We start from the raw sequence: 72089 nt of genomic DNA, 5'->3' as shown, positions 1-72089 counted from the left end.
GCCAAGATAGCCGATTCCCTCCAACCGACTGATTCAGAGGCTGGTAGAGGGATCGAGCAGATTCGTGCCCTGTTGCATACGGCGCAGCAGCAAAATTCGGCGGTCTCCCAGTCTCACAACAGGATCCACAACATTTTTGTTCACGCGAACACGCATCGGTCGATTTTCATCCCCGACTCTCATCAGCGACGCAGAGGGGGCAGCCGTTCCAGGAATCCCGAAGATCGTCGCCGTTCGCGCACCCCTCCGCGGGGTGGGCCTTATGGGCCCCGGCATCATGATGATCGGCGTTCAGTCGGTGACGCGTATGTTCCAAGGCCCGACGCAAGAGAGTACATCGCCCAGAAGAAGGTCGACAGAAGTGGAGCCCACCGTGATGGTCACGATAGAGACCGTCCGAGTGGAGGCAGGACCGTCTCTGGTCCCGAGTGCTTCAGTCGGGCCATCGCTCAGCTGACATCCCTCCCAACTTCCGATTGGCGACGGGAATCAGCAAGTTCACAGGAGAGTCCAAGCCAGAAACTTGGTTGGATAAATACAGAGTGGCAGTCCAGATCGGTGGCGGAGATGACCAGGTCGCCATGAAACATCTCCCCCTGATGCTCGATGGCTCGGCGCAAGCTTGGCTGAACCAGTTAGCTCCTCAAGCATCTACAGCTGGGCAGATCTGTCCCGAGTCTTCATCAAGACCTTCGAGGGTACGTGCAAGCGCCCTGCTGGTCTCGTGGAGCTCCAACACTGTGTCCAGAAGCAGAACGAGCCCCTGCACGATTTCATCCAGCGCTGGACGACCCTCTACCACACGGTGGAGAACGTCACAGAGCACCAAGCAGTCTGCGCCTTCAAGGCAGGCGTGCGGTACAGAGATCTGTACCTGAAGTTTGGTCGGACATGCGACATCTCCATGAGCAAGATGATGGAGATAGCCGCACGCTATGCAAATGGCAAAGAAGAGGACCGCATACGTAGCGGCAAGCATAAGGCAGTCGCCGACGGAGATGGGAATAGCAATCGGAAGCAGAACCAGAAAGCTCCATCCACTCCGCAGGAAGAGGCAGCAGCCGTTACGAATGCCAAGTTCAAGGGCAAGGGGAAAGCTCAGTATACCCCCAAGAAGAAACAATTCGGAAACTCCGTCCTGGATCAGCCATGTCCAATACACACGAAGATGGACGAAGAAGGCAATCCCATATTCCCGAAGCATACCACTCGGCAGTGTCGCCTCCTGATCCAAGGATTCGGCGAAGGGCAGCCGAGTGAAAAGGACAACGAGCAGGATGATGAGGACAAGGAGGATCCGTTCCCCCAAGTCCATGCAACATTGATGATTTTTGCTGACGTGGAAAGCAAGAGTCGACTGAAGCTGGTGAACAGGGAGGTGAACATGGCAACCCCAACCAACCCCACGTTCCTCAAATGGTCTCAGACTGCGATCACCTTTGATCAGTCGGACCATCCAGCACACGTGCCCACCCCAGGGAGGCAAGCTCTGGTCGTCGACCCGGTGGTGGACGGAGTCCGACTGCGCAAAGTCCTCATGGACGGCGGCAGCGGCTTGAACATCATGTACGCCGACACTCTCAAGGGGATGGGCATTCCGATGTCCAAACTTAGTGAGAGCAGCATGCAGTTCCACGGAGTCGTCCCAGGACGAAAGGCCAAGTCACTCGACCAGATCGCGTTGGACGTCGTTTTCGGCTCCGACAAGAACTTCCGCAAGGAAAAGCTTACATTCGAGGTGGTGGACTTCCAGAGTGCATACCATGCGATTCTGGGCCGTCCGGCGTATGCGCGTTTCATGGCCCGTCCATGTTACGTGTATTTGAAGCTGAAGATGCCGGGTCCCAAAGGTGTGATCACGGTCACAGGCAATCGGCAGTGGGCCGAGGAGTGTCTGCAGCAGGGGTCGAGGATTGCCGATCAGCAGATGGCTATCCTCGAGCTGGATGAGTACAAGAAGACCGCCGACCCTGCTGACTTGATGCGTTCGAAGTAGCCAGCTTCGGAGTCCGCATTCCAGTCGGCGGGAGACACGAAGAAAGTCAGCATCCACCCGACGGACGACGCCGCTGCCCCGACGAACATCTTCACCACCCTTGATCCAAAATAGGAAGCCGAGCTCATCCAATTCCTCCGTGAGAACTAGGACATTTTCACATGGAAGCCCGCTGACATGCCAGGTGTACCCACGGAGTTGGCTGAGCACCGACTGCATGTGGATCCTGCTTCTCGGCCCGTCCAAGAACGCCTGCGTCGGTCCGCCGCGCACAAAAGGAAGGCAATCGGAGAGGAGGTGGCTAAATTTTTGGCAGCCAACTTCATTCACGAGGTACACCACTCCGAGTGGCTCGCCAATGTTGTCATGGTGCCCAAGAAGGACAAGTCTCTCCGTATGTGCATCGATTTTAAGCATCTCAATAAGGTCTGCCCGAAAGATCATTTCCCGCTCCCCCGCATTGATCAAATTGTTGATTCGACTGCGAGCTGCGAGCGTTTATCATTCCTTGATGCCTATTCGGGCTATCATCAGATCCGTCTGTATGGTCCGGATGAATTAAAAACAGCCTTCATCACCCCATTCGGGTGTTTCTGCTACATCACTATGCCATTCGGTTTGAAGAATGCAGGAGCAACTTTTATGCGCATGATCCAAAAATGCCTCCTTGACCAGATCGGTCGAAATGTGCAGGCATATATGGACGATATCGTACTCAAGTCACGCAAAGGTTCCGACCTGCTGACTGACTTGGCAGAAACATTCGCCAACCTACGTAGGTACGATATCAAGCTCAACCCAGCCAAGTGTTCATTCGGCGTTCCCAGCGGGAAGTTACTCGGTTTCTTCGTTTCCGAACGAGGGATCGATGTCAACCCCGAAAAGATCGGGACCATCGTCCGAATGGAGCGGCCGGTCAGAATACATGATGTTCAAAGGCTCACAGGTTGCCTAGCGGCTTTGAGCAGGTTTATGGCTCGACTCGGCGAGAAGGCGTTACCGTTGTACCGACTCATGAAGAGATCAGATACTTTCGAGTGGACAGACGAAGCCCAAATTGCATTCGACAACCTCAAAGCCCTGCTTTCCACCCAGCTGGTTCTTACTGCCCCGCTCAGTAAAGAACCCCTTCTTCTGTACATCGCGGCTACAAATCAAGTCGTCAGCACTGTTCTCACAGTCGAACGCGAAGAAGAAGGCAAAGCGTACAAGGTTCAGCGGCCAGTATATTATGTCTCCGAAGTCCTCACTCCTTCCAAGCAGATGTATCCCCATTATCAAAAGCTTATTTATGGGATCTACATGACTGCAAAGAAGGTGGCTCATTATTTCCAAGACCACTCGGTGTCTGTCATATCTGATGCTCCGTTGTCGGAAATCCTCCACAATCGGGACGCATCAGGCCGAGTGGCGAAGTGGGCAATGGAGATGTTATACTCTGACATCAAGTTCGAAGCCAAGAAGGCTATAAAGTCTCAAGCTCTGGCTAACTTCATAGCAGAATGGGTAGAACAACAGCAACCGACTCACATCTACTCGGCTCATTGGACCATGTTCTTCGATGGGTCCAAGATGTTGAATGGCTCCGGCGCTGGCGTAGTGATCATATCGCCAAAAGGTGATAATCTCAAGTATGTGTTGCAGATACATTTTGATTCTTCCAACAACGAGGCAGAGTACGAAGCTCTCCTTTACGGATTGCACATGGCCATCACACTCGGCGTCCGTCGCCTGATGGTCTATGGCGACTCGGATTTGGTGGTTAATCAAGTGATGAAGGAGTGGGATGTAAGGAACCCCACCATGAATGCATACTGCAACGTAGTAAGGAAGCTCAAGAAGAAGTTTGAAGGTCTGGAATTTCACCATGTTCCCCGACTGAAAAACCAAGCGGCAGATGAATTGGCGAAACTTGGATCCACTTGGAGACCGGTCTCGAGTGATGTCTGCCTCGAGCACCTACACCTCCCCTCAGTAAAAGAAGATCCTTTTACAGAGGAACCAGTACAACCAAAGAGCTCAACAGATCCAACTAAAGTCGAGGTCCCTGCTATGGTTGATTTGATCATGGAGATTCTTGCTCTCATCCCCGAATGGACTGTGCCGTTCATTGCGTACATCCTGAGGTAAGAGTTACCAGAAGACGAAGTCCAAGCTAGGCAGATCGTCCGCAGATCGAAGTCCTTCACCGTCATTGATGGCCAGTTGTACAGGGAAAGTGTTTCAGGCGTCCTTCAGCGGTGCATCTCCCCTGAGGAGGGACAGTTAATCTTGGAAGAAATTCACTCGGGAACCTGCGGCCATCATGCCTCCTCAAGGGCAATCGTCGCCAAAGCATTCAGAGCTGGTTTCTTTTGGTTGCAGGCGAATGAAATGGCAAAGGATATGGTCGACCATTGTGAAGGTTGTCGGTTCTATTCAAACAAGTCCCACAAGCCAACGTCTCCGCTGAAGACAATTCCTCTCGTCTGGCCATTCACCGTGTGGGGATTAGATACAGTCGGACCATTCAGAACAGGCCAAGGAGGATTCACTCATCTGCTGGTAGCAGTCAACAAGTTCACCAAGTGGATTGAAGCCAAGCCCATCAAGAAGCTTGACGCCCTTACGGTCATCAAATTTATCAGAGACATCATCTCCAGATACGGGGTTCCACACAGCATAATCACCGACAACGGCACAAACTTCGACTCGGACAGGTTCAAAGGCTTTTGCACAGGCCAAGGAATCCGAGTGGATTTTGCATCCGCAGCACACCCCCAAACAAACGGGCAAGCAGAGCGGGCGAATGGACTTATTCTTCAAGGGTTGAAGCCTCGACTCCTGCGAGAAGTTGGACATGCCGCCGGCGCATGGGTCACCGAACTGCCTTCGGTGCTGTAGGGCCTCCGCACAACTCCGAATAGATCTACAGGGTGATCCCCTTTCTTCCTCGTTTATGGAGCAGAGGCGGTCCTTCCGAGTGACTTGCTTCACAACTCTCCACGAGTCGAACTCTTCTCCGAAGCCGAAGCAGAGCAAGCTAGGCAAGACAGAGTGGATCTTCTGGAAGAAGAGCGCGAGATGGCACTGACTCGCTCAACAATTTATCAACAAGATCTACGGCGATTTCACGCGCGGCACGTTAGGAGTCGCACATTCCAAGCAGGCGACCTGGTGCTCCGAGTGGATCAGCAGAGACCACACAAGTTGGCTCCTGCCTGGGAAGGACCCTTCATCATCTCTAAGGTGCTGAACAATGGAGCGTATCGACTTTACAACCTCGACAGGGAAACGGACGAGCCGCGAGCATGGAATGGAGATCTCCTGAAGCGCTTCTACACATGACCGTCGACGGAGACAATGTAAAGAACAAGTATCATTGAATTAATATAAAGCAGATTGATTTCTTGCCAATTCAAAATTCTTCCGCGTTTGCAGACTCCGGTCTAAAAAACTCACTCCGAGTGTGCACTAAAAGTCCCACTCGGGGACTTAGCTGCGACCCAGAGTCGCCTAAGTACAAACTCTCTCCGAGTGTGCACTAAAAGTCGCACTCGGGGACTTAGCTGTGACCCAGAGTCGCCTAAGTACAAACTCGCTCCGAGTGTGCACTAAAAGTCGCACTCGGAGACTTAGCCGCGACCCAGAGTCGCCTAAGTACAAACTCTCTCCGAGTGTGCACTAAAAGTCACACTCGGGGACTTAGCTGCGACCCAGAGTCGCCTAAGTACAAACCCTCTCCGAGTGTGCACTAAAAGTCGCACTCGGAGACTTAGCTGCAACCCAGAGTCGCCTAAGTACAAACTCTCTCTCCGAGTGTGCACTAAAAGTCGCACTCGGGGATTTAGCTGCGACTCAGAGTCGCCTAAGTAAAAAGCTTCCTCCGAGTGTATACTCGAGATCCACTCGAAGACTTAGTTGCGACCCAGAGTCGCCTAAGTACAAACTCGCTCCGAGTGTGCACTAAAAGTTGCACTCGGAGACTTAGCTACGACCCAGAGTCGCCTCAGTACAAACTCGCTCCGAGTGTGCTCTAAAAAGTCACACTCGGAGACTTAGCTGCGACCCAGAGTCGCCTAAGTACAAACTCACTCCGAGTGTGCACGAAAAGTCGCACTCGGGGACTTAGCTGCGACCCAGAGTCGCCTAAGTACAAAGCTTCCTCCGAATGTATACTCCAGATGCACTGAGAGGCTTAGCAGACCCTCATTGAGGCTCATGTGGATGTGAAGACAACTGACAACTACATGAGTAACAACTCATTCCGAGTGTGCACGAAAAGTCGCACTCGGGGACTTAGCTGCGACTCAGAGTCGCCTAAGTAAAAAAGCTTCCTCCGAGTGTATACTCGAGATCCACTCGGAGGCTTAGCAGACCCTCATTGAGGCTCATGTGGATGTGAAGACAACTGACAACTACATGAGTAACAACTCATTCCGAGTGTGCACTAAAGGTCGCACTCAGGGACTTAGCCGCGACCCAGAGTCGCCTAAGTAAAAGCTCGCTCCGAGTGCGCACTCGGAGACTTGGCAGACCCTCATTGAGGCTCATGTGGATGTGAAGACAACTCACAACTACATGCTCTGCATGTTTGCCATTGGCTTCACCAAGAAACGCCAAACAAAAACCACGAGCCAAAATCGTGTCAAAAAATAACTTAGCGAAAGAAGAGCAAAATTTTCGATTTGAATTCAAAGCTCGAACCACGAATGTGACGGCCAACAGCAGTGGCCAAAGTTTGATACAGATACCACTCGGCATACCAAGGTAAATGTGCGTTCACCATAAAGTTTTTCAAGCGTCAACGGGACTGGCAGGCTCCACAAAGGTGTCAAGGTCGATTCCGTCTGCAATGCGAGTGGCTGTGTCCAGGAAGGTCTCCATGAAATCTTCGAATCAAAGCTTCTTGGTGTTGGTGACCTGCAACGTCTTCAGCTTTTTTTCGCGAGCTTCCTTGCAGTGTACTCGGACCATAGATAGCGCCACGTCCGCACCACAATGAGCGGCAAACTTCTTCCATGCCTGCACTCTGCTCGGAACGTCCTCCAGCCGAGTCATCAACCCATCTATTTCTTGCCGGGAATCATCTTCAGGCCACAGCGCCTTGTCGATACGGCTGATGACTTCTCTCTGGCGGCCAACGAAAGGTTCCACCATGCTAAGGCGAATATGCGCTCAGAGAAAGTCCCGGTTGGCTTCGTCGCCGAGTGGAACGTTCGGAACAACCGACCGTTCAATGTCGGCTGCTTCAGCCTCAACGTCCCGACAGAAGTCTGCAAAGAAAAGACAAGCAGAAAGTAAGCGCAAAGTGAACTCCAAAGTCAAGAAGCGCTCGGCAAAAACTTACCACCAAGCAGCGCAACCATCTTCCTTGCCCAGTCGCTGACGTACTTCTCCTACGCCATGCACCTGTTGGGGAACGTCGCATGGGAAACAAAAAAAATTCCTAAGCGCACGAAGACCTATCATGGTGATGTCCATCTACGAGAGGGGATATTCGATCTAAGTACCCTTGTAGATCGAACAACAGAAGCGTTAGTGAACGTGGTTGATGTAGTGGAACGTCCTCACGTCCCTCGATCCGCCCCGCGAACCGTCCCGCGATCAGTCCCACGATCTAGTGCCGAACGGACGGCACCTCCGCGTTCTGCACACGTACAGCTCAATGATGATCTCGGCCTTCTTGAGCCAGCAAGAGAGACGGAGAGGTAGATGAGTTCTCCGGCAGCGTGACGGAGCTCCGGAGGTTGGTGGTGATCTAATCTCAGCAGGGCTCCGCCCGAGCTCCGCAGAAACGCAATCTAGAGGAAAAACCGTGGAGGTATGTGGTCGGGCTGCCGTGGAAAAGTCGTCGAAAATCAGCCCTAAAACCTCCGTATATATAGGTGGGAGAGGGGGGCCTTGCCTTGGGGCTCAAGGAGCCCCAAGGGGGTCGTCCGAGCCAAAGGGGGGAAGGTCTCCCCTTCCAAACCGAATCCAACTTGGTTTGGAAGGTGGAGTCCTTCTTCCCTTTCCCACCTCCTCCTTTTTTTTCTTTTCTCTTTGATTTTCTTCCTATGGCACATAGGGCCTTCTTGGGCTGTCCCACCAGCCCACTAAGGGCTGGTGTGCCACCCCCAAGGCCTATGGGCTTCCCCGAGGTGGGTTGCCCCCCCCCCCCCCCCCGGTGAACACCCGGAACCCATTCGTCATTCCCGGTACATTCCCGGTAACTCCGAAAACCTTCCGGTAATCAAATGAGGTCATCCTATATATCAATCTTCGTTTTTGGACCATTCCGGAAACCCTCGTGACGTCCGTGATCTCATCCGGGACTCCGAACAACATTCGGTAACCAACCATATAACTCAAATACGCATAAAACAACGTCGAACCTTTAGTGTGCAGACCCTGCGGGTTCGAGAACTATGTAGACATGACCCGAGAGACTCCTCGGACAATATCCAATAGCGGGACCTGGATACCCATATTGGATCCTACATATTCTACGAAGATCTTATCGTTTGAACCTCACTGCCAAGGATTCATATAATCCCGTATGTCATTCCCTTTGTCCTTCGGTATGTTACTTGCCCGAGATTCGATCGTCACTATCCGCATACCTATTTCAATCTCGTTTACCGGCAAGTCTCTTTACTCATTCCGTAATACAAGATCCCGTAACTTACACTAAGTCACATTGCTTGCAAGGCTTGTGTGTGATGTTGTATTACCGAGTGGGCCCCGAGATACCTCTCCGTCACACGGAGTGACAAATTCCAGTCTCGATCCATACTAACTCAAAGAACACCTTCGGAGATACCTGTAGAGCATATTTATAGTCACCCAGTTACGTTGCGACGTTTGATACACACAAAGTATTCCTCCGGTGTCAGTGAGTTATATGATCTCATGGTCATAGGAACAAATACTTGACACGCAGAAAACAGTAGCAACAAAATGACACGATCAACATGCTACGTCTATTAGTTTGGGTCTAGTCCATCACATGATTCTCCTAATGATGTGATCCTGTTATCAAGTAACAACACTTGCCTATGGCCAGGAAACCTTGGCCATCTTTGATCAACGAGCTAGTCAACTAGAGGCTTACTAGGGACAGTGTTTTGTCTATGTATCCACACAAGTATTGTGTTTGCAATCAATACAATTATAGCAAGGATAATAAACGATTATCATGAACTAAGAAATATAATAATAACTAATTCATTATTGCCTCTAGGGCATATTTCCAACAGCACCGAGTGTTCATCAACTTCAGCTGGCCCATCCATTCGGATCTTTGACTCTTCAATTTTTCAACTTCGGCTACCAATGCCTTGTTGGTCTCCCGAGACTCCTCCGAAGACTTCTCTCGGTCCGCAAGAGCCTCCTTCACACCAGCCAGGTCATTCACAGCCGCCTCCAAGTCCGCAGCAAGCTGAATCTTCTCAGCCTTCAGAGCATTGTACGCGGATCCCATTTCGCAAGTCTTCTGCCAAATAAGCACAAAGGGAAGATCAGACACATTCAACAAGGAAAAAGTATCGACACATATGACAAAACAATCAAAGTTCTTCAGACCCCTGCCGATGCAAGCAATCGACAGCGGTCTCGAGGACTACACCCAGTGGGTTCACTAAGAGTGACCCCACTGGCATGAAGCTCGAACAGGTCGGCCCTATTGAGCTCCATGACAAACATACAAATCTATGAGAATGCTATTACCCGACCTGAGTAACACTACTCTCGGGGACTACACCCAGTGGGTGCACTCCGATTGCCCCCACTGGTACTATTCGGGCAGATCAGCTCTGATCTGTTCAGATCACGGGAAATACATATAAAGACAACTGCCGGTGCAAGCACTCGACAGAAGTCTCGGGGACTACACCCACTGGGTTCACTCGGAGTGAACCCATGACAAAATAATCCTACTGTATCCGAGTATATCACTTAAACCCCCATTGGGTAACAAGAGGAAAGTAAACACTTACTAGTGCACTTACTCGGATATCGCCCCGGAGTTCCAAGCTTTTCTTGTACAAAGACGCGATGGAGTCATACGCTCCCTTGGCGTCACCCACCATCAGCTCCACCTGCACCATGGCGTCCTTGGCGGCCCCCACCTGGTCTTACAGGAGGTGTCGGACATCATATTGAACGGTTGACGGACCCGGCGCGACAGAAGACTCCTTGGGCATCCCGAGCTCCGCTCCAGTCAGTTCCGTCGCGAGGGGCACCGTCTCAGTCGGCGGCACCGTCTCGGTCGGCGGCACGTTCATGGTGGGAGCAGCAGCAGATGGGACAACCTCAAGGACAGGCGCCAAAGCTGGCCCTGACCCCCTTTGGTCGTCATCCTCCAGATGGATCACCTCCGAAGGAAGCCCGACTGAACAACATGAAATTACAGAAAAAGGGCAAGATTAAAGACAGCACTCGCGAAACAATAATACAAACTCTCGGAGTCGTGACAATGTACCTTGCTGGGATGTGGCAGCGTTATCCGTGTCCATGGGATCATCGTCCTGGCGCGGCAGAGAGGTGGCGGAGGTAGCAGCTCTGTTGAGTGAAATCCACTCGACGGATAAGCACGAGTTCAATCACATACTGAAGGAAGATAGGAGAACAAGACTTACGCTGAGGCGACTGGAACAGTGATCCTCATCCGAGGCGAAGCTTTCCGAGGCTTAGGCCCACTAGGTTTGGCCACCTTGGACGGCTGGTCCGTGGGCTCGGCAGCAGCGTCCCTGGTCCTCTTCACACTCCGAGCACTCGGAGCCACGGGAGGGGCTGGCAGAGCACTCGGGGCCGCTGGAGGAGCCGGCGGAGCCGCGGGATCATGACGGTGCTTAGTTCGATGCTCTGATGGTGGAGGTGGCGAGATCTGCTCCCCAACCTCCTCCTCCTCCTCTTCCGTCTCCTCCTCCATCTCCCCACTGTCGGAGACGTACTCGGCGCTATCCACGATGCCCTCCTGGCTGCCCTCCTCTTCCTCGGCTGGATTCTCGTTCGAGACGGCAGAATACCAGTTGGTCCACTCCTGCACAAAACACAGTCGGCAACGTCAGGCGGCGGGACAAGAAAAGCGATAAATCTAAGGAGATTAAAAGCACTCGACAAGATGTGCCCACCTCATTCGGAGGAGGATTATCGGCGCGTAAGGGCTTCACCTGCCGGGCTCCTTCGGGGTTGTCTCATGCGCCTGTGATGTCGCGGACCCACGCTCTCACAGTCTCCCCGGTCACGCACTCTGGATGAGACCGAGTGGAATCCGAAGGCCCCGCGTAGTGCCACATGGCGTGGTGTCGGGCTTGCAGCGGCTGGATGCGCCGACACAGAAAAGTCTCCAGCAGGTCCGTGCCGGTGACTCCCTTGCGGACGACGGCTATCAGCGTGTCGACCAAAGGCTGGATCTGGATCCTTTCCCCCTTTGAGAGTGCAAGCTGCCTGGGAGGGCCCGGACGATCTAGGCTAAAAGGTGGCAACCCACTCGAAGCATTCGGACAAGCAATGTCCTGGCAATAGAACCAGGTCGATTGCCAGTTCCTAACTGACTCGGACAACTGGAGAGGGGGGTAGCTACTCTTTGTTTTCTTCTCGAAGCCTAAACCCCCGTAGAGCTGGAGGAGATGGGTCTTATCGTCCGACTGGCTAAGCTTTTTGACGGTTTGGGACCTAGCGGAGAAGACGTACTTAAAGAGCCCCCAGTGGGGGGGACATCCAATAAAGCACTCGCAAAGGGTGACGAATGCGGCAAGGTGGGCTATTGCGTTCGGAGGAAAATGATGGAGCTGCGCCCCGAAGTAAGTCATGATACCTCGGAAGAAGGGGTGGGGAGGCAAGGAGAAGCCCCTGAACACATGGCTGAGCAGCAGAACGCGCTCCCCCTCCTTCGGCGCCGGCTCCGTCTCGCCCTCCGGCAGCCTCCACGACTTGTTGACGATCATGCCGTGCTCCACCAGCTCCAGCAAGTACATCCTTCGTCACCGTGGAGGGGAGGAAATCCCCCTAGATCCAACCCGCCGGTTGTGCCCGCTGTCGCCGCTGAGCAGGGGCCACCCCCTTCTTCTTCTTCTTCTGCGACTCGAGTTTGCTGGTCTGCCCCTTCGTCATGGCAAAGGCAACAGGTCCGCAGAGGAGGAGAGGAAAGAGGAGGCTTGGGGCGTGCAGAGAGCTGCGGGAGGAGCAGGGTTAATGCGAGGAAGATGAGCAGTGCAAAAAGAAATCCCGCTGGAGAGGCTTAAATAAGCTTCCGACTGGGTCACTAACAGGTGGACCCAAAATCTTATCTACCCGATCGGCTGTTGCGATGTTAGTGGAGAAGATAAAGGCGCGGTAATCGAGGCGGCAAAACCTACTCGATGGCGATATCGTCATCCCTGCTGAGCGCGCGGCAACCGAAATTTGAGGATCCCGGAAAATCCGCCGCTCTCAGTTTGACCAGTCACATCGAAAGATTTCGTGGAAGCACTCGGGCCCTGACGGTTCGTTTCACTGGTATATTCACTCGGATCACTGGTCGAAAGGATAAAATGGATCGAGGCAAACAACGTCGAAGTCACATCCATACCAGTCGGATCCATACTCCAGACATCACTTCGTCGTTCCAACCCCGATCCATTCGGGGACTAATGATGGGGTTATAGTCCCAGGGTATGGTCATAGGCCTGCCCTATAGGTCCTACCCAAAGACTACCCTTCATAGAGGACAAGGCCCTTAGACAGTTCCGACTGAACTAAGGACTCCCCCATCATCCAGTCGGCGACGAGCACTCAGAGCGTATTTAACATACCGACTGGATTCCACTCTGTACATCCTAACCTCCCAGGAGGGCAACGGTCATACGTTTTCGTACACCATTATTAACATTTAAGGCGTACGTTACCTATAACGTAGGCATTTATTCGCCACTATTCCACCCCTGTCCACCGGGCCATTATGAAGGGCAGCGCACTCTATATAAGCCGCCCTTCCCCACTGGTGCAGGGGTTGGCATTTACTGTAATCCTATATTCCACTCGACACTAAGCTCCCAAGAGCACTGAGACGTAGGGCTTTTACCTCCACCGTAGAGGGGCCTGAACTCATACATCCTCGCGTAGCTAAGGCTCTGCCCATCCTTCCGTACCCTACACATCTACTGTCAAACTTATAGCCACGACACAGATGAACCTCCTTGCTTCAAGCGCCTGAATTTCTCACACATCTCTTCCACGAAACTCGCTGGAATATAGAGAGCCCTGAAATCCCTGCAGAAATCATCCCAGCTAATCATTATATCGCCTCTAGAATCCTTCAACTGTTGGCACCATTCTGCTGCCTGACCCTTGAGCTGAAAAGTTGCAAACTTGACGAAGTCCTCTGGTCACACATTACTGCACTCGAAGTGCTTGTTCATGTCACGAATCCAGTCATTTGCATCGAATGGCTGGTCACAGGAAGTGAAGGACTTCGGCTGGTTCGCCAGGAATTGATTCAGAGTTGCAAACTGATGTCCACCATAGTTGAAATTGTCATGTTGCTGATCATTCCTCTCTTGCAACAACTGAAGGAACATCTGAGTGTTTGCATTGGTTGCAGAAATCACAGCTTGCCATGCCTCTAGAGGAGGAGGAGGTGGTGGAGAGTCAGCACTCTCACAACCCGGATTCTGGCGAGTTGGTGGAGCCATCCTGGAGACGGGCAACAACGTTAGACCAGAGATGAAAATTCAAGATTAAGTTGAATCAACAAACAGAAATATTTGAACAAGAATACTCAGCAGTTGCACTCGAACTATAATTAGTAAGAATGCTTCCTCAAAGTAACTGCCGACAACATCTGATTTAAAGCCACTCGTAAACCAAGTATAAGCTAGGATTGCTCGGAACAAATGCACGACAAAGATTCCATCCGATTTTTTCGTGGATAGGATTGCACGGGCTCTATCTTACAATAGCCATCATGTACAAGGTAGTGCACACGACATATGAAGCGTCCCCGAGTCGTAGCAAGCTACAAGGACTCTTTAAGACACAACGAGAACCGCTGTAAGATGACCGTGAACAAACGTATCCACTGAATGTCGAATCCCAACCTCACATCATGCATCTGTTGGAAGATTGTCCTATAAGTAACTACCTGAGTTCGCACCTAAGAATTCCCGAAATTTCTGGTCATGGAATCCGGTCCATGGATACAAGGAGTAATATATCGATCAACTCCTATACTAACCCGTCCAGTGTATCACATTCGTCAAGACAAAACCAAAATCTCAGAACTTCATCTATCTCAGACCCTCGTGATCACAACGATACCAAGTGTGAAAGTACTCCTGAACTCTCTGCACCAGTACTGGGGATGTCAGGGTTATCTCGCCATTAGTAGTATTGAAGCAATTTCGAACATCTTCCATCCCGAGATAATAAGAAATCAGATAACGATTTGCTCAAGAATTCCCTGGAGCTCAACTCCCCGGAATAAAATCAACACAACAGGGGGCACCAAGACAGAACTCCGTCACATCGGTATCATATAGATTCAAAAAATATCCGCATGATCCTAAAACTTTTTGAGCAAGAAGAGGAGTAGAATTAAAATTTCCTAAGTCGTGAACCTCACCAGAGCATACAAGAGGAGAAAACAGAAACCTACTCTCTCATATAACTAAGACTCAAAATAGTTTTTCCTATACTCGACTCAGCCAATTCGATCAATCAAAGGATCCTATGGTCGTAAGGCTCTGATTACCAACTTGTAACGACTAAGATGCGTCATTTTTCTTATTTGGGGACGAGGCCTCAAAAGGGGAAAGGGTCGCATCTAAGTGTATCGCAAGCAGGATAACATTGCCATTACATAAATAGAGAGATGAGTATAAGATTCAGCTTACACTCGCCACATGCTAAATTACGATCCACACAAGCATTCATTATTCATACATAAGACAGGGTCCGACTACGGACAAGATAAACAGCAAAATCATGCTATCCCTCCTTGCTAGTCCCACGATCACGACCATGCGCCTCTAGTCCTCGGGGTATGTCACATACAGTCTGCCACTGTCTTCGTCGAACTCCCACCTCAGTTGGATATCCTCGGGAGCATCTGCAACTAGGGTACCTGTTCCTGTGGGTGTTTGTAGTAAACTGCGAGCCACGAGGACTCAACAATCTCATGACCTTGGTATCAAGTCTAACTAAGTTAATGGGTGAGATGGGATTAAGTGTTTGAGTTTGCAGCATCCTAAGCATATATATATAGTGACTAACTTACGAACAAAACCAAATAAGTAGTGGTGCTCTACGTAAGACGGTCGAATACTAGAATGATCACTAAGTGATCCTGAACACCTACTTACGGCATTCATAACCCCACCGTGTTCTCGATCAGAGAAGGAGCTCTGAAAGAAATAGTCACAGTTACGCACATAGTTGGCAAGTTTTATTTGAATTACTTTAAGTTATCTGGAATCGAATGTTAACAAAATATCCATGTTTGCCACATAACCACGGGCAAGGCTTTCCGAAAGATTAAACCCTGCAGGGGTTCTCCAACTAGTCCATCACAAATTACCACAGGTCGTATAGTAATCCTCTACCACGAAACTCCTGATCTCGTCGGATTCCTTAGTGGAAAACCTCAACTTTGAGAAGACCCAAAGTCTCACCGGAATCCCAATGTGCAAGATATATCGCTAAGGTAAGACAAGTCTAGCAAGACCTCCCGATGTGTCGACGATCCTGATAAGAGACGCGTATCTCGTTCTCACGACACGAGGATAAGCTGCGCGTGCGGTGGCCTGATAGAAATCACCCAAGTTTCCCTGGGTTGGCCCCGCACAGTGCTCTAGGTTGGACCAACACTCATGAGGAGTACTGGCCTGGGGGTTGATTAAGTTCCTTGGGGTAGCTATTCCCTATGCTTTTATTATTAAGTTGTTAACAAATTAACTCCAAAGTTGGGTCTTGCCGGACAAACCTTAACCCTATACGATTTATCAATGGGGTCCCCATAACAACCCCGAACGTGTTAGGAGCGCTCAGTTATGGAATAAAACACCGGTAGCCGAAACTAAGGCGGCAATAGCGGAACAAATCACCCGGCAAAAGGCTAGGTCTCCCGCTATTTACCAAGTATATAGGTTCATTAATTAAATAGCAGGTAAAATATGATGATATCAAATGGACATGTTATCACATGAACCAGCTCGCACCTGCAACTAGCAACGCTGACAAATTAGTGGTTGAGCAAGTCTATCTTAGCCAAACAATATATGCTAGGAAGGGAGGTGTTTGAGGTTTCATGGCAATGTTTGATGGCCTATATATCATGTGGTAGGCAGCGAAGATGTAACGATAGAAACGAATCACTAAGCAAAACAAAGCTAGAAACGGTGTCAAGGTCACGATCATCTTGCGTGTGACCTCTTCAGAGTGGAACTAATCCTGATCTTCCTGCACGAACTCACCGGACTCTTCGAACTCGTTTTCGGCCCTAGAAGCTACCCAAAAGAAACAAGCAGGAAATAAATACCAGCAAAATGATGATGCCACAGACATAATGATGCATGCATGCACAACCTGTGACCATGCACATAAGCCACCCTACACACATAATCAAGTGCGACCTCACCACAAGGTGACTTTCTACAAAAATACCCACAACCAGATTCTAGTACCACCATTGGATTCCTTGGGATTTTCTACCCCAAATTCATATATCATACTGCCCATGTTGCATTCAGAAAAACACCACCAACAATAAGAGAAAATTGGCACAGAATCAAACTACGACTATGTCAAGAACATGGTTGTTCTTGAGCCTGCCCTATTTGGCAAGTCCATATCTGGACATATTACACGAATGGAAAATATGTCTAATTATCACAAAAATAAACACAAACAATAAAATAAAACAGAAAAAAAATAAGGAGGGGGACCCACCTGGCAGTGGCCAGGGCCACCTCACTGGATGACACGTGGGCCCCTATGGCCCACTGTCAGCCCCCCCACACACACAACACATAGCACACACAACACAGTAAAGTGTGTTTGGTTGGAGGGATAGGCTAGGGTGGTTGTGGGTATCCCCAACCAGGTGGCTGGGGATAGCCCTTTTTTGTTTGGTTGTAAGGGTAGGGTTATCCTTTTTTTTGGTTGGTTGGGAGGATGGATCCTCCCGCGCCGGCCGCACCGGCCGCCGGCCACCTCCCGCGCCGGCCGCGCCGGCCGCCCCAGAGTAGTTGCCACCGCCAGCCTGTTTTTGGCGGTTGGCCACATCCCTTTTTTTGAGAATATTCCCAGCATCTGGTTGACTCTGTCCCTCCTCGCCCCAGATCCAAACGCATGGCAACCACAGAAAAAAGTGGTTATCCCTGTCCCTAGGAGGATATCCCTCCAACCAAACACACCCTAAAAGAGGGCAGGGGGATTCGAACCCACGACCCCCTGGTGGAGGGGCGGCGCCGGAGCCACTCAGCTAGGAGGGGGTTTGAACCAGAAGTGGTTCGGTCCCCAATAGGATAACCACACGGGCCCTTCTTCTACCTCAGATCGGAAGGAGGGGATCGACGCCGGCGAGCGATACGGCAACAGCAGCAGCTAGGAACGACCGGCGGGGGTGCGGGAACCCTAGGGTGTTCCATTCCGAGGCAAACCGCCTCGAAACACAGAGGAGGAGGCAAAGCCCCGAGCTGCACATGCAACTATGGCGGCACGCGGCTGCAGCTACTGCTCCTACATGCTACTACACTGCTATGGCTTCGCTACTACCAAACTGAAGCTGCTACGCTGCTGCTCTACTCGACTGAAGCTACTTCTGCTACTACTCGCAGCTGCTGCTGCCGCTCTGCTACAACCGAAGGTGCTGCTGCTCTGCTGCGAATAGAGCAACGCCGGTGAACTACACGCGAGCGGGGCTGCACAGGGAAGGGGAAGGCGGAGGAGAGGAGCTGCGCTCACCAAGAGGAACCGAAGAGGATCAGGGCGAGGAGAAGCAGATCGAAGACTCGGGTTTGTTTTTAAATATCCGAAACAACTTTTGAATTAAAAGCCAGGGAGGAAAGAAAAGGTAAAGAATAGAACTACAAATAAAACTAAGATTTTAAAATCATGCCCCAATTTTATAAAAATAAATTGGGCATTTTATAAGAGTAAAAATTAAATGTGTTTTAAAAACTAAAGAATTTGTTTTTGAAATAAAACAAAAGGAGAATATAAAATAAAAACCAGAGGGTTGCCCCATAAGTAATAAGAATTTTTTTAAAAGAGGAGGAACATTTTTATTGGTTCAAAACAGAAGGGTTTAAACTGCCACAAAATAAATGGAAGAAAGGGTTTTGAAACCACGGTGCAACAAAAGGGGTTTTGAGAAGAATCCTTGATGCACCCAATCACACAACAATCACAATGCCACACTCACAAAGCACTCACACTTTCAATCACCAAAGGTGCAACACAAAACAACAAGAAGAAAAGATGTGATGCCATGAAGCACAAGAGAAGAAAGCAAATTCATTTCATATCAACCACAACATGCCAAGTTGTAAGGTGCCATACATGGAAAGGTTACATAAAAGGAAAGGGGTGCACTAGGGCTGTCACAGGCGGCCAACGACTTTGGCCGTCGTCACCTCCACGAGGACAAGGCCCGCCTCCTCTACAAGGAGGACTACCCGGCGCCAGCGGACATGCACGTGGCGGGCTCGTGGAGGCTGAGCGCCGGCGGAGTCCAAGTACCACCGCCGCCCTCTAGAGCTCACCGGAGCGTGCAGATCGCGCGCATTCTTTCATCGCTGCTGGAGAGCTCGCGGAACCTCCCGAGGTACGCCCCCGACAGCAACATGTTGTGGACGGCGTAGTTCGAACGCGTCATGCCGACCAGCTCGCCGCCACAAACAGGGTCGAACCCCGCGTCTGCCACAACTCCGAGGGGCGCCGTCAATGGTGGGGCATCCCCGACCGTACTTGAGAACATTGAGGGCGGCAACTCGCACGGTACGAGTACCCTCCGCCACCTGCCGCCGCCGCGGCTCTTGGACGACAAGGCGGATCGAGACAATGTCTTCCTCCTCGTCCGGCTCCTGCTCCTTCGGGTCGACGACTACACTCCTCCCCGTTAAACCGGAGCCGCGAGAGACGCCGCTAGGGCGGCGCACGCATAGCGGTGGCATCTTCATCAATGAGCGCGGTGCCTCCTCCCGCCTCGTCAAGTCGAAGACGGAGCCGACGCTCCTCCCCGTCAAGCAGGAGCACCTGGCCATGGCCGCCGACGACGAGACCGCCCTCAATTGGGCGCGAGACGATTACGTCCTAGAGGAGATGGAGCGCCAACGCTGCACCCTTGAGGAATTCGCCGCATGGCGCCGCGGCCATGAGGAGGACGGCATCGTCATCCTCGACGACAACGACAAGGAGGCGTCCGGGCCTTCCAACCCCGTTCGCCAAGGCGACGCACGGCAATGGTGCAGCAAGGACGGCAGCGGAGCGCAAGACGATGACGGCGACGACGACGGCGGTGACTACACCAACTTCTACAAGCTTTTCAACATGTAAAAGGCGGCAGCGGCGGGCGATAGCGACGTAGTTTCCATTTAGGGTTTAGTTATGTTTATTTCACTTCTGTATAAATATCAATGAAAAACTATAAATTTCCTTTAAATTTTAGTCTTTTTGGTCGAATTTAAGCTAAGTTTGTTTTTTTGAAAAATCGGCTGGGTGCGACCTTTGGAAGGGTGACTCGGGACCCGAGCCGACCTAGGCCGATTTTTTTCACCAGCCCGCCCTCAAACGTCGCTATTTCATGCGATGCACTTAGAGGCCAAAGTGGATAACTCGATAGCCCATTAACTCGCTAGATTAGCAAAGTTTTGTGATTCTGGTGTTTGGACGAATGGAGATCCTGGTTCGATCATCCTTTCTCTTGTAACCGACGTAACACTTATTATAAATTAATAATAAGGAGGTTTTTATATTGTAAAAAAACAGGTTAACCTTTTTTTTTGAATGCTTAACACTGTTTTTTGTTTGAGGAATATAAATAAAAATACAGGTTAACCTCAGGACTAGGCAATAGCCCAATGGCTGGTGTCACCGTGCACCGGGCATAACCTTTTTTGTTTGGAAAAAACCCATTTTAAACTCTGAACTCGTAGAGGTTCGACAAAATAACCCCGAACTCGAAATCCCTGTCGATTGCATCCTAAACTATGCAATTCCGGTCTAAATCGAACCCTGAAATTGTTTGTCAAACCGGGATTGCAAAGGATGGCCGGGATTGTTTTATTTCAGAAATTTGAAATAGTTCATGGAAATAAAAAAAATGTTCACGAATTTGGCAAAAAAAATATGCATTTGAAAAATAAACTAATTTTAGAAAAACGTGATGAAATTGTGAGAAAAAATCACGAGTAGTTTAAAAAAATTGTTCAATGCATATTCAACACATTTTTTTTAAAACGTGACGAAATTGTGAGAAAAATCATGGGTAGTTTAAATAAATTGGTCAATGAATATTTAAAAAATGTACACTTTAAAAAAGCACATTTTTTTCAAACAAAAAATATCGCTGCAGTAACTTATTCTAGTTCGCTATCATATTCGCTGCAGTAGAGCGGCCAGGTTTAAAAATCATGACTAGTTTAAAAAACTGTTCAATGCATATTAATAAAAAATCCTTTCATTTTTATTTCTCTGTTTTCTTTTTTTTCTGGTTCTTTTTCCTTTTATTTATATTTATCTTTTTTGTTTTTCTTTTCTGCTCCTTTTTTCCTTTCGTTTAATTTATCTTTTTTGTTTTCCTTTTCTGCTCCTTTTTTCCTTTCGCTTAATTTATCTTTTTTGTTTTTCTTTTCTGATTCTTTTTTCCTTTTGTTTTTATTTCTTCTTTTCCTGGTTCTTTTTGCTTGTTTGAATACGTGTCTGGTTCACCGTTTGTTCTGGCCCGTTTAGGTATTGCCACGTTTTACATTGACTTAATTTTTCATTAACAGACAACCATGTGCATGCCCAGTTTTCAGGCGGTACCGCTTCGATGGTGCGTTTTTTATGCTCCTTAGGTCTACCATGTGCATTTCGATGTTTCGCATTGTACTGCATGTCGTACTATATGGTCGTTATTAGTGATGGTCCGTGATGGTTCTGGTCGTTTGTGTCCGCGTCGTCGGGGCCGTCCGCCTGGGACCAATATGCAAACAAATACCCAATGCTTGATAGAAGAATGGGTTGTACGCTGCCTTAATAGTTTATGGCGTGTGCTGCCTTAATAGTTTATGGCGCGCGCTGCTATGACCAATATGCAAACGAAAAAACTAAAGCAGGCCGGCCCATTAGATGAATCCCGTTAAAATTTGCTAGGATTTGATTTAGACCGAAATTGCATAGTTCAGGGTACAATCGACCGGGATTTTGAGTTGAGGGTTCATTTGGGCGGACCTTTACCAATTCAGGGTTTAAAATAAACTTTTTCCTTTTTATTTTAAAGAAACCGAAGCCATCTCAGCCATACGTTCAGTAGAGAGCCATCCAGGCCCAATTAGAGACGCGTGGACGGTGGGTCTAGGTCGCGCCCCCACCCCGACTCGACCGCCGCCGCATCTTCTGACACATCCCTGACCTCGACTGCCGACGGCCGACGGGCAATCCTCGCGGCCTCAACGGCCCTGCTTGGGCAACTAAAGTTCGAATCCTGTTCGGATTGAATTTCTGGGATCCTCACTACAGGGGGCAAATATGTATGCCAAGCTTTTAGACAGGGAAAAAAACATAGGTTAACCTTTTTTCTATTTTAAAAAAACCGAAGCCATCCCGACCGAGACGTTCAGTAGAAAGCCATCCAGGCCCAATTAGAGACGCCTCGACGACCAAAAATGCTAAAGATACGGACAGGTTCTAACAGACTTTTACGGAATGCTAACACGGCTTAATCTAATTGTCCCTCCCTGATTTTCATTGGTGGGACCGTCCTCTTTAATCAAGTTTCAACCAATCATAACTAACGAGCCTGTAAATCTTCCGTAGAGAGCCCGTACGTCTAGCATTAGGATGTCCGTAATGGTAGTACCATAGATAGTATCATGCATACCAACTAAGCAATTTCGATGAGGTGACATAGAATTAAATGAAGAAAAAGAGGGTTGAGTATCATATCATAATACCGTATCATATTAAATGATGTGCTACTATGTGTCTTGCATGGCAATAAATGAACTACACTATGATACTAAAATATGATACTATGCATTACGGATGTGGTATCATACACTAATATCATATGCATGATACTGGTATATGATACTACTATCCATTACAACCAGCCTTACTGCTCGACGACTGGTTCTAGGTCGCGCCCTCACCCCGACTCGGTCACCGCCGCATCTTCTGCCACATCCGTGACCCCGGCTGCCGACGGGCAATCCTCGCGACCTCAACGGCCCTGCTCGGGCAACCTCCTCTGCTCGTCGCCCGCCACCCCCACGGCGACGGCGATGAGACCCCCTGCGCTGATCGACGACGCCATGCGCGAGGTCTTCACGCGCCTGCCGGCGGACGACCGCAGGAGCCTCGTCCGCGCCGCCGCCGTCTGCAGGAGCTGGTGTGGCATCCTCACGGACCCCGGCTTCGCCCGCGGCTACCGCGCGTTCCACGGGGCGGCGCCCATGCTGGGCTTCCTCCACAACGCGTACCGCAGCGGCAACTGCTTCGTCCCCACCTCGACCTTCCGTTGGCGGGCGTCCCAGGACCGGGACTACCTCGTCCTCGACTCCTGGCACGGCCTCGTCCTCCTCTACGCCCCCGCGTATGAGGTCCCCTTTGACGCCTGCGACCTCGTTGCCAACAAGTGGTGGGAAATCTGTAGTTGCTACCCGCCGGCGATCGGACATGAGAGGGTGGAAGAGATCGAGAGGTAGACGATGAGAAAGCAGTTTTCAGATACGAGGGTAAGGATCGGGCCGTCCCACGACGTCGACCTACTAATCGTGCCATCCCACGACGTCGGGCAAGTAACGGGCCACTACTTCGCCCGCAAGTATCGTCGAGATCATGCCATCCCATGACCAGAAACTTGGGAGCGAATCTAGCTAACGGACTAACTGAAACTAGCTACTGTCTACTGAACACTACTGACCGAACGTGCACACAACACACGATTGTCGGCGCTTATTCAGAGACGCAAACATTTACAGATGAACTTAGTGCAACTGATTAGCTAACAAAATCGAGGCCGGACCCAAGTGCCGCGACATCATGCATTGGCCGGACGACGGCCTCCAGGACATCTACGATGGCCTACTGCACTGCAATGCGCCAATGCCACGGTGCTCTGCGCCAAAGACCGGTGTGACCACCTCGACTGCCATGGCGGCCATTTCTTCGTGGCCTTGGTCGGCTCTGCGGATGAAGTAAGCGACTGCCATACCCTCGCCACTGTCTACTCGTCGGAGACTGGTGAGTGGAGCGACATTATCTCCATTCAGGCCCCGGGTTTTGAAATTGATACCGGAGGGCGCACTGCTGTGGTGGGAAACAATAAGGTCTATGTCCAAAATTATGAGGGTGACAGTGTGGTGGAGTACAACATCCGTGAGCAGCAACTGTCTGTGATCATGGCGCCAGATATCAGGGGCAAGGGATACCTTGACCTCCTAGGTGTGGAGGACGGCATGCTGCTGTTTGGGTCCGTGCTCAGTCATAGACTCTATCTATGTCTATGGTCAATGGAGGCTGGTCCTAGAGGAGCTGCGGCATGGGCACGGCACAGGGTCGTCGACCTCGAGCCGTTGCCCCCTCATCGTGCCCTCATGGACATGTGACTCGGACGTGTGGGCGGTTGGTTTTGCGGAAGGAGTTGGCGTCATCTTCCTCAGAACACCGGCTGGGTTGCACACAGTTGAGCTTAATTCAGGCCGAGTCAACAAGGTGGGTGAATCGAGAATTGAAAAGGTCATGCCCTACACGAGCTTCTGCGCTCGAGGTACATACAGACTAGCATCGTACTGTTTTTTCAAACACGTTCATCAAGTTATGAACACTAAACACGCCATTGATCAGTATTTCAGTGTTTTTTGCTTCTAGCTTAAATCGTTGAATAACTTGATAGTGTTGAGTAAATAGGCAATTTTCCGAGTAGATTAATCCACAAAATAATAACTAGCATGGCATTGACTAGACTAATGACATACTGATCTTGAGCTAACCTAGCACATACTACGCATATAGTAGATACATCTATGCAAACAAGTAGTACTGCTAGAATAAGTACGAACAAGAGGATAAACGAGTCATACCCTCCAATCGGCCAGTTGGCCGTAGCAGCAGCAGCGGCGGCGGAGGCAGTATCCTCTGCCGTCTTCTTCTCGGCTTCCTCGCGGAGACGATCAGCTTCGCTTGGTGAAGACATGGCGATGACGAGGGCGACGCGGACGTAGACGAAGCAGACGGACGGAGGCGAGCAGTCGCGTGATCGCTCCCCAAAAACCTAATCGCCCCTCTCCCGTACAGGAACCGGAGAGGCGAGGTTTCGGAGGCCTGCTCTCCCGTCGACCGTGTACGCGGTAAACGGGACGGAGTCGCCGGCGGCAGCAGCAGTTCAAGGAACGAACGCGTGAGGCAGATGCGATCTGATTTCACCGGCAAAAATAAGCGCGTAGGTATGAGCTCGGCTCGGCTCATTCCCGCGGCGCGTCGAGGCGTGGCGAGGCGGGCGGCGGAGGAGGAGTGCGCGAGGGCACCTTCTCTTCTCACTCTCCAATAGCATGTGGAAGAGAGACCCTTATAAAGGGGTCCAAACTCTCCTCCACTAGCGGGGTGGGACTAAACTCCCACCACCTTGCCATGCCACCACCTACATGGGCCCTTGTAGATTTTCTGAAATTCTCTAGTGGGCCTAAGGCCCACCTCCAAATTTCAACAATCCCCCACCAGATCTCAAGGGCACATCGTGTTCCCTCGTTCCAATCACTGTTTTAATATACCAGCATTTCAGTGAAGACCTGTTAAGGTTGAGCTTCACCTAGAACAAGTAGCTACACCCCTTCACAACTGAACAATGGACTATGCCTTGAATTGTCAGTTTGGCGTAAAGGAGCTTCACCACAAGTCTTACTAGTACTAGGCTGCCGAAGGTGACCCCTCGGGTGGAGCATATTAGTCACACTCCTGGCCTATTCATGAGTTTACTAGAGATCACCCAAATCTCATAGACTGTGACCAGCAGTCAAGCTCATATAGGTGTGTTCCTCCAAAGATCGCTCTGTAGGACAGCATCTTGCTTACATATAAGCTTTAGAACACATTAAGACAGTAGTCATCCTACCATACAGTATCCGAGAGTATTGCATCTCCAACGGAGTGGGTTAGTAAAGTTACTCTCCTCAGTTCACCACTGGCTTGTTTTCCCAGGTCCTACTTCACGGGATCTCCGATCATATAGGTTAGGTTACTACCATGGCAACTCATGTGGGTCTCATACCCATCTCTCTCGATGCACTATCTATCACAACACGTGATAGCCCTTTAGTAAAGGGATCTGCCAGATTCTTAGCCGTTTGGATATAATCCAACGCTATCACTCCGGAGTTTCTCAAACGTCTGACAGACTTCAATCTCATTCTTATATGTTTGTTGGACTTCATATTGTCCTTTGAACTCTTCACTTTAACAATAACCGTCTGATTATCGCAGTTCATAAGGATAGCCGGAACCGGCTTCTCAACCACAGGTAAGTCCATCAAAAGATCTCGAAGAAATTCTGCTTCGACACCAGATGTGTCTAATGCTGTTAATTCTGCTTCCATTGTCGATCTTGTTAAGATCGTTTGCTTGCAAGACTTCCAGGAAACAGCACCACCCCCAAGAGTAAACATATACCCAGTAGTGGCCTTCATCTCATCAGCATCAGAGATCCAATTCGCATCACTATACCCTTCAAGTACTGATGGGAATCCCGTATAGTGAAGCCCGTGGTTGACAGTACCTTTCAAGTAGCGCATAATTCTTTCAACAGCACGCCAATGAACATCGCCCGGGTTTGCAACAAACCGGCTAAGTTTGCTCACAGCAAACGCGATGTCAGGCCTCGTTGCGCTAGCTAGGTACATAAGTGAACCGATAATTTGAGAGAATCTCAATTGATCTATAGCTGTGCCTTTAAACTTTCGAATAAGCACACTAGGATCATATGGTGTTTGACAAATCTTGCAGTCTGAATATCCAAAGCGACTCAAAATCTTGTCAACATAGTGGGATTGCAGAAGTGTAATCCCACCCTCATCATCTCTCAACAGCTTGATGTTCAAGATAACATCAGCCACCCCAAGGTCCTTCATCTCAAAGTTTTGAGACAGAAAAGACTTAACCTCCTCAATTACTTTGAGGTTGGTTCCAAATATCAGTATGTCATCAACATACAAGCACAATATAACTCCTTCGCCCCCACCATGGCGATAGTATACACATTTGTCAGCTTCATTAACAACGAAGCCAACAGATGTCAGAATTGTATTAAACTTCTCATGCCATTGCTTAGGTGCTTGTCTCAGACCATATAAATATTTCAGCAACTTACACACCTTTCCTTCCTGACCTTCTATCACAAAGCCATCTGGCTGTTGCATATAGATTTCCTCATTTAGCTCTCCATTCAGGAAAGCCGTCTTAACGTCCATTTGATGAACGAGAAGACCATGAGAGGCCGCCAATGAGAGTAGTACTCTAATGGTGGTCAGTCTAGCCACAGGTGAATAAGTATCGAAGAAATCTTCCTCTTCTTTCTGGGCATAGCCCTTGGCCACAAGCCTAGCCTTGTACTTTTCAATTGTACCGTCGGGCCTAAGCTTCTTTTTGAACACCCACTTGCATCCCAATGGTTTGCAACCATAGGGACGATCAGTGATTTCCCATGTCCCGTTAGCCATGATGGAGTCCATCTCGCTACGGACAGCAGCTTTCCAGTAATCAGCATCTGGAGAAGCATACGCTTCTGAAATAGAAGTGGGATTATCATCCACGAGGTATACGAAGAAATCATCACCAAAGGTCTTTGCAGTCCTTTGTCTCTTGCCCCTACCACGGGCTTCCTCGTCATCCTCCTCAGGATTTTCATCATGTGTTTGTTCATAATATTCCATAGGAATGGCAGGCTCAGGAGTTATCTCAGATTCCTGTCTAGAAGTGCTTTGCATATCTCTCATGGGAAATATATCCTCAAAGAATGTAGCATCCCTCGACTCCATTATTGTACCGACCTTCACGTCAGGTACCTCAGATTTCACTACTAGAAATCTATAGCCTACGCTATTCTTAGCGTATCCCAAATTAACGCAATCCACAGTCTTTGGTCCAAGCTTGCGCTTCTTGGGGATCGGTACATTGACTTTCGCCAAGCAGCCCCAAGTACGTAAGTACGAGAGTGTCGTCCTTCTCTTCGACCACTCCTCGTAGGGAGTGACCTCATTATCTTTTGTAGGAACTTTATTCAGGACATGACACGCGGTCAATATAGCCTCCCCCCACCATGCCTTGGATAAACCCGATGTATCTAACATGGCGTTAACCAAATCAGTTAGAGTACGGTTTTTCCGCTCGGCAACCCCGTTTGACTGGGGTGAATAGGGAGGCGTCCTCTCATGAATAATGCCGTGTTCCGCACAAAATGAATCAAATTCGTTTGAGAAGTACTCTCCACCACGATCAGACCGGACTCGTTTAATTTTATTTTCAAGTTGATTCTCAACTTCTGCCTTATAGATTTTAAAGTAGTGTAGAGCCTCATCTTTAGTATTTAACAGATACACATAGCAAAATCTAGTGGAATCATCTATCAATGTCATGAAGTATTTCTTTCCACCTTTAGTCAACACACCATTCATCTCACAAAGATCAGAATGTATGAGTTCTAATGGTGCCAAGTGTCTCTCCTCTGCAGCCTTGTGAGGTTTGCGAGGTTGCTTTGCTTGCACACACGAGTGGCACTTAGAACCTTTGGCTAAAGTGAAAGTTGGGATTAAATTCAGTTTTGCTAGCCGCGACATAACACCGAAACTTATGTGACAAAGACGTGAATGCCAAACTTCAGATTCATTAACACTCGAATGAATATTGTTCACGACTTTATTACAAAAATCTGCTAGAGAAAGGCGGAATAGACCTCCGCATTCATAACCTTTTCCAACGAAAAGTCCATATTTCGTAACTACTACTTTATTAGACTCGAACACCAACTTAAACCCTTCTCTACACAGAAGGGAGCCACTAACGAGATTCTTCTTGATGGCGGGGACATGCTGCACGTTCTTCAGCTGCACGATCCTTCCCGAAGTAAACTTCAGATCGACCGTGCCAACACCAAGAACAGAAGCACTCGCGCCATTCCCCATCAATACGGACCCGCGACCGGTGGCCTGATAAGAAGAGAACAATGACAAGTCAGCACACACATGAATATTTGCACCCGTGTCCACCCACCAATCGGTGGACTGACAAACTGTAAATACAGTAAGTAAATTACCGTACCCAGATGCACCACTTTCATTGTTGCCCACAATCATGTTTGCAGACTTGGAGTCCTGCGCCGGCTTCTTGTACTTGTTTGGGCATTTGTTCGCCCAATGTTCCTCTGAACCACAAGTATAGCAGCCATCTCCCTTCTTATTCTTCTTGAAGGGCTTCTTCCCCTTCTTCTTGAAGTCGGTATTCTGTTGGACAGAGTTCTTTCCCTTGGGCTTGTGAGAATTGAAGTTCCTCTGATGTACCATATTGGCAGCAGAAGAGCTTTCCACCGCTTTTCCATTGGAGTCCTTTGCTCTCGAGTTCTGCTCAACACTCAGGTGGCCGATGATGTCCTCTACTGAGAACTCACGCCTCTGATGTTTCAGAGTAGTAGCAAAGTTCCTCCAGGAATTAGGGAGCTTAGCAATTATACAGCCCGCGACAAACTTGCCCGGCAAATTGCACTTAAGAACCTCAAGTTCCTTAGCTATGCATATTATCTCATGAGCTTGTTCCAATACAGAACGGTTGTCAACCATCTTGTAATCGTGGAACTGCTCCATAACATACATCTCACTCCCAGCATCGGTGGCCCCGAATTTAGATTCGAGCGCCTCCCACAAGTCCTTCGCAACATGCATATGTAAATATGCATCAACCAGCTTATCTCCGATCACGCTAATGACTGCTCCAAGGAATAGGACGGTGGCCTCCTTAAACATCTTCTCCTGTTCAGGAGTGATAGTTTCCGTAGGAGTGACACCGGCTACCCAGAACACGTTCATAGCCGTGAGCCATAAGGTGGTTCTCGTTTGCCAACGCTTGAAAAAAGTACCGGTAAACTTATCCGGTTTCAGTGCAGCAGCAAAACCATTACTCGAAAAATTCCTACAGACATTAGGTTTTTGGATTGTTGAGTAAATAGGCAATTTTCCGAGTAGATTAATCCACAAAATAATAACTAGCATGGCATTGACTAGACTAATGACATACTGATCTTGAGCTAACCTAGCACATACTACGCATATAGTGGATACATCTATGCAAACAAGTAGTACTGCTAGAATAAGTACGAACAAGAGGATAAACGAGTCATACCCTCCAATCGGCCAGTTGGCCGTAGCAGCAGCAGCGGCGGCGGAGGCAGTATCCTCTGCCGTCTTCTTCTCGGCTTCCTCGCGGAGACGATCAGCTTCGCTTGGTGAAGACATGGCGATGACGAGGGCGACGCGGACGTAGACGAAGCAGACGGACGGAGGCGAGCAGTCGCGTGATCGCTCCCCAAAAACCTAATCGCCCCTCTCCCGTACAGGAACCGGAGAGGCGAGGTTTCGGAGGCCTGCTCTCCCGTCGACCGTGTACGCGGTAAACGGGACGGAGTCGCCGGCGGCAGCAGCAGTTCAAGGAACGAACGCGTGAGGCAGATGCGATCTGATTTCGTGACGGCTAGGGTAGGCGATCGCGTGCTTATAAAGGCAGCTGGGTGGAGAGTCCGAGTCGGTAACGATCACGATCCGACGTCTCGGATCGTTTCCTTGTCCGTGACGTATTCTCCGTTCCTGACCGGCAAAAATAAGCGCGTAGGTATGAGCTCGACTCGGCTCATTCCCGCAACCCGCGGCGCGTCGTGACGAGGCGTGGCGTGGCGAGGCGGGCGGCGGAGGAGGAGTGCGCGAGGGCACCTTCTCTTCTCACTCTCCAATAGCATGTGGAAGAGAGACCCTTATAAAGGGGTCCAAACTCTCCTCCACTAGCGGGGTGGGACTAAACTCCCACCACCTTGCCATGCCACCACCTACATGGGCCCTTGTAGATTTTCTGAAATTCTCTAGTGGGCCTAAGGCCCACCTCCAAATTTCAACAGATAGATCCCGTGGATCGTCAAGGCTAAATGTGTTCGGTAATAGTAATAAATTATTACCTTGTGATGAACTCGATGAGCTCCCTCCAGAGACCGTCGTGAGGTGGCGGCGACGGTGGGGAAGCTGAGAGAGATCCGGTAGTGGCGGTGATGGACTTCCCATCGTTTCAGTGCATCCCTCTAGATCGGATTAGGGTTAGAGAGTGGGGAACCAGTGGCGGCGACGAACCTCGTAACCCGTGCCATGGTCCCCACCTCCTCTACATATAGCACTGCGCGACAGGGGCCCACCAGTCTTGCTTGGGCTGGACGCCCCCGATCAGGGCGTGAGTCAAGGTCCAATGGGTCGTTGGGCCCATTGGGAAAGAGATCAATCTAACATTCTCCCCCTTGATCTCATCATATACTTTTAAATTTACCCGTTTCGTAACAGATCAATACATAGGGCATGTTTCATCGTCACGGCTCAATTGCCGATGGAATCAGACAGCCACAATGTACCTCTCTATTTTGAGACAGATTCTTTAACCTTGGGCCCTTTATTGTCCGAAAATTTTAGACTATACCATAAAACCCATGTCGACTATGTGTTCTCCGAACGCACTGGGCGGTAAGCCTTTGATAAGCAGATCTGCAAACACTTGTTTTCGCTTTTATGCTTCAAGCATTTTTCCATAATTCCGGACTTTCTCCTTCACAACACGTAACTCGTTGTCAGTGTGTTTGGCATCAACACTTGACTCGTTGTGACAGGAGCGAAAGAACTTAAAATGGTAATCGTCGTTGTCAACCATTATCCACTCCGGGTACAGGTAGCCTTAACCACGTTGCCCGTCCCTCAACCTCATATCAAGCTATAACATATCATTGCATCACATTGATGACAATCGTTTTACTCATTTGGAGATTTTCCACGCAAAACTCCGAGTATGAAAGTTAGCGACAATTGTAGATTTCGCTATACATTTCACAAGTCCTGCCTTTGTACTCACAATCTTTTGAGAGCACTTGTTTCTTTTAGCATTAGGCCGATATCTTTGACTCCATTCCATTGATTTATCTATGGACTGGACATTGCCAAAACAACCCGGATATATACGTGAACTGTGTCAGGGTAATATCTTGAGCTTCCAACAACTGAAGCATATGGTACCATATTCGTTTACAATCTTTTCTTATTAACTTTTGAAACACCATAGTTTCCAGTTCCATTACCCTTGACTATAAGAACAGGCGTAGGTTTTCTCGTATGCATACTTTAGAGATCTTTCTTAGTATGTCTATGCGACATTCCTAATACCCCCTTTTATTCTTTTGAACTTTGAGGACAAGAACTTCTTTTCTCCTCCTGCAATAGATTGACATCACCACTAGCAAGTAGGACATCATCCACATGCATAGGAATTGGGAAACGAATTTCCCATTCTATAACTTTGCATGAATGCAATTGTCCTGTCATTTTCTTTGCACAAAATCTTTCGATTTAAGTCATGTTTTACACATTTACATATTTCCTTTGGAGTCACATTTGCCTTGTAGACCCTTCATAAAGTCTATGTTAGTGAAATTCAAATGATGGAATTTCACTAACATAGACTTTATAGCAGTCACAAGTATCTGATTTTCACATTCCTAGAGACCATCAAAATCTCAGGTACTGGCACTTCTTTCATATGGGGTTGTCATTGCTCTGTCATTACCAAGAGGCAAATTAATTCTTTAGTCACCCATTTCCAAAAAGGCAATAGGTTTTACACGGACCTGTATCACAAGATACCTTGTAGAGCTAACAACAGGTGTTGTATAGGTCATACAACATGCTCCCCCAGATTACTCCATCTTCACTGAAGAAATGGCGTATCTTTAAACTTTCTTCTTTATGGCACTTTAAGCACCACTGTTGTATTCCTTAGTCTGCTTTCGGAACTATAAAAGATCCGAAAATACAATTGTTTCTTTTCTTTAGGGGTATCATAATGACGGTATTCAGATGACTGTCGTACTCCCCTTGACAATCATATTCTTCATTAATGAATCACTTTAGATGCATAATGTGCATCACATCATCTAAAGTACAGAGGAGTCATGAAATACACTACAATGTATTTCATGTCTCTTTCTCCCCCTCGAAATGTGGCAAGAACTTTTCTGCCACAATTTCGAAACCCATTCATAGCTCTTGTGAAATGAGGAAACTTCGATTATCTAGCTCATTCATCTTATTACTTCATGTAAAATGAAGTTATAAGTTAGCTAGTATGGGAGTACTTTTTCCTCATTTCATTTCAGAAACTCAACAGAGTTCTATATCATTGTCTCTTTTGCAAGTCACACTTGCATATCATTCTTGTCTTTAGGTTCGTCTGTTACTTTTACCCTTTCTGGATTTAGTGATTGCATAATGACCATTACACATAAGGTGTACGGTCGATACTAGGAAAGCTTAATAGCTACTCCATACTTTTCTCCCATAGTGGGACACATTAACCGCACATGAGTCATCATAACTTTCTCCTGTCATACAGGATAAGGCCTTTGCCAAGATTTCTCTCGCCATACACGGATTGTTGACATAATACAATGTCAACTTTACCCGGTTACGCAGGCATTCTTCCCAGACTTTTCCCGCCATGCGGGTAATTCCCTTTAAGGGACATAAATGCCATAATTGGCTCTTTTGACTGCATCAAATTTAGAAATAAATCTGAATTATCTTTGACACACATGTTTGATCCGACGTTGGTCAAATTAAACATGCATGTTGCTTGTTTCATTTCAATCATGTTGACTGAGAAAAGGATACTCCATCATAAAGAGTACATGAAAGACATTCGTCAACCAAGACTCTCAATGATCTATCTCTTTTCTTTTCTTGAATTAATATCCAAGAGTTCTTTTCTTTTGAAGCCATTCTTTAGAGAGAATTTATTCCCTCAAGTTATGACCTTTCTTTTCCATCTTTCGGGTCACTAGTACCCAAAACATTCGCTTTCATGAGTGAAAGCTTGAATAACTTTTAGTCTGAGAAAACTTAACCAATAAACAACGGTAATGAGTATAAAAATAACCCTACGTTGGTCTGATTAAAATCATGCACATTAAACCTTTTAAAACTTTCTGGACTATTCTAAATCACCGTGGTGGCAGAATTAGAATAAAACATCATCCTTCTACATTAATTCAATATCACTGTTGGGCAGAAATAGAAATAATGCATATAACTCATAAACAATGTGATGATAGTATTCTTATTGAACAACTTTGCTAAGAAATAATCATCATCATCATTAACCATATGCATTTCTTTATCTGTGCTCCAAAAAATTGATCACTTTGATACAAAATTTATCAGAGATTTAAGCTTTAAACATAAGATGACTCATACAATTATAGTATTGTTATCATCAACGTTGGTCAGAAAACAACAATGCCATATTTAACTTTAAAACAAACATTTTTCTATTATCATAGCGGAAATTATTGGAATCTTATTTCACCCACAAAGGAAAAAAACATTGCTAATAACAATTCTTCCAATTAAATTTTCCCGTTAGATCCAATTTAATTGGAGGATTAAACATTTACTTTGCAGCGGAAAAACGTGAATATGAAAATTCATGCAACTTACAGAAAAATATTCTGTTAAAAATAAAAAATTCATTAACTTTATTTTTCTTTTATAAAATCCATGAACTTTTCTCTTTCTGAAAATTTTTCCTTTTATTTTCAGAACCTTTTATTTTTCTTTGCAGAAAAATCATGTTAATATTACAGAAAAATATTCTATCTTAATAAAGAATTCATGAACTTTATAATCCCTTTTATAAAATTCATGAACTTTTCTTTTTCAGAAAATCTTTCTTTTATTTTCAGAACCTTTTATTTTTCTTTGCAGAAAAATTATGTTACTATTACAGAAAAGTATTCTGTCATAATTTAAAAATTCATGAACATTAGTAGTGCTTTTATAAAGATCATGAACTTTTCCTTTTCTGAGAAAACTATTTCATTCTCAGAAATATTTTTACTTTTCTTTTCAGAAAAATAAAACAACAAGTCTGTCTAAAATAGACAGAAAACAAAAGGTTCCTTTAATAAGAAAAGGGGCCGCCATGGGCCGGCCTGGCTGCGTCGGCCTGGCGACCTCTCTCCCCCCGGCCTGGGACCCTCTTTATTCTCGGCCTGGGCCGGCCAAGGTCCCGCCTTTGGCCCAAAGGCCCGGCCGCCTCCACTTTCGGCCTGCTAGCCCGCAGACGAGCTAGGGGTTTCAATTCTAGCCGTCTGTTTTGATCGGACGGCGGTCCTTCTTTCTCGGTTGAAGAAAACCGTGGTAGGCTGCCCCCAGCCGAAAACCCTCGTCTCATTTTCCCCTTTCTCTCGCGACAGCAGCCGTCGGTAGTCCCTCTCCCGACTCCTCTCCTTATCGGCGCCGGCCCCTTGCCTCCCGAGCAGCCCGTGGCCAGGAGAGGCACCGGCCGCCGGCGGCGAGGTGTAGCGACCTCATGCCGCGTGCGCCTTAGGTCCTCCCTCCCGCGAGGTGCTGTGGAGGTGAGGAGCCCGCCCCGGTCGGTCTTGTCCCGCGCAGCATAGCGACCGGAGCCCACGGCAGTCTCGTCGACCCCCCCATCTGCTTCCTGTCCACGGCGGTCCGCGGCAGGCCGAGGCCCCTCCCTCGCGCGGTGGCATCCTTGCCCCGCCGAGAGAGTCTCTGGGGCCCCGTGAGGCTTGTCTTGGCGCTGAGGGAGATGGGGTTGGCCGACGGCCGTAGTGGCCGAGGGTTCCCATGTCGCGCGCTGCCTTGCTTCGTTTTTCTTTTGGCGCCGGCCCGATCTGGCCTTCGGCCCCTTTGCATCCCCTTTCTTTGCAGCGGCGGCCTCCTTTACTCCTCTTGCCGGTGCGCGCCCTCTCCCGAGGGAGAGTGCGCCGCCGTCAAGGGAGGTGTTGGGGTGCCATCTTCCCTGCCGGGGTTGTTCCATGTGTTCGATTGAAACAACTCTTTTGCCATCCCCCTCGCCGGTGGCGCGTCCGCCTTGTGGTGGGCGTGTCACCGTCGAAGGATTTCGTGATGGAGTCCTTAGCCCCCGTGGGGTTACTTTGTTTTCGTTTGCATTTTCCCCTCCTTTTGCTTTTTCCGGATCCGATCCGTTTGCTTTCATCATTTTTTTTCTTTTGGATCTAGATCCATTCTTTGCCTCCGAGGAGGTGGGTTCTTCTTCCCCACACCTCGGCTTGCCGATGCGTGTGGGGATCGAGAGGAACAGGCGCGGCCGAGGCGGCGCTCTTTGCCGGAGAGGACTCCGGTGAAACCTTTCTTTTCTTTGATCTTTGCCCTTCTCGGGTTCATATCGGGGAGGGGGAAATCTTTACTTGTGCTTCTTCATCCGAAAACACATCAAAAAGCCTCGTGGCTCTGATACCATTGATAGATCCCGTGGATCGTCAAGGCTAGATGTGTTTGGTAATAGTAATAAATTATTACCTTGTGATGAACTCGATGAGCTCCCTCCAGAGACCGTCGTGAGGTGGCGGCGACGGTGGGGAAGCTGAGAGAGATCTGGTAGTGGCGGTGATGGACTTCCCATCGCTTCAGTGCATCCCTCTAGATCGGATTAGGGTTAGAGAGTGGGGAACCAGTGACGACGGCGAACCTCGTAACCCGTGCCATGGTCCCCACCTTCTCTACATATAGCACTGCGCGACAGGGGCCCACCAGCCTTGCTTGGACTGGACGCCCCCGATCAGGGCGTGAGTCAAGATCCAATGGGCCGTTGGGCCCATTGGGAAAGAGATCAATCTAACATAACTTACATTCAAGAGCGCCCAAATACGATCGAATGATTACATAGCTTTATTCTTCTCATTTATCTGCATAGGTAGATGAATATTTGCATTCAAGTCTTCTCGTCCTTTCTAGTTTTCTGTATGATTGTACATAGTACTAGGAAACCATCCTTTGTACTTTTGTATTGTTCAGAATTTCAGATGCCGGGTCATGCCGCAGACCTGGCTGATTGTAGGCAACCACGAATAATCCATTATTTTCCCTGCTACACACGTCGTGTTGATACAAGCCAGCAGGGAAAAAGGAGTAGTTGTTGCTGATTAAGTAGGCAGCTGACCAGAGAACTCCATGGTGAATGTGTAGTTGGTGCTCTTATGTTTCGTTGTTGGTGTAGTATATACATGTTTTTCGCCGCTTGGGCTCGCGAGTTGGTCAACCTAGTCAAGCTTTGCTAATCAGGCCCTGGGCAGTTTTGGTTGTTCTGTACCTCCAACGCGGATGCATTCCGTCTATATATAGTTTGCTTGATATGGTGAAATGATTTTGAGGGTGCAAAGTGCGCTCCTTTCCCTGTTCTGTTTGTCATATCATCTGATCAAGACTTTGTCTGTTATACGTGCAGCATGGCGCCGGGTGCTGGCCTCTGATGAAGCCTCACGCGCGCTCGTCGGTGGCGGTATGACTGTGTGATCAAGTCTACTTTTTTCTCGCAGGAAGACTTTGAAGATGAGCTCCGGTGGGTAGTTTGGTTATCTCTATGGTGGACGTGCATTTGTTGTGTTTGTGCCCTTTTTGCCTCAACTGAAGTTTTTTTTTTTTTTTTGCAGGTGTGAACTGAAGTTTTTTATGCTTGAGTTGTGCGTAGTTTGAGTGTGCAAGTGTAACCCAGCAGAGAAGGACATCCATGGTTCTGTTTGCAGTTAACATAAACTCGGTTTCAATATTATTTATGTGGGTGGTTACAACTTATTATGATGAGTAAGCTGCTATTCAATATTGGATTGCCTTTAATTTTTCCACTCAAGCTATGTTTAGATTTCAAAACATTGTGAATTGCAGACATGTTATTATTCATTCAAATAAGCATGGCTTGTTTGCAAGCTTGTGTCATCGCAAGCATCTGAGGATGATGATCTGATAAGTGTGCTCAACAAGGATACAATGGATTTCATGTATGTATACTCGGTTCCTATCATTTCTAGTAGCATGAAACACCTAAACTGAAGTGCTGCTCGTCGACAATATAATTCTGAATAAATAAATTTACAGAGCTCCATCTTCCATCGTAAATTTACTTGCAACTTTGAAGACTGATAGTAGCAAGAAACTGATAATAATACATGAAAGCAGGGTAACCAGTGATAACAACACATCAACATCACAGCATTGCATTGCACTGCTTTTCCAGATTACAGACTTGGTTCCAGACTCTGGTGCTTCGAACTCATTAGCAGCGTGGATCCCTTGATCTTCATCAAAGGCACACCGGAGTTGTCATGTTTTTTTTTCCAACATTGTATCCCTATTCCATGTACATACCATACATGGCAATTAAACACCATTATTGCAAGATCTCCGTAAACCGCCTGTTGCAGCTGCATAGTATCAAATATGCCATACCTTTTTGTACCAAGCCAGTAAGAAAAATCAAATGATGATCTGAGCCAAGTTCTTGTTCCAGAAGGAAATCACAGCCTACACCAACTAGTTGTACCTGGTGAAGCACCCGAATGGCCAAGATCTTCCAGTACTTTGGCAGTGGTCTTCGTTCCTGGCAAGCAGCATTTTCACAACCCTCACAGTTACTTTTCTAGCAGAATCAAAAGAAGCACAATCAGTCCATCTGATGGAAAGAGCATATCAACGTCGACTTTCGTATAAGATGATAACCGATTACACCCATTTATATTGGCTAAAAATCATTCTAAACAAAAGTGAGGATATTATGAAAGGGAATATTGGAAAGCAAAGGAGATGTAATGGCAAAGAGGAAGTACACAAATATGTGGATACGATGTATTATCTCACACTCACATTCTTAATCACTGTTCATCTTAAAAACTATTCACCTTTGTTGTTGGTAGAATGACACTATAAATAGTGAGAAATGGAGTCTTTGCTGTCTCTCGTCATGCTACTAAAACAAGAAAATAATTGAACCAATTTTTAAATGACGACATTTATCACAAATGCGGAAGGGTGTAGGAAACTTGCATCAAATTCAGTTCTAGTGCGCTGTTTCCCAAGGCAACTGCAGCCTTGTGACATTACATTACAGATAAGTAAACTACAAGGCCACAATGAGAGTTGTTTAACTACAAAAGAAAAGTTACAGCCATGTCTGACATATTTATGTGAAGGACTGCAGACGAAGTTAGATATTATCATGTTTAAGCATTGACGATGAAACTAAGGCACTGAATTTAGCAGCTAGGATAGTAGTTAAATTGGCTAAAAGTTTTTAGACTTGTAGTCTGCAAAGAATGCTGCTGAAGAAGTTTCTGAAGATTGTCATAGCACCCTTTACATTTAAGACCGGGCCAAACTGTGAACTGATGATATTATATACTCCCTCAGTCCGAAATTACTTGTCATAGGAATGGATGTATTTAAACTTATTTTAGTTCTAGATACATCAATTTCTATGCATTTTTGGACAAGTAATTCCGGACGGCGGGAGTAGTATTTAAGCAAACGTCACACAGCAAAATATACTTTAGCAATTTAACCTCTGATAAATGTAAATAGAAGACAACGGTGGTGATATTTCAGATGAGGAAGAATGCTTGGTAAATGCTTAACTTCTTGCGATGAAAATTAGAGCAGTTTCAACAAAGCATTAATACTTGATCACGAAAATTGGATCTTATCAGCATATTCTCTGCACTAACAACTACAGAATCCAGTTGTATTGGTCCAGATAGGGCATATCCAACGTCAGAAGTGGAGGTGCTTATTCTGGCTATTGAAACAAGTTAAAAGGAACTACAGAGAAAATTTGCAGCAAAGTAAGTCATTAACAAAGTTTCTATTTATCTGTGAAGAAGTATTACCAAATTTTTTTATGAGGGCAACTTAGTTTATGGCCAAGAACACACTTTACCTCTTCCTCAAACCAATTCTGTTTCAACTGAGTTCTGATTTGAGTCTGTTCCAGAATGCTCTCCTCTAGAAACTGTCAATGTAAAAAGAATGTATCCTTGTACAAGAGTGACCCATAGTACGTCGAGAGGTAGTCCCATCTGATCTTACAACCAGAGCTAGTGCCCTGTACCACTGATTCAAGCAATCTTGAGTGTTACACCTTCTGAGAGACTCTAATTTTGCAATCTCAATATTTGCAACTCCTTCTTTCACTAGAATTGGTTTTAGTGCCTTGAAAGTTACATCGTTTGGTGGTGTGCTTGATGCCAACATCTTCTGAAATATTTTCACAGCCTCTTCCATTTTCCCACCAGATACGTACATCTGAATCACAGAATTATAACTTAATGCTTGAGTTAGAAGCCCTAAAGCTTGCATTTCCTTGGAGATCCTGTGAGCTTCATCATAGCGAGCAACTTTCTTGTACAAGCACACCATCATCGCATATGAAAATTCATTTGCACTTCCCGTAATCTTCAAATTCTCAAAAAGCTCACGTGCTTCGTTCACCATACAATGATCACTGTAGAGGCCAATCATGCAGTTGGATGCATAAAGGTTGGTGTCAGTATCTAATGATTTCAGAAGCTTGTATGTTTTTTGGGCCTCTGCCAGATACCCTGCTTTGGTGTAGAGTTTGATCAAAGAATTGTAGATTGAAGCACTGTCACACAAACCAGCCTTTGTCACTAAACCAAAAAATGCTGCAGCTTGCTGGACATTTCCAACTTCAGCATATGTATCAATTAAGATAGAGTAAACATATGAATCCGCGTGGACCCCCAAAGTGACCATTTCTCTAAATAGGCATTCAACCATGTGCAAATTCCCATTCTTAGTAAAGCTGCTAATCACCACAGAGTATGGAACACAGTCAATCGGCATTTTAGCTGCTTGCATCTTTCTCAAGTAGTACAGAGCTTTCTCTGGCAGTTTAGCAGTTGACAGGAGTTGAATGAGAGAACTGTAAGTCAAGTAATCAGGTAGTACACCGTACCTCTCCATGCCAGCGGCTATCTCACAGGCCTCATCAAGCTTCTCTGCTAACCCATATGCTTTGATCATAACATTGCACACAGAAACGCTAAGCATCTTCCTCTCCAGGCAACACATAAAAGCCTTTTCTGCAAGGTTTATGTACCCTTTCTTCCCAAATGCATCAATATTTGCAGAAAAGCACTCGGAGTCCATCTGATTACAGAACCTCTCAAACCAACACCAAGACTGCTCAAGCATCCCAGCATTTACATATATCCTCGTTAGAGCTGACTGCGTGTATTCATCGATCACCAGGCCACTCTCGTCCATTTCTTTAACAAGGTCTTCTGCTTTACTGACCATTCCCCTAGTACAGTACCCATACAATAGTGTGGGGCAGCTCACAACATCCGGCACCAATTTTTCAGCTTTCATCTTACAGAAGTTGTGCTCTGCAGCATCAATTTCATTGCTTTCTCTGTATAGTGAGATCAGTGTATTGTACGTCCTGGTGTCAGGAAGGCACTGAAACTCCTCCATCATCCTCACCAAAGAAGCCACCTGCTCCATCTTACGGTGTTTACCCCAAACATGAATCAGCGTGTTGAATGTAATAATGCTCGGCGCGACACCTTCCCTCAACATTTGGTTGAACATGTCTGACACTTTCTCAAGCTGCCCAGCCTTTCCATAAGTATCAATCAAGGTGTTGTAGGTATACAAGCTATAGCAAAGATGTCCGTCCAACCTTGTATCTGATTCGGACGACCATCTTTGAAAGAAAATCTCTGCCTTCTCATACTCTCCAGCCTTCTTATGCGCATGAAGGACAGTGCTCATGGTGACCTCGTCAGGCACCAAGCCGCGCTTGCACGTGTCCCCGAGCCACAGCAACGCCGCCGTCTCTCTGCCCCCTTTGCAGTACACATCGATCAGCGTACCGTACGTCGCGTTATCCGGCGCCACACCGCTGGAATGCATCTGGTGCCACAGGCCGGCGACGAGGCCCCATCTCCTCGCGCGCCCGACCGCGCAGAGCACGACATTGTAGTGGATCACATTGACCTCGTGGCGCCTCTGCCGGCGGAACCAGTCGAAAATCTCGACCACCCGCTTCCAGTCCTTCTGCTCCTTGAGGATGATGGTCCTCTCCCGGCTGCTCAGCGTGTCCCTCCACGGCCACAGGGCCTCCCCGACGTCCCGGACGCGCTCCAGCGCGTACAGCATCGCCGGGATGGACCCGCCGTAGCCGGCCAACCTGCCCCTACCCTTCCCCCTTTGGGCAGCAGCACTCTGTCCGGTGGTGCCGGCGACCGTGCGTGGAACCACAACCACATTGGGGCAAGTCTCGGCGGTTCGCGCCGGCGGCGCCAAGACCGCCTTTTTCTGCAACGTGAGGCCTTTGTCCCTGCGGCTGGCGCCGGGCACCGAGGCCGCGAGGTTAGACTGCGGAATCAGCAGCGGCGGCGGCGCGGGAGCACGGTGGAGGAACCGGTCAGCATCACGCCCTGCGAAACAGCCTAGCGTGAGTCCCGCCGGTATTTGGGTCCAGAAATTGTGGACGAAAACAAAGCCGCGAGCTCATACCTCGAAAATCAACGGCCGGGGGCCGCGAGCCGGGCGGGGGAGGCAGCAGGAGCGCGACGAGGGAAAGGGGGGAGACGGCAGTGGCGGCGGCTTCAGGCGTCGGCGGTGGGCGGAGCCGAGGTGCGGCACGGCAGGCGGTGGCGGTGACGGTGGCGGGCCAGAGGGGAGATTTTGGAGCGGCCTTGGGGTTGGGTCGGCAGCAGGAGGAAGGAGATGGAGTTTGGGGGGATGTGGATGTGGATGGCGAAATCACTCTTTCAGTCACTCTACCTGACCGGAGGTTTGCCCCGATATTTTTTCACCCTAAGCTTTCGAAACTTGCGTTCAAATTTTTGAAAACTCGTCAGAGGCGGTCTCTTTTAGTTGACCCGTAAAATTAGGAAAGTTTATCTTAATCTCATGACAAATATTTTCCGGTGAGAAGAATGTCATGAGTTGTGAAAGCGGCATAGTGAGTGTGAGACGATCTTACACCATCACTTGTCACAAACTTTTATTTATTTTAAGAATACCATGCTACAACTTTTCTCAACCACTTTATTTAGAACTGGCACATGAAAGTTTCAATTATATACTCCCTTCGTTTTAAAATAAGTGTCTTAAACTTGGTACAAATCTGTACTAGAGCTAGTACAAAGTTGAGACAGTTATCTTGAAACGAAGGGAGTATTAGATGAAGCTATAAAGACAAAAGATTATAGTATAATGTTACTACATATCTTATAAAACAAAAGCTACGGCAACTGCCGCCTCTACTCCAAAAAAGCTAGGGTTCCTGCCTCTAGCAAGCGCTGCCGCAGGTCCACCTCGTCTCCGGTGGCCCTAGGGCCATGGGCGCGCGGTGGATCCTGCCAAGGGCCGGCGGGAGGGCTTCGTTTTAAGTTGTCTCTTTCAGTTTTGTTAGGGTTTATGTCCTACTCAGAAAGACGAGACAACGACGGCTTCTTGAAGATGGAATAAAGGTCTTCCCGTCTAGCCCCTGTTCCAGCGATGCGTCTAGTATTGTTGGTGGGCGTGTGGAGGTTTGTCTTCGGCGGATCTATCTTTGATGGATTTGCTCGGATCTTGTTGTTGTTCATCAACGTTCGTGTGTCTTGGGATTGGGTCATTCCGATCTACGTTATTTTTCATCGGTGACGGTTGCTGTTCTGGTGTGCTGGTCCTATAAGGCTTTATCACGATGACTTTCCGACTGTCTACTGCAACAAGTTGTGCTCGACTCCAGCGATGGAGGGGTGATGTTGGCGGTGCGCCTTCGGCTCGCTTCAATGGTTGTAGTCGTCGCTAGGTGGCCTACGGATCTAGATGTAATTTTTATTATTTCTATTGTCGGTTGTACTGCTATGATTGAAGATGAATAGATCGAAGTTTTCTCGCAAAAAAAAAACATATCTTATAAGACTAGATGGATGATGCCCAAGAGGACTATATACATTTAACAATAGAAGAAATGACTCATAAAGGTTTCTCCCGTATATATAAAAGGAGACATTCAAGAGAATGTGGAGGCATCTCACATTTGAAGAGTAGAGATCTAGAGTATCCATCCATAACACTCATTTTTTTAGAACACCTTGGAAGGGGTAGGGGTTCCTGTATTTCATTAAGAAGACGAGAGTTAGTCCAGTTTATAAGGAAAATCGGACCTGAAAACCTAGCTAATCAGGGAAAACCAAATGAAAACCCAAAAAAAGAGAAAAAAAGAAAAAGAGACACACGAGACACAAGAACTAGGGGGTAGGGACGAGACAAAAGGCAGTATCAAGGGACATTGTCGGAGCCAGACACTAGAGCACCTAGGCCCAAAGCAGTTTGGCGAGGCTCAAGTGAAACAAACTGACCGCCACACACCAAAGGGAAAGCATCCATATCAAATGGCTCTTCTATCGTGGCCTCAAAGAATCATGTGCTAACATTATCTTATGAAAAACATCCCTATAGGTCCAACTTTGACTTTCCCACGATCCTCGCCAAAGAGCTCAATGTCTCAATCACTTGCAGCGACAACGCTTTCTTGTACATATTCACGTATGCTTGCATATTTCCTATTGACCCTGTGCTTTGCTAACCGTTGGCAGCTCACCAATAGCCCCCAACATCCTATACTCTGCGCACTTGGACATCGAGATGTTGCACGCTTTGTTCTTCCTATCCAGACGCCCACTCCGACGCTCGTCATTCTTTTCCCCGTGCGAAGGCACCGGGGTCCCAAGCAGAGGTTGTGGGAGCGGACGCGTAAACTTGTTGAGAAATTCCTACAAAAATAATGATGTTGCTTTAGTTTGCGCCACCTTCACAACAACATTGCACGCCTCAACCACAAGCTCAACCAGAATGCTCGTTGTGTTGAAACCAAGCGACTCCTCTGGACTCAGCATCAGACTTACAAGGGAGTGCACCACAAAAGACGAGGAGGAGCCTCTAGAGCGTAGCCTCCGAGCACGTAGGATCAACAGATTCCTCACTCCCTACCGACGAGGCACCATGGGTCAACCACATATCACCTTCTCAAGCAGAGCAGTCCATAGGACCGATGATGGCATGCAAAACCTAAGGAGAAGTTGTCATTGCTTCATCAAGCATAGGATCATCAACATAGTCGCATTAGCTATAGTAACTCCACATGTAATATAGCCAGTTTATTGAAAACATTGTAATATAATCGTTGGAGCTAGTATTAAGGTTACTTTAGTTGTTGAGGTAACTGCCCTCATTGCCATTCTTAAGTGATCACGCCTTGCTCTTAAGCATTGGCACAAAAAATCGTCGAACCATAAATGCTCGTGAGCATAATTGTAAAATATCCATCGCTATGCTCGACACCCTAGAAGAATCAAGTTTCCCTCTACAAGAATATTTTTTTCTCATACGTGAAGTAATAAACATTATATGAAGAAAAGGCAGGATCCTAACTAAGTACTATTCCTCCCTTTTTCGATAAAATCTCACACCATATTGTAGTTTCTCACTTACTGATCTATACCCTATCCACACGCACTAATTTTCTCACTTAGATAAGCATTTTACTTTCTAATAAATCCTCAAAGCCTTCATCTCCATGAACCCCTCTCCCAATCCAGGATCTGATCATCCATAAGGTGCATTACAAACCTTCACAACCAACAAGGGAATACACAAACTTGGATTCCCATATGTGACTCATATGGCCTAGGAGTCTCCAAACTCCAAGAGTAACAAAATCAAAGCGAAAAGCGTGGAACTTGCTCATATTGTGAAAGTGGTTTGTCAAAAGACATGGGAGGCATGGATCTTGGCTAAGGATAGCACTTCTCTCAAATCCCCATAAATCTCTCAAGGAATCCAAGGATTAGGGTTGAGAGAGTGTGGAGCAGATCTAGAACGTTTGGAATGAGTGGTCACCCCTATCCTGAAGAGGTAGGCGGTCTAGGTAGTGTTGGGTGAAAATTGAGAGAACCCGTGTCAGCGTATTGGGAAACAGGGTTCCCCCAAGACGTAAAGTGTCCATACTAAGAAATTTTAATTCTCTTAAGAGGAATAAGTTGTGGCCTGTGTTCTAGAAGCTACAAGTTAAATCAAGTAGATCATAACCTGCATGATTGATTGGAAAGAGTCATAAAAGGTCAGTTATGCTACAAGTCAAATCAAGCATATCATAACCTGCATGATTGATTGGAAAGAGTCATAAAAGGCCAAGCGCTTGGCTTCTCCAAGCACTGAAGGGAAAAAAGAAAACGAGAAAAAGAGACACGAGAACTAGGGGGTAAGGACGAGACAAAAGGCAGTATCAAGGGACATTGTCAGAGCCAAACACTACAGCGCATATGCTCAAAGCAGTTTGACGAGGCTCAAGTAAAACAAAACTGACCGTCACTCACCAAAGGGAAATCATCCATATCGAATGACTCTTCTGTTGCGGTCTCAAAGAATCATGTGCTAACATTATCTTGTGGAAAACATCCTCAGAGGGCCAACTTTGAATTTCCTGTGATCCTCGCCAAAGAGCTCAACGCATTGATCACTTGCAGCGACTGCCGTTTCTTGTACATATCCAGGTATGCTTGCATCTTTTGTTGTGGACCCTTTGCTTTAATGACCTCCGACACCTCACCAAAAGCCTCCAACATCTTGTACTATGCATGCTTGGATGTTGGGATGTTGCATGCCTTGTTCTTCTTATCCAGACGCAATCCATCCCGATCAAGCGCCGAATGGATGACACCTCCGCGTTCAGCACACGTGCAACTCGGTGACGTCTTCGTCTCCTCGATCCAGCGAGCAAAGGCAGAGTAGTAGGTGGGTTCTCAACCCGCAGGACAATGTGGTGGGGGTAGTGGTGTAGCTAGTTCAACAGGGATTCGCCAAGCGCTACTAGAACGATGACGGAGGAGCTGCAGAGAGAGAGAGAGAGAGAGAGAGACAGAGGCTCTAAGGGCTTGGTGTCTCCTCTTGGGGCGCACTCCCCTCTTTATGTAGGTAGAGGGGCGTGGTGTCCAGCCCCTCCATGCCCTAGGGCCGACGGCCCAGGGGGAGGAGGTGGACTCCTAGTCCTCCTCCTTCCCTTCCATACACACATGGACTTTCCACCTCCCCAAAGCCACATGGGCCTTGAGGGACTTGTGCGCCTAGCCCAATAAGGCCAGGACACCTATGACAGCCTGATGTCGACGTTCCAGAAGATTCCCCTTTTCTTTCCGTTTTCGTCGTGTGTCTATTTTATTTTGTCGCATCATTCGCATCATCTGCATTGCATTGGCATCTCCATTGCCGTCCGCTTTCAAAACTTCCATCCGTTGTTAGTTGCCGGTTCCCGTCGTTGTCCGTTCTAAGCCCGACCTAACACGCACGCGCCCGCGGCATCGTCGAAACCTTGTTTTATAAGTGTGCGTAGAACTTTCTCTGATCGGGGTGAAACTTGGCATGCGGTCGTGATTACTCATAGCTAGGCCGCCTATCGAATTTCGTCGCGGTCGGAGTTCGTCTGGTACTCGAACGGTCGACCGTAGCGGCACTGTATTCGGTCTACCGTCGGACGTCTGTCGGTGTTTTAAAAATTCGTTGCCGCGCCGCCCGATCTCCCTCTTGTCTCCGAATAACCACTCTACACGGCCTCGTAACCGTTCCCACGTTCGGAATCGTCCGAATCTGACCGCACGGTTGGATCCGGAACGAAATTCCGGCTAACCTAGCCCCCTTTTCTCTACAAATAGACCCCCTTCCTATTTATTTAGACAGCCAACCCCCGTGCCTCGGGATCCGCACACCTACTCCTCTAACCCTAGCCTCCCACCTCCTCTCTCCTCCCGCGGGCCCGCCCAGGCCCATCTGGAGCCCGCCGGGCCCGAGCCGCCGTCGCCGCCTCGCCCGTTACTCCCATGGCGCCCGCAGCCCCATGGGGCCTCGCCCCTTCGCCACCGGGAGCCGTGCCCGCCACCGGCCAGCAGCCGCCGCTACCGGAGCACGCCTCCACGCCCCGCTCCGCCGCCGGACCTCGGCCAGCATCTCCCCACGGCGAGGCCAAAACCTCTCCCTCTCCTCCTGTGTTCTCTCTCTCTCTCCTAACCAACTTCCTTCTCCCTCTCCCCCGCAGGATCTGATGTGGCTGGAGCCGTCGCCGCCCAAGCTTCGCCCGCACCCCTCCGGCCGATCCCGCCGCAGCCGGCCGCCAGAGCCGCCTCGCCGGCCCTGCCGAATCGCGTCGCCATGGCCACCTCCAGCAGACGACGCCAACGCCCCGATCTGATCGGGCAGACGTAGTGCCTGGGCCAGCTGGCCGCCTCGCCCCGCCTGGTCCGGCCTCCCGCAGCGGCCCAGCTGGTCCTGCCCCAGCAGCCCACGCCGGCTTCCTCCCCCGTTCGGCCCAGCACCAGCTCGGCCCAGTCGCACGTCCGCCCCAGGCCTACCTCCCCGCCGTCATGGGCCCGAGGCCCACTCAGGTGACCGCCCCCCGAGCCCACTATTCCCCGCCCTACGCGGCTTATACTAAGTTACGCTCAATGGCCGATTCGGCCCTGATTCGAATCCGGCCCAATAGCATTTTTTTAGGATTTAGAATCTAAATTCTATTTCAGGATTATATAGATTTTTTAAAACGTTCGTAAGTTTTTAACCGTAGTTCGATCGCTATGAAATAGATATGGTTTTGGTGTAGAATTTCGCGTATAATCTGTTTTAGCAACTTGCATATTTATTTGACGATGTTAGCGTGCCGTATGCATAGATTAACATGTTGTCCTAAGATGTTTGCGTCCCGTATTTATTTTTCGCGGGTGTCCGGTTTGCCCGAATTCCTTAAATAAAATGTTCATGCTCTAGGTGTTGGAATTATGCCCTAGAGGCAATAATACATGTATAGTTATTATTATAATTCCTGTATCAAGATAATAGTTTATTATCCATGCTATAATTGTATTGAATGAAGACTCATTTACATGTGTGGATACATAGACAAAACACCGTCCCTAGCATGCCTCTAGTTGGCTAGCCAGTTGATCGATGATAGTCAGTGTCTTCTGATTATGAACAAGGTGTTGTTGCTTGATAACTGGATCACGTCATTGGGAGAATCACGTGATGGACTAGACCCAAACTAATAGACGTAGCATGTTGATCGTGTCATTTTGTTGCTACTGTTTTCTGCATGTCAAGTATTTATTCCTATGACCATGAGATCATATAACTCACTGACACCGGAGGAATGCTTTGTGTGTATCAAACGTCGCAACGTAACTGGGTGACTATAAAGATGCTCTACAGGTATCTCTGAAGGTGTTAGTTGAGTTAGTATGGATCAAGACTGGGATTTGTCACTCCGTGTGACGGAGAGGTATCTCGGGGCCCACTCGGTAATACAAACATCACATACAAGCCTTGCAAGCAATGTAACTTAGTGTAAGTTGCGGGATCTTGTATTACGGAACGAGTAAAGAGACTTGCCGGTAAACGAGGTTGAAATAGGTATACGGATACTGACGATCGAATCTCAGGCAAGTAACATACCGAAGGACAAAGGGAATGACATACGGGATTATACGAATCCTTGGCACTGAGGTTCAAACGATAAGATCTTCGTAGAATATGTAGGATCCAATATGGGCATCCAGGTCCCGCTATTGGATATTGACCGAGGAGTCTCTCGGGTCATGTCTACATAGTTCTCGAACCCGCAGGGTCTGCACACTTAAGGTTCGACGTTGTTTTATGCGTATTTGAGTTATATGGTTGGTTACCGAATGTTGTTCGGAGTCCCGGATGAGATCACGGACGTCACGAGGGTTTCCGGAATAGTCCGGAAACGAAGATTGATATATAGGATGACCTCATTTGATTACCGGAAGGTTTTCGGAGTTACCGGGAATGTACCGGGAATGACGAATGGGTTCCGGGAGTTCACCGGAGGGGGGCAACCCACTCCGGGGAAGCCCATAGGCGTTTGGGGGTCACACCAGACCTTAGTGGGCTGGTGGGACAGCCCACCAATCCCCTATGCGCCAAGAGAGAAAAAATCAAAGGAAAGAAAAAAAAAGAGGAAGAAGTGGGAAGGGGGAAGGACTCCCTCCCACCAAACCAAGTAGGACTCGGTTTGGGGGGGGAGAGTCCTCCCCCCTGGCTCGGCCGACCCCTTGGGGATCCCTTGGACCCCAAGGCAAGGTCCCCCTCCCTCCTCCTATATATATAGGGCTTTTAGGGCAGATTTGAGACGACTTTCTCACGGCTGCCCGACCACATACCTCCATAGTTTTTCCTCTAGATCGTGTTTCTGCGGAGCTCAGGCGGAGCCCTGCTGAGACAAGATCATCACCAACCTCCGAAGCGCCGTCACGCTGCCGGAGAACTCTTCTACCTCTCCGTCTCTCTTGCTGGATCAAGAAGGCCGAGATCATCGTCGAGCTGTACGTGTGCTGAACGCGGAGGTGCCGTCCTTTCGGTACTAGATCGTGGGACTGATCGCGGGATTGTTCGCGGGGCGGATCGAGGGACGTGAGGACGTTCCACTACATCAACCGCGTTCTCTAACGCTTCTGCTGTACGATCTACAAGGGTACGTAGATCACTCATCCCCTCTCGTAGATGGACATCACCATGATAGGTCTTCGTGCGCGTAGGAAATTTTTTGTTTCCCATGCGACGTTCCCCAACAGTGGCATCATGAGCTAGGTTCATGCGTAGATGTCTTCTCGAGTAGAACACAAAAGGTTTTGTGGGCGGTGATGTGCGTTTTGCTGCCCTCCTTAGTCTTTTCTTGATTCCGCGGTATTGTTGGATTGAAGCGGCTTGGACCGACATTACTCGTACGCTTACGAGAGACTAGTTTCATCGTTACGAGTAACCCCCTTTGCTCAAAGATGACTGGCAAGTGACGGTTTCTCCAACTTTAGTTGAGTCGGATTTGACCGAGGAGGTCCTTGGATGAGGTTAAATAGCAACTCATATATCTCCGTTGTGGTGTTTGCGTAAGTAAGATGCGATCCTACTAGATACCCTTGGTCACCACGTAAAACATGCAACAACAAAATTAGAGGACGTCTAACTTGTTTTTGCAGGGTATGATTGTGATGTGATATGGCCAATGATGTGATGTGATATATTGGATGTATGAGATGATCATGTTGTAATAGAAATATCGACTTGCACGTCGATGGTACGGCAACCGGCAGGAGCCATAGGGTTGTCTTTATACTAACATATGTGCTTGCAGATGCGTTTACTATTTTGCTAGGATGTAGCTTTAGTAGTAATAGCATAAGTAGCACGACAACCCCGATGGCAACACGTTGATGGATGATCATGGTGTGGCGCCGGTGACAAGAAGATCGTGCCGGTGCTTTGGTGATGGAGGTCAAGAAGCACGTGATGATGGCCATATCATGTCACTTATGAATTGCATGTGATGTTAATCCTTTTATGCACCTTATTTTGCTTAGAACGACGGTAGCATTATAAGGTGATCTCTCACTAAAATTTCAAGACGAAATTGTGTTCTCCCCGACTGTGCACCGTTGCTACAGTTCGTCGTTTCGAGACACCACGTGATGATCGGGTGTGATAGACTCAACGTTCACATACAACGGGTGCAAAACAGTTGCGCAATCGGAACACTCGGGTTAAGCTTGACGAGCCTAGCATGTGCAGACATGGCCTCGGAACACATGAGACCGAAAGGTCGATCATGAATCATATAGCTGATATGATTAGCATAGGGATGCTTACCACTGAAACTACTCTCGACTCACGTGATGATCGGACTTGGGATAGTGTAAGTGGATCATGAACCACTCAAATGACTAGAGAGATGTACTTTTTGAGTGGGAGTTTAGCATATAATTTGATTAAGTTGAACTCTAATTATCTTGAACATAGTCTAAGTCCACTTTGAATGTATTTGTGTTGTAGATCATGGCTCACGCAAGTGTCATCCTGAATTTTAATACGTTCCTAGAGAAAGCTAAGTTGAAAGATGATGGAAGCAACTTTGTAGACTGGGCTCGTAATCTTAAGCTAATCTTACAAGCTGGAAAGAAGGATTATGTCCTTAATGCTGCGCTAGGAGATGAACCACCCGCTACGGCTGATCAGGATGTTAAGAACGCTTGGTTAGCACGTAAGGAGGACTACTCAATAGTTCAATGTGCAGTCTTGTATGGCTTAGAACCGGGACTTCAACGTCGCTTTGAGCGTCATGGAGCATTTGAGATGTTCCAGGAGTTGAAGTTTATCTTTCAGAAGAACGCCCGGATCGAGAGGTATGAGACCTCCGATAAATTCTATGCTTGCAAGATGGAGGAAAACTCGTCTGTCAGTGAACATGTGCTCAAAATGTCTGGGTACTCAAACCGTCTAGCTGAACTGGGGATTGAACTCCCGCAAGAAGCTATCACTGACAGAATCCTTCAATCCCTGCCGCCAAGCTATAAAGGCTTTGTGTTGAACTACAACATGCAAGGGATGAACAAGTCTCCCGGCGAGTTGTTTGCGATGCTGAAAGTCGCAGAGTCTGAACTCCGTAAAGAGCATCAAGTGTTGATGGTGAGCAAGACCACTAGTTTCAAGAGAAACGGCAAAGGCAAGAAGGGCAATTCGAAGAAGAGCGGCAAGCCCGTTGCCAATCCGCCGAAGAAACCCAAGGCTGGACCTAAGCCTGAAACAGAGTGCTTCTATTGCAAGGGTATGGGTCACTGGAAGCGCAATTGCCCCAAGTATCTGGCAGATAAGAAGGCGGGCAAAGAAAAATCAGGTATATTTGATATACATGTTATTGATGTGTACTTAACCGGCTCTCGTAGTAGTGCCTGGGTATTCGATACCGGTTCTGTTGCTCACATTTGCAACTCGAAGCAGGAACTGCGGAATAGACGAAGGCTGGCGAAAGACGAAGTGACAATGCGCGTAGGAAACGGTTCCAAGGTTGATGCAATCGCCGTCGGCACAGTGTCACTTCAACTACCATCGGGATTAGTGATGAACTTAAATCATTGTTATTTAGTGCCTGCGTTGAGCATGAACATTATATCTGGATCTTGTTTATTGCGAGACGGTTACTCTTTTAAGTCTGAGAATAATGGTTGTTCTATTTCTATGAGTAACATCTTTTATGGTCATGCACCGAATGTGAGAGGATTGTTCATATTGAATCTTGATAGAGATACGCATATACATAACATTGAGACCAAAAGAGTTAGAGTAAACAATGATAGCACCATATTTTTGTGGCACTGCCGCTTGGGTCATATTGGTGTAAAGCGCATGAAGAAACTCCATGCTGATGGACTTTTGGAGTCACTTGACTTTGATTCACTTGACACGTGCGAACCATGCCTCATGGGCAAGATGACTAAGACTCCGTTCTCCGGAACAATGGAGCGTGCAAGTGACTTGTTGGAAATCATACATACCGATGTGTGTGGTCCAATGAGCGTGGAGGCACGCGGCGGATATCGTTATTTTCTCACCTTCACTGACGATTTAAGTAGATATGGTTATGTCTACTTGATGAAGCACAAGTCTGAAACATTTGAAAAGTTCAAGCAATTTCAGAGTGAAGTGGAAAATCATCGTAACAAGAAGATCAAGTTCCTACGGTCTGATCGTGGGGGTGAATATCTGAGTTTCGAGTTTGGTACTCACTTAAGACAATGTGGAATTGTTTCGCAGTTAACACCGCCTGGAACACCACAGCGTAATGGTGTGTCCGAACGTCGTAATCGTACTTTGTTAGAAATGGTGCGATCTATGATGTCCCTTACTGATTTGCCGTTATCGTTTTGGGGTTATGCATTAGAAACAGCTGCATTCACTTTAAACAGGGCACCATCGAAATCCGTTGAGACGACACCATACGAACTGTGGTATGGCAAAAGGCCAAAGTTGTCGTTTCTTAAAGTTTGGGGATGTGATGCTTATGTCAAAAAGCTTCAGCCTGAAAAGCTGGAACCCAAAGCGGAAAAGTGCGTCTTCATAGGTTACCCAAAAGAGACAGTTGGGTACACCTTCTATCTCAAATCCGAGGGCAAAGTGTTTGTTGCTAAGAACGGAACTTTTCTCGAGAAGGAGTTTCTCTCGAGAGAATTGAGTGGGAGGAAGATAGAACTTGACGAGGTTGTCGAACCTCTCATCCCTCTGGATGGTGGCGCAGGGCAAGGGGAAACCTCTGTCATTGCGACGCCGGTTGAGGAGGAAGTTAATGATGATGATCATGAAACTCCAGTTCAAGTTTCTGTTGAACCACGCAGGTCGACGAGATCACGCGCTGCTCCAGAGTGGTACGGTAATCCCGTCTTATCAATCATGTTGTTAGACAACAATGAACCTGCAAATTATGAAGAAGCAATGGTGGGCCCAGATTCCAACAAATGGCTAGAAGCCATGAAATCCGAGATAGGATCCATGTATGAGAACAAAGTGTGGACTTTGGAGATGCTGCCTGAGGGCCGCAAGGCCATTCAGAACAAATGGATCTTTAAGAAGAAGACGGACGCTGACGGTAATGTGACCGTTTATAAAGCTCGACTTGTGGCAAAGGGTTTTTCACAAGTTCTAGGAATTGACTACGATGAGACTTTCTCTCCCGTAGCAATGCTTAAGTCCGTCAGAATCATGTTAGCAATAGCTGCATTTTTCGATTATGAAATCTGGCAGATGGATGTCAAAACGGCGTTCCTTAACGGTTTCCTTAAGGAAGAGTTGTATATGATGCAACCCGAAGGTTTTGTCGATCCTAAAAATGCTGACAAGGTGTGCAAGCTCCAGCGATCCATTTATGGACTGGTGCAAGCATCTCGGAGTTGGAACAAACGCTTTGATGAGGTGATCAAAGCATTTGGGTTTATACAAGTGGTTGGAGAATCTTGTATTTACAAGAAAGTGAGTGGGAGCTCTGTGGCGTTTCTAATATTATATGTGGATGACATATTACTGATTGGAAACAACGTAGAGCTTTTGGAGAGCATAAAAGGTTACTTGAATAAAAGTTTCTCTATGAAGGACCTAGGAGAAGCTGCTTACATTCTAGGCATTAGGATCTATAGGGATAGATCAAAACGCCTGATAGGACTTTCACAAAGCACATACCTTGATAAAGTTTTGAAGAGGTTCAAAATGGAACAGTCCAAGAAAGGGTTCTTGCCAGTGTTACAAGGTACGAGATTGAGTAAGACTCAGTGCCCAGCAACTGATGAAGATAGAGAGCATATGCGCTTCGTCCCCTATGCTTCAGCCATAGGCTCTATCATGTATGCAATGCTGTGCACTAGACCGGATGTTAGCCTGGCCATAAGTATGGCAGGTAGGTTCCAGAGTAATCCAGGAGTGGATCACTGGACGGCGGTCAAGAATATCCTGAAGTACCTGAAAAGGACTAAGGAGATGTTTCTCGTGTATGGAGGTGACGAAGAGCTCGCCGTAAAAGGTTACGTCGATGCAAGCTTTGACACAGATCCGGACGACTCTAAGTCGCAAACCGGATACGTATTTATTCTTAATGGGGGTGCAGTAAGCTGGTGCAGTTCCAAGCAAAGCGTCGTAGCAGATTCTACATGTGAAGCGGAGTACATGGCTGCCTCGGAGGCGGCTAAGGAGGGTGTCTGGATGAAGCAGTTCATGACGGATCTTGGAGTGGTGCCAAGTGCACTGGATCCAATAACCTTGTTCTGTGACAACACTGGTGCCATTGCCTTAGCAAAGGAACCAAGGTTTCACAAGAAGACGAGACACATCAAACGACGCTTCAACCTCATCCGCGACTACGTCGAGGAGGAGGACGTAAATATATGCAAAGTGCACACGGATCTGAATGTAGCAGACCCCTGACTAAGCCTCTTCCACGGCCAAAACATGATCGACATCAGAACTGTATGGGTGTTAGATTTATTACAATGTAATTCACATGGTGAGGTGAGGGCTAGATTATTGACTCTAGTGCAAGTGGGAGACTGTTGGAATTATGCCCTAGAGGCAATAATACATGTATAGTTATTATTATAATTCCTGTATCAAGATAATAGTTTATTATCCATGCTATAATTGTATTGAATGAAGACTCATTTACATGTGTGGATACATAGACAAAACACCGTCCCTAGCATGCCTCTAGTTGGCTAGCCAGTTGATCGATGATAGTCAGTGTCTTCTGATTATGAACAAGGTGTTGTTGCTTGATAACTAGATCACGTCATTGGGAGAATCACGTGATGGACTAGACCCAAACTAATAGACGTAGCATGTTGATCGTGTCATTTTGTTGCTACTGTTTTCTGCATGTCAAGTATTTATTCCTATGACCATGAGATCATATAACTCACTGACACCGGAGGAATGCTTTGTGTGTATCAAACGTCGCAACGTAACTGGGTGACTATAAAGATGCTCTACAGGTATCTCTGAAGGTGTTAGTTGAGTTAGTATGGATCAAGACTGGGATTTGTCACTCCGTGTGACGGAGAGGTATCTCGGGGCCCACTCGGTAATACAAACATCACATACAAGCCTTGCAAGCAATGTAACTTAGTGTAAGTTGCGGGATCTTGTATTACGGAACGAGTAAAGAGACTTGCCGGTAAACGAGGTTGAAATAGGTATACGGATACTGACGATCGAATCTCGGGCAAGTAACATACCGAAGGACAAAGGGAATGACATACGGGATTATACGAATCCTTGGCATTGAGGTTCAAACGATAAGATCTTCGTAGAATATGTAGGATCCAATATGGGCATCCAGGTCCCGCTATTGGATATTGACCGAGGAGTCTCTCGGGTCATGTCTACATAGTTCTCGAACCCGCAGGGTCTGCACACTTAAGGTTCGACGTTGTTTTATGCGTATTTGAGTTATATGGTTGGTTACCGAATGTTGTTCGGAGTCCCGGATGAGATCACGGACGTCACGAGGGTTTCCGGAATAGTCCGGAAACGAAGATTGATATATAGGATGACCTCATTTGATTACCGGAAGGTTTTCGGAGTTACCGGGAATGTACCGGGAATGACGAATGGGTTCCGGGAGTTCACCGGAGGGGGGCAACCCACTCCGGGAAAGCCCATAGGCGTTTGGGGGTCACACCAGCCCTTAGTGGGCTGGTGGGACAGCCCACCAATCCCCTATGCGCCAAGAGAGAAAAAATCAAAGGAAAGAAAAAAAAGAGGAAGAAGTGGGAAGGGGGAAGGACTCCCTCCCACCAAACCAAGTAGGACTCGGTTTGGGGGGGGAGAGTCCTCCCCCCTGGCTCGGCCGACCCCTTGGGGATCCCTTGGACCCCAAGGCAAGGTCCCCCTCCCTCCTCCTATATATATGGGGCTTTTAGGGCAGATTTGAGACGACTTTCTCACGGCTGCCCGACCACATACCTCCATAGTTTTTCCTCTAGATCGTGTTTCTGCGGAGCTCAGGCGGAGCCCTGCTGAGACAAGATCATCACCAACCTCCGAAGCGCCGTCACGCTGCCGGAGAACTCTTCTACCTCTCCGTCTCTCTTGCTGGATCAAGAAGGCCGAGATCATCGTCGAGCTGTACGTGTGCTGAACGCGGAGGTGCCGTCCGTTCGGTACTAGATCGTGGGACTGATCGCGGGATTGTTCGCGGGGCGGATCGAGGGACGTGAGGACGTTCCACTACATCAACCACGTTCTCTAACGCTTCTGCTGTACGATCTACAAGGGTACGTAGATCACTCATCCCCTCTCGTAGATGGACATCACCATGATAGGTCTTCGTGCGCGTAGGAAAATATTTGTTTCCCATGCGACGTTCCCCAACACTAGGGACCCATTTGCCATGTATTTTAGAGTAGCCGTTGGTATTTTTGCACGTAGGGATTTGCCGCTAGATTATTTTCCGTGTTTAGGTTATTATCTCGCATTTACGTGTGGCAATATTTTTGTTGCGCAACCCCATATTTTTTATATGTTTTCGGGGTAGAAAAACCCATATGATTTTTCTGTGCAATTAGTTTTTAGCTTTTGAGTAAGTTAGTTCGCGTGATATTTTGCTATGCTGCCCTCTTGTCATGTTCGTAAGATTTATTCCGTGCTTCGTTTAAAGAAGTTGTCAACTAGAGAGTTGATCTTGGATGTTTAGTCTAGCCCCTGGTATTTTTGGTTGCAATGGAAATGCATGTTTAGGGGTAGTTTGCCTGCTCTCAAGTTTTCTCTAGCATGTTGTGAATTTTCATGCCATTTGGAGTCATGTAGCTTATGATTTTGCTGCTGTCAATATGGCTTCAGATCGAAAACTGCACTTTCATGAAGTGTAATTTTCACTAAGTCTGAAATAGCGTGTGGGAAGTCATTTTGTGACTTCTTTTCCTAGTGATCCATGATGCCATGCTAGTTGTTGTTAGTTGTTTGTTGTAGTACTTCTTGCCCTGTTTCGTTTCATGCCTTGGTTGATTTTATTTGAGTTGAGTAGCTCGTAGTTGTGGGGCGTAGAAAATGTTATGTGGCTGATTTTGGCAGATTGTAGTGTTTTCTTGTTTTGCTCGTAGATGTTGAACCGTAGCTCCGATTTGATCGTGTCCTACATGAAACTTGCTTAGAATCTCGTGTAGTTTCATTTTATCTTGCTGGTTGTATGTTTTGAAGTGCTCGTGACCGTCGTTGCACACATATTGCATTCATGCCATCATATCTTGCGGTGCTTGTATCTTTTGAACCGTAGCTCCGTTGGAGAAGTTCTCTATGTGTAAATTGCTTGTCTCGACGCGTAGAATCACATGAACTTTTTTTTTTGCTGTTTAACAACTAATTAAATGGGTTAGTTCAGATCTGGACAGAATTGTAAATTAACATGTGAGGTCGTCTCGGAGGTGCTATACGTCATTTCCGACCTCATTTAAAATGCCTAGATAGGTAGATTAATTGTGCTTCACCTCTTGCCATGTTTAACCACATTTAATATTGCCGTGTACCTAATCGGGATAGAACTAAATAATTAACGAGGAGTTTCGTCAATATGCAACTCGTTGCATATTGAACTTCACTTAATGTGTAGTGTTTGAGTGTTGTGAATTGTCATGACGTGACTTGCATGTATTCAGCTGCTCATGCATCATTTGTGTTGTGCATCGTGTGGTGAATTCCGTGTGTTGATTTGTGTTTCCGGTTTGCTTCGTCTCGATAGAGTTCCGCAGCGTGCCGGATTGTGAGGACTCGTTCGACTATGTTTGTTCGTCTGCTTGACAAAGGCATTCTTCTTCCAAGCGGGATCTCAGGCAAGATGACCATTTCCCCAGATACCATTACTATCATTGCCATGCTAGTTATTTCGATGCTATCGATTATGTCTCGTTGCCTACCACATGTTAAATATCAGCCTCTCAACAATGCCATGAAAAACTTCAACCTGTTCAACCTAGCAAACCACTTATTGGCTATGTTACTGCTTGCTTAACCTTGTGTTAGCGTTTCTAGTTGCAGGTGCAGTTGCTTCCATGTGATAACATGGGTTCCTTGTTATATCACCATATTAAATGATATTTAATTTAATGCACCTATATACTTGGTAAAAGGTGGAAGGCTCGGCCTTTTCTAGCCTGGTGTTTTGTTCCACCTTTGCCCCCTTAGTTTCGGCTACCGGTGTTATGTTCCATAATTGAGCGCTCCTAACACGACCGGGGTTGTTATGGGGACCCCCTTGATAATTCGTTTTAGATTAAAGCTGGTCTGGCAAGGCCCAACTTTGGTACGACATTTGCCTAAAAACTAATAATAATGCATAAGGACCCGCCGGCACCCGCAGAGTAATTTAATCAACCCACGGGCCAGTGCTCCTCATGAGTGTTGGTCCCACCTGAGCGATGTCCGGCGCCCCTCTGGTCACCCACAGGTTTAGCGATCCCGACGTCTAGCTCATCCGTCGTGTCCTGAGAACGAGATACGCGGCTCCTATCGGGATCGTCGACACGTCGGGCGGCCTTGCTGGAATAGTTTTACCTTTGACGAAATATCTTGTGCATCGGGATTCCGGTGATGCTTTGGGTAATCTCAGAGTTGAGGTTTTCCACTAGGGAATACGACGAGATCGCGAGCTTCGTGATTGAGGATTTCTATGCGGCTTGTGGTAATTTGTGATGGACTAGTTGGAGCACCCCTGCAGGGTTAAATCTTTCGGAAAGCCGTGCCCGCGGTTATGTGGCAACGTGGAAACTTTGTTTAACACTGGTTCTAGATAACTTGAAGTTGACTTAATTAAAATATGCCAACTGTGTGCGTAACCGTGACTGTCTCTTCCGTGAGTTCCTTCTCCGATCGAGGACACGGTGGGGTTATGTTTAACGTAGGTAGGTGTTCAGGATCATTAATTTGATCATTAGTAGTTCACGCCCGTTATGCGTAGATCTTTCATCTCTTATTTCTTGTACTCGTAAGTTAGACACCAAATATATGCTTACCCGCTATTGCAACCTCACCATTTAACCCTACCTCATCTAATAAGCTTTGCTAGTCTTGATACCTTTGGAAATGAGATTGCTGAGTCCCCTATGGCTCACAGATTACTACAACACCAGTTGCAGGTACAGGTAAAGGTTACTTGACGCGAGCGCGTTGATTGTTCATTTGGAGTTGCTTCTTCTTCTTCTTCTTCATCGATCTAGGATGGGTTCCATGCAGGCAACCTGGGATAGCAAGGATGGACGTCGTTCTTCTTTTCTCGTTTGTTTTCGTTCATAGTCGGACCCTGCTCTTCTTGATGATGATTATATATTGTACTGTTGTGACTCTGATGTAGCTTGTGGCGAGTGTAAGCCAATTCTAAACATATCTCTTCTTTTGAGTACATGTACTTGTAACGATATCCATTCTTGCGACACGACGAGATGCGCTTCTATCCCTGACGAGGCCTTCATGCCAAATTGAAGATAGGGTCGCATCTTGGGCGTGACAAGTTGGTATCAGAGCAGTACCGACCTAGGAGCCCCTTGATTGATCGAACTTGGCCGAGTCGAGTCTAGTGAAAAACTGCTTTGAGTCTAGTTATATATCGGAGAGTAGGATTCTTTTTTCTTCTCTTCTATGCTCTGGTGAGGAATCTTGACGTAATATTTTAATTCTACTCCTCTTCTCATTCAATTTTTTTTAGGATCACACGGATATTTTTGGAATCTATATGATGCCGATGTGACAGAGTTCTGTCTTGGTGCCTCCTATCTGCTTTGAGTTTTAGGGGAGTTGAGGTCCAAGGGATTCTCGAGCACATCGTTATCATTCAGATTTCTTAATATCTCAGGACGAAGGATGTTCGTAATTGCTTCAATACTAGTAGTGGCGAGATAACCCCGATGTCCCCAGTACTGGTGCAGATTGTTCGGGAGTACTGCCATACTTTGCATCGTTGGGATCACGAGGGTCTGTTGTAGATGAAGGTCCGAGATTCTGGTTGTGTGTTGACGGATGTGATACAGGTGACGGGTTAGTATAGGAGTTGTGTGATTATTACTCCTTGTATCCGTGTACCAGATTGCATGACCAGATATTTCGGGAATTCATAGGTGGGAATTCAAGTAGTTGCTTATAGGACAATCTTCCAACAAATGCATGATGTTAGGTTGGTGTTCGACATCTAGTGGATTCATTTGTTGATGGTCGACTTACAGCGGTACACGTTCTGTCTTAAAGAGTCCTTGTAGCTTGCTACGACTCGGGGACGGTTCGTATGTCGGGTGCACTGCCTTGCACTTGATGGCTACTGTAAAATCGAGCCCGTGCGATCCTGTCCACAAAAATATCGGACGAAATATTTCTCATGAGTTTGTTCTGGCTTGTTTCATAAGCCTCATCCCTTTGTTTTGCTGAATATGGTAATTTGTGTTGCTTCGATGTCAAGTGGTGATTTCAGATCTTTTCTAAGAGGTGTTCTCATAATTTTATGAGAGTATTAATTCTTTTGCTCTATCAATTGTCTTATCAATTCCATTCAACCGGTGTGCTTCTCTTCAGTGAATTCAATCCTCTCCAATTTTTGCAAGATCATTCTCTCATTTTATTCCGGAGTTCATCTCTTGTGTCCCAAATTCTCTTTGTTTCCCCCCCCCCCCCCGCCCTTTTTCTCAGTGATTCAATTTTCATCCAAGAGTTTTCTTTTCATTGTGCTTCCGCTGTCTGTTCTTTTCTCTCTTACCCGGTGATTCATTGTGAAGGTTCTCAGCAGATTCGTGTCATATTTGTTCATTCTTGTCATCCTTACCGGTGAATTTAATTCAGCTATCCGTGTTCATCATATCCTAATTATCCTTGTAATTCCTTTTCATGTTGGAGATTCTTTCAGGCTATCTTGGTTATTCATTCCTCTCTTTTCATCCGGAGTGTTGAAGATATCTCAGAAATTTCGTGTTTTCAATTCTTTTAATTATTTCGAGGTTCTCAACCTCATCTAGTTCTCTTCATAACGGTGCAATATCTCTCTTCCAAGTAATCTTTCCAACGGTGGTTTCTTTGAGTGGGCCCATAACCCACAGGTTCTTTCCCAGGATCTTTCCTCGCTCTTTTAATTTTTCCCGGAGATCCGTAATTCTTTTCAACTATGACGTAAGCATGAATGTCATCAGTCATATTACTTCTTCAAGATCTATTTGAGTTAATTCTCATAATTTTGGCTCAACCTTACATTCTTCTTATTCCGGAGTGTCTCAGCTATTCTTGGTGTTGTTCCTCGTCATCGTTCTCAGCTTGCAAATTCGGAGGAGTGTTTCTCTCAAATCTTGGTTCATTCTCTTGGAGATTGATCATTTCAGCTTGGTGCCATCATCTTAATTGTTCCAATCATGAGTAATCCCTTTCTTGCGATCCGGTGCATTTCTGAGTTGTTTTATTTCTCGTTCCTCCGAAGGCCATCATTTCAGAGGACTTCTTCGTTGTCAGCTTTCAGCTTTCGTTCTCTAATTCTTCTCAATTGTTGTCTCTTCACTCGTATCTCGATTATCCGGTGCCTTGTTCAAGTTTTCTCTCAGCTGGCTTATGATCTCTTCATTCTCTTGTGCCTCCATGCTTTCTTGATATTCCATTCAATTGTGAATTCTTACCGGTGCTTCCTTCAATTATGCCTCAAGTGGTGCTTATCTCTGTGTCTCTTCAAGATTCTTTCAAGAGTAATAAGTTGTATGCTAGATCTGTTGCTTGTCATCAATTTAATTTGATGAAGGATGAGCATAACAATAATTATTATTAGTGTCCTTCCTTCTTCCAAGAGATTTCAATTCTTCTTCCGGAGGGCTCATGATATGAATTCTTTTCTCAAGTGCGTGTCTTTCTTTTCCGGAGTTCCGAGTTCTTTTAAGTATCTCTTTGTGAGGCTTCATCTAAATCTTGGCAACGTCATAATCTTATTCTTTTCTACCTTCATATCTTTGCATCATTCATTCGTATACGGAGGTCCTTCTTGGTGGTTCATCAAGGTTTCAATCCATTCTCAAGTGTTCTTCAAGATTCTTGTTGGAGAACCTCAAGTATCCTTTCTCTTGCATTTCTATGTGCAATTGTTCTATCTTTGTCCTTTGAGGTGGTATTATAGCAATTTTTGTTAGTGTAGGAGCCTCGAAGATCATGAGATATTTCAACCCATGATTTCTTCATTGAGCTATATGGTTTGGATTTCACCTAAAGCTTTTCCTATGGATTGTTGCTATCATGGTGCTTGTCATTAATCCAGGTTCTCAATGTATCCTCTTGGTGTAAGAATTGTTCATATCTTGTTTCTCCCAATCAATCCTTGTTTCTGTTAGTGGCTGGTTGTTACTTCATTAGTTTGCAAAGGTTTCCATAAGCCCACTTCTATCTTGTTCTTTTCGTTGTTGTTTTTCCAACAACTCCGTTCAATTGTTCTCGCAAGGGTGCTTATCAAGTTCATTTGTGATAGTAGTTGTCATTCTCTGTTCATTCTCTTCTTCCGTATGACCTAGTTCATATTCTCTTGTTCCGGGGGCATTGTGATGTTGCTCTTTTGGGTCTATTATGTTGTTCTATCAAGATCATGGTGTTCCCTTGCTCTATTTAGTTGTTTGTTATGAATATGGTCTATTTCTTCCATCTTATCGAATTTTTTGTCCCATTTTCCTACCGAAGTGTTGCCGAAATGTTTCGTGAATTCTTGCTTGTTTCTCATATCGTTCCTCATCTCTTGGCAACCTTCAAGGATTGTTGGTGTCACTCGTTTGTCAAAGAAGCGACTAAGTTTTTTTTACCTCTTGTTCTTTCTCATCCTCTCCCCCTTTCATTCTTGGATCTCGGGGCGAGATCCTTTTGAAGTGTAGGAGAGTTGTGACAGCCCGATGCCGACGTTCCAGAAGATTCCCCTTTTCTTTCCGTTTTTGTCGTGTGTCTATTTTATTTTGTCGCATCATCATCACATCATTCGCATCATCTGCATTGCATCGGCATCTCCGTTGCCGCCTGTTTTCAAAACTTGCATCCGTTGTTAGTTGTCGGTTCCCGTCGTTGTCCGTTCTGAGCCCGACCTAACACGCACGCGCCCGCGGCATCGTTGAAACCTTGTTTTATAAGTGTGCGTAAAACTTTCACTAATCGGGGTGAAACTTGGCATGCGGTCGTGATTAGTTATAGCTAGGCCGCCTGTCGAATTTTGTCGCGATCGGAGTTCGTCTGGTACCCGAACGGTCGACTGTAGCGGCAACGTATTCGGTCTACCGTCGGACGTATGTCGGTGTTTTAAAAATTCGTTGTCGCGCCGCCCGGTCTCCCTCTCGTCTCCGGATAACCACTCTACACGGCCTCGTAACCGTTCCCGCATTCAGAATCGTCCTAATCCGACCGCACGGTTGGATCCGGAACGAAATTGCGGCTAACCTAGCCCCCTTTTCTCTATAAATAGACCCCTTCCTATTTATTTAGACAGCCAACCCCCTACCTCGGGATCCGCACACCTACCCCTCTAACCCTAGCCTCCCACCTCCTCTCTCCTCCCGCGGGCCCGCCCAGGCCCATCTGGAGCCCGCCGGGCCCGAACCGCCGCCGTCGCCTCGCCCATTCCTCCCATGGCGCCCGCAGCCCCATGGGGCCTCGCGCCCTTCGCCACCGGGAGCCGTGCCCGCCATCGGCCAGGAGCCGCCGATACCGAAGCACGCCTCCATGCCTCGCTCCGTCGCCGGACCTCGGCCAACAGCTCCCCACGGCGAGGCCAGAACCTCTCCCTCTCCTCCAGTGTTCTCTCTCTCTCCTAACCAACTTCCTTCTCCCTCTCCCCCGCAGGATCTGCCGTGGCTCGAGCCGCCGCCGCCCAAGCTTCGCCCCCACCCCTCCGGCCGATCCCGCCGCAGCCGGCCACCTCCAGCAGACGACGCCAACGCCCCGATCTGATCGAGCAGACGTAATGCCTGGGCCAGCTGGCCGCCTCGCCCCGCCTGGTCCGGCCTCCCGCAGCGGCCCAGCTGGTCGTGCCCCAGCAGCCCACGCCAGCTTCCTCCCCTGTTCGACCCAGCACCAGCTCGGCCCAGTCGCACGTCCGCCCCAGGTCTGCCTCCCCGCCGTCATGGGCCCGAGGCCCACTCAGGTGACCGCCCCCGAGCCCACTATTCCCCGCCCTAGGCGGCTTATACTAAGTTGCGCTCAATGGCCGATTCGGCCCTGATTCGAATCCGGCCCAATAGCGTTTTTTTAGGATTTAGAATCTAAATTCTATTTCAGGATTATATAGATTTTTTAAAACGTTCGTAAGTTTTTAACCGTAGTTCGGATCGCGATGAAATAGATATGGTTTTGGTGTTGAATTTCGCGTGGAATCTGTTTTAGCAACTTGCATATTTGTTTGACGACGTTAGCGTGCCGTATGCATAGATTAACATACTGTCCTAAGATGTTTGCATCCCGTATTTATTTTTCGCGCGTGTCCGGTTTGCCCGAATGCCTCAGATAAAATGTTCATGCTCTAGGGACCCATTTGCCATGTATTTTAGAGTAGCCGTTGGTATTTTTGCACGTAGGGATTTGCCGCTAGATTATTTTCCGTGTTTAGGTTATTATCTCGCATTTACGTGTGGCAATATTTTTGTTGCGCAACCCCACATATTTTATATGTTTTCGGGGTAGAAAACCCCATATGATTTTTCTGTGCAATTAGTTTTTAGCTTTTGAGTAAGTTAGTTCGCGTGATATTTTGCTATGTTGCCCTCTTGTCATGTTCGTAGGATTTTTCCGTGCTTCGTTTGAAGGAGTTGTCAACTAGAGAGTTGATCTTGGATGTTTAGTCTAGCCCCTGGTATTTTTGGTTGCAATAGAAATGCATGTTTAGGGGTAGTTTGCTTGCTCTCAAGTTGCTAGAAATAGTGCTGATTTGGAGGTGCTGAAATATTTCTAAGTCTAGAATTTGTTATATTTTGTTGTTGTCTTGTCTTGCCTCTATCTTGTGATCAGTAGCTCTTTTGAGGTTGGTCTAATGGAGTTAGTTGTAAACCTTGTATTTCTCTAGCATGTTGTGAATTTTCATGCCATTTGGAGTCATGTAGCTTATGATTTTGCTGCTGTCAATATGGCTTCAGATCGAAAACTGCACTTTCATGAAGTGTAATTTTCATTAAGTCTGAAATAGCGTGTGGGAAGTCATTTTGTGACTTCTTTTCCTAGTGATCCATGATGCCATGCTAGTTGTTGTTAGTTGTTTGTTGTAGTTCTTCTTGCCCTATTTCGTTTCATGCCTTGGTTGATTTTATTTGAGTTGAGTAGCTCGTAGTTGTGGGGCGTAGAAAATGTTATGTGGCTGATTTTGGCAGATTGTAGTGTTTTCTTGTTTTGCTCGTAGATGTTGAACCGTAGCTCCGATTTGATCGTGTCCTACATGAAACTTGCTTAGAATCTCGTGTAGTTTCATTTTATCTTGCTGGTTGTATGTTTTGAAGTGCTCGTGACCGTCGTTGCACACATATTGCATTCATGCCATCATATCTTGCGGTGCTTGTATCTTTTGAACCGTAGCTCCGTTGGAGAAGTTCTCTATGTGTAAATTGCTTGTCTCGACGCGTAGAATCACGTGAACTTATTTTTTTTTTGCTGTTTAACAACTAATTAAATGGGTTAGTTCAGATCTGGACAGAATTATAAATTAACATGTGAGGTCGTCTCGGAGGTGCTATACGTCATTTCCGACCTCATTTAAAATGCCTAGATAGGTAGATTAATTGTGCTTCACCTCTTGCCATGTTTAACCACATTTAATATTGCCGTGTACCTAATCGGGATAGAACTAAATAATTAACGAGGAGTTTCGTCAATATGCAACTCGTTGCATATTGAACTTCACTTAATGTGTAGTGTTTGAGTGTTGTGAATTGTCATGACGTGACTTGCATGTATTCAGCTGCTCATGCATCATTTGTGTTGTGCATCGTGTGGTGAATTCCGTGTGTTGATTTGTGTTTCCGGTTTGCTTCGTCTCGATAGAGTTCCGTAGCGTGCCGGATTGTGAGGACTCGTTCGACTATGTTTGTTCGTCTGCTTGACAAAGGCATTCTTCTTCCAAGCGGGATCTCAGGCAAGATGACCATTTCCCCAGATACCATTACTATCATTGCCATGCTAGTTATTTCGATGCTATCGATTATGTCTCGTTGCCTACCACATGTTAAATATCAGCCTCTCAACAATGCCATGAAAAACTTCAACCTGTTCAACCTAGCAAACCACTTATTGGCTATGTTACTGCTTGCTTAACCTTGTGTTAGCGTTTCTAGTTGCAGGTGCAGTTGCTTCCATGTGATAACATGGGTTCCTTGTTATATCACCATATTAAATGATATTTAATTTAATGCACCTATATACTTGGTAAAAGGTGGAAGGCTCGGCCTTTTCTAGCCTGGTGTTTTGTTCCACCTTTGCCCCCTTAGTTTCGGCTACCGGTGTTATGTTCCATAATTGAGCGCTCCTAACACGACCGGGGTTGTTATGGGGACCCCCTTGATAATTCGTTTTAGATTAAAGCTGGTCTGGCAAGGCCCAACTTTGGTACGATATTTGCCTAAAAACTAATAATAATGCATAAGGACCCGCCGGCACCCGCAGAGTAATTTAATCAACCCCTGGGCCAGTGCTCCTCATGAGTGTTGGTCCCACCTGAGCGATGTCCGGCGCCCCTCTGGTCACCCACAGGTTTAGCGATCCCGACGTCTAGCTCATCCGTCGTGTCCTGAGAACGAGATACGCGGCTCCTATCGGGATCGTCGACACGTCGGGCGGCCTTGCTGGAATAGTTTTACCTTTGACAAAATATCTTGTGCATCGGGATTCCGGTGATGCTTTGGGTAATCTCAGAGTTGAGGTTTTCCACTAGGGAATCCGACGAGATCGCGAGCTTCGTGATTGAGGATTTCTATGCGGCTTGTGGTAATTTGTGATGGACTAGTTGGAGCACCCCTGCAGGGTTAAATCTTTCGGAAAGCCGTGCCCGCGGTTATGTGGCAACGTGGAAACTTTGTTTAACACTGGTTCTAGATAACTTGAAGTTGACTTAATTAAAATATGCCAACTGTGTGCGTAACCGTGACTGTCTCTTCCGTGAGTTCCTTCTCCGATCGAGGACACGGTGGGGTTATGTCTAACGTAGGTAGGTGTTCAGGATCATTAATTTGATCATCAGTAGTTCACGCCCGTTATGCGTAGATCTTCCATCTCTTATTTCTTGTACTCGTAAGTTAGACACCAAATATATGCTTAGCCGCTGTTGCAACCTCACCACTTAACCCTACCTCACCTAATAAGCTTTGCTAGTCTTGATACCTTTGGAAATGAGATTGCTGAGTCCCCTATGGCTCACAGATTACTACAACACCAGTTGCAGGTACAGGTAAAGGTTACTTGACGCAAGCGCGTTGATTGTTCATTTGGAGTTGCTTCTTCTTCTTCTTCTTCATCGATCTAGGATGGGTTCCATGCAGGCAACCTGGGATAGCAAGGATGGACGTCGTTCTTCTTTTCTCGTTTGTTTTCGTTCATAGTCGGACCCTGCTCTTCTTGATGATGATTATATATTGTACTGTTGTGACTCTGATGTAGCTTGTGGCGAGTGTAAGCCAATTCTAAACATATCTCTTCTTTTTAGTACATGTACTTGTAACGATATCCATTCTTGCGACACGACGAGATGCGCTTCTATCCCTGACGAGGCCTTCGTGCCAAATTGAGGATAGGGTCGCATCTTGGGCGTGACAACACCTTCCCTCAGCCCATGCTGACCCTTGAGACGTGGTGAAACCCTTGGCGGACTTTCGTACTTCGCCTGAAATTTTTGGAACCTTCTGGAAGCTTCCCTGTATAATACCGAAAAAACTGAAACTTTTTTCGAAACCATGAAAACAATTTTCCATATATAAATATTTACCTCCGGACCATTCCAAAGCTACTCTCATGTCCGGGATCTCATCAGGACTCCAAACAACATTCGGTCACCAACATAATAATTCAATAATACTATATCATCGTCGAAGGTTAAGCGTGCGGACCCTATGGGTTCAAGAATCATGTAGACATGACCGAGACACCTCTCCAATAAATAATCAATAGAGGGACCTGGATGTCCATATTGGTTCCTACGTATTTCACGAAGATCTTTATCAACCGTACCACGATGTCAATGATTCAGTCAATCCCGTATGCAGTTCCCTTTGTTCATTAGTATATTACTTGCCCGAGATTTGATCGTCGGTATCCCGCCTCGCCTCGTCAGGACGCATGTGCGCGCCGCGTGTTGTGGGAATGAGCCGAGCCGAGGCTTTTTTTGCCGATAAAAAATGGTTAATTAATTATGAATTAGTTAACGAATCGCTAAACAAACGTGTCACTGCCGGAGACGTTGGACCGTGGGCTGTTCGTGGGCCTGGCCAGGCCCATCTATTTGACGACCTATATAAGGAGGCCGATGGTGGAGTGTAACCTAATCCGTTCACTCTCTCCCTTTGTGTGCAACCCTAGCTACATGTACCGTTCCTCTCAGTGTGTTACTTCCGGCGATCCCATCCCGACGACCGCGTGCACAGTTGGTCGGGAGAGCAGGTTCCTCCGGAACCCTATCATTCAAGATCCCGCGAGGGAGAACGACAATAAGATTTTTGGGGAGCGTCTCAACGCAATTGCTCCCGATCCATCCCCGTCCGCTTCCTCCTCTGATTCGACTACTTCCCCTGCATCGACACCATGATCAACGACGCCAAGAAGAAGGCCATAGAACGACGACGCTGAGGCTGCTGCTGTTTGCCGTCGCGTTGGCTTGGCCAACCGAAGGGTATGATTTGTTCATCCCTCGTTTACTCGTTCTCGTTCTAGCCGTATATGCCATGTTCATAGATATTTCGGTTCTATATATTGTACGTGTTAATATGCTTAGGTATCGGTATAAAGTGCATACCATGTTTGTCATGCTTGTTGTTTGCTCGTGGATTAGCCTAATCAGGAAAGTGCTAATATTTCCAACATGAGTGTGGATCAAGAACTAGATATAAACAACCCGAGCTCATTGTTGAGCATATTCATGTTCCTACGGAGCAAGCAAATTTTTTTCTTTGAAGGCAAGGGCCAAAAATAAAAAATATAGTGCTTGCTTAACTAATTTTGCTAAGTCTTAGTCAACTGAGACTTGGTTATGTTCGAGTCAATGCTATGTTTGTATCATCTGCCACACCCGTGTTTAAAAGAATTCATACGTGTCATTTGACAGACCTACAATGGATGGAAGTGTTACAACAAAGAGCTAGCCACACCCACGCTTAAAAGAATTCCTACGTGTCATTTGACAGACCTGTAATGGATGGAAAGTGTTATAACAGAAACAAAATTTAGAACTTTCTCTTTGCCGATCAACGAGTGTACGCATATATTAACAAAATTCAGACTAAGAGTAATGTTAGATAAAGATTAAAAAGTTGGCCAGTGCTCTGCGCCGGCGCGCCGGCCGAAACTTTCGGCCGGTCGCGTGCAGGCCACACGATCCAATAAACCCCGCGCGTCCGTACTGTTAGATCTTCATGCAACATTTTCCCCTCCGATTTAGCAAATTTTGATGCGATGCAACAATTTTTTCAACGGTTGCAACAAAAAACAAAATTTGTAGCAAAGAAAATATCTACGTGATCGTAGCAAAAAAAACGAAGGGTGATGGTGTGTGGTAGCAAAAGTCAAACGTCGGTTGTAGCAAATATCTACGTGATGTGGATGCAACTTTTTTAGTGAACGGTTGCAGCAAAAAATGATGCCGGTTGTAACAAAAATTAACACGGTTGTAGCAAAAATAAAAAACACCGATTGTAACCAAAATCCAACAAGCTAGAGTTGCAACCAACCATGGATGCGGCTTTTTTAACGAACAGATGTAGCAAAACAAAACGCTTGTAGCAAATATGACGCTCGTTGCAATAATTTTAAACAAAAAAAGTTGCATGTGAAGTCAGCGTGCGGCCGGCCGAACCGCCAGAAGCGTTTCCCTAAAAAGTTTCAATGTCAAACAGAAAAAGCAAAATTGAAGGCAGCGTTGAGTATGGAATTCTCTTGACGCGCAGGATGGACCTGCCAGCAGGTCGTGTGCACACGAGAGCCGCCGTCACAAACTCGCGCTTGGCTTCCCGCAGGAACGTGCGTGCGTACAGGCAGCAGGGCCGTGGAGAAAAAGAAGGCAGGTGGTTTGGGCGACGCGCCGACGACCACGAGCCCGTCGCTCGACCTTGACAGCGATCCGCTATATATTCGCCATACCTTCAGTCCTTCACTAGTTCAGGCGACGCTTGTGATTCGATCGGAATAGCTCATGGAGCTCCGGCACCACGCCATCCAGCTCGCCCCGACTCATGGCGCGGCGGCTGGAGCAGCGACGCGGCCGGGCGACGGTGGCGCGATGAGCTCCGAGCTCTACCTCGCCGTGTGCGGGGGGGAGGAGGAGGAAGCCATGGCGCTGCTTCGCCGACACCACTACGGCGGCGCTGCCGCGGGTCATCTGGTTGCTGGTAATGTTCACCAAACTGCTAGCTGCTAGATCTCTGAGCGTCCGTGTTGAAATTAAAGATGCGCCTTAGGCCCATTAGACAAATTTCAGAAAAATCTCCAAGGGTCCATGTAGGTGGTGGCATGATAAGGTGGTGGAAAGTTTAGTCTCATCACGCTAGTGTAGGATAAGTTGGACCCCTTTATAAGGTTCTTTCTTCAAGATGCTATTGAAGAGTGAGAAGAGAAGGTGCCCTCGCGCACTCCTCCTCCGCCACCCGCCTCGCCACGACGCGCCGCGGGAATGAGCCGAGCCGAGCTCGTACCTATGCGCTTATTTTTGCCGGTCAGGAACGGAGAATACGTGACGGACAAGGCACGATCCGAGACGTCGGATCGTGGCTGCTACCGACTCGGACGTGGGTTTGGCCCACGTCTCTCCACCCAGCCGCCTTTATAAGCAGGCTATCGCCTACCCTAGCCGTCACGAGAATTAGATCACATCTGCCTCACGCGTTCGTTCCTTGACTGCTACGGCCGCCGGCGACTCCGTCCCGTTTACCGCGTACACGGTTGACGGGATAGCAGGCTCCGAAACCTCGCCTCTCCGGTTCCTGTACGGGAGAGGGGCGATTAGGTTTTTGGGGAGCGATCACGCGACTGCTCGCCTCCGTCCGTCTGCTTTGTCTACGTCCGCGTCGCCCTCGTCATTGCCATGTCTTCATCAAGCGAAGCTGACCGTCTCCGCGAGAAGGCCGAAGCCGAGAAGAAGGCGACAGAGGATACTGCCGCCGCCGCCGCTGCTGGTACGGCCAACTGGCCGATCGAAGGGTATGATGTGTTTGTCTCTCTCCTATTTCTGTCTGCACTAGTACTATTGCCTACATGCGTAGATGTTTCTGCTATATGGGTAGTACTTGCTAGTATACTCCGTG

General features: G+C 47.4%; 2 protein-coding genes and 1 pseudogene across 2 annotated transcripts in view; 2 read left to right on the top strand and 1 right to left on the bottom strand.

The window, feature by feature from the left end:
- Positions 1 to 22363: 22363 nt before the first annotated feature.
- Positions 22364 to 36907, top strand: LOC123441925 (annotated as a pseudogene).
- A 397-nt stretch (positions 36908 to 37304) lies between these two features.
- On the bottom strand, positions 37305 to 47462 carry LOC123441924 (pentatricopeptide repeat-containing protein At3g23020-like). Its single transcript, XM_045118093.1, has 4 exons — positions 47321 to 47462; positions 41779 to 42048; positions 39173 to 41699; positions 37305 to 37879 (listed from the first exon to the last, which is right to left on the bottom strand). The coding sequence occupies exons 1-3, from the start codon at positions 47460 to 47462 to the stop codon at positions 39238 to 39240; spliced, it is 2874 nt and encodes a 957-aa protein (XP_044974028.1). The 3' UTR covers positions 37305 to 37879; positions 39173 to 39237.
- Positions 47463 to 70713: 23251 nt separating this feature from the next.
- LOC123441923 (ankyrin repeat-containing protein At2g01680-like) overlaps positions 70714 to 72089 on the top strand; it is a 16847-nt gene continuing 15471 nt past the window's right edge. Inside the window, exon 1 of the mRNA XM_045118092.1 lies at positions 70714 to 71177. Within this exon, the coding sequence (XP_044974027.1) occupies positions 70982 to 71177 (196 nt within the window). The 5' untranslated portion in view covers positions 70714 to 70981. The remainder of the gene's footprint in view (positions 71178 to 72089) is intronic.

This window comes from Hordeum vulgare, chromosome 3H (genome assembly GCF_904849725.1).
Source record: "Hordeum vulgare subsp. vulgare chromosome 3H, MorexV3_pseudomolecules_assembly, whole genome shotgun sequence".
Classification (NCBI taxonomy): domain Eukaryota; kingdom Viridiplantae; phylum Streptophyta; class Magnoliopsida; order Poales; family Poaceae; genus Hordeum; species Hordeum vulgare.
The sequence above is the reverse complement of the archived record's forward strand: the minus strand, read 5'-3'. Positions and strand labels throughout refer to the sequence as shown.

Coding starts and splice junctions, on each gene's coding strand:
- LOC123441924 (XM_045118093.1), bottom strand. CDS start 47,462: ATGGCGACGCGATTCGGCAGGGCCGGCGAGGCGGCTCTGGCGGCCGGC. Junction 42,049..47,320: donor GGAGAGGGAGAAGGAAGTTG/GTTAGGAGAGAG, acceptor ACCTCCGGTCAG/GTAGAGTGACTGAAAGAGTG. Junction 41,700..41,778: donor CCCGGCCGTTGATTTTCGAG/GTATGAGCTCGC, acceptor GCTGTTTCGCAG/GGCGTGATGCTGACCGGTTC.